Genomic DNA, 65,314 nt, shown 5'->3' on the forward strand with positions numbered 1-65,314 from the left:
TGGATAAGTCGAACCTTGGATAACTTAAACTCTGTTAAGTCGAACCATTTTTTTTGTCCCATTCAGCAAATTTCTTTTCTGAGTTAACACAAACTCTTGCTCTTTAGCTGAAAGTTTGCAACGCGGCGACAATTGCAACTAAGAGAAAGTTGAATACAAAAACTGTCAAAGTCAAATATAACGGAATGAAAGAAGTTTTAAATGGCATCTCCAGGTCAAAGGGCGTTTTAAAGTATGGGATACCAAAAAACACCTTATCCACCTGGTTGAAAAACAAGGAAAAGATCTTTGAAGATGTGAAGAAAGGAAACAAAAAAAAAACAAAAAAAAAAAAAACGTCAGAGTTTGAGGAAAGATTAATTTACATTTTAAATCAAACCCTTTTCAAATGGCTTCTAATAGTTCGTGGCAGAGATATTACTGTCTCTGCTTTAATTCTGGAATTTGCTGCGAAAATGAATATTGATGATTTTTATACTTCAGATGTTTAGATGGAAAAAACGATTTAACATATTCAAAATGGTTTCTGGTTAACCCAACGCGTACACAAGTGAAATGGTAGCACCATGGGAGGAAACCATGTTACCAACCATTTTATCAAATTATAAACTGAATAAGATTTATAATGCTGACAAATTTCGCTTGTTTTATCAGCTCCAACCAAATAAATCTTTACATCTTAAAAATCAAAAATGTGTTGTTGGTAAACACATCAAGCTACGTCTGACAGGATTGGCATCCACAAATGAAATTGGCTGATGCTTCAAAACGTAAAGCACTTGCCCTACCATTATCGCTACCTGCTATCGATTGCTGGCACACTGTTTGAGGAATGGGATTGTAATACTGAATGAACAGTTTACGAAGGAAGGACGAGAAATTGTTTTAATATCATAATATAAACTCATAACAATAGAATCGATCTTTCTACTATTCTATACAATCTTAAGGCTCCAACCAATGGACTTGGGCGTGATTAGGTCCTTTAAAGCCCATTATAGAACATTGTCTGTTTAAAACTCATAGAATAATTAGAGAAAAAAAAGCTTTGTCCGGAATTCTCTACATTAGATGCCATGTAAATGCTTGATGTCGTTTGGGGAAAGGTGAAAACCAAAGCTGTTTGTAACTATTTTACTAAAGCTTGAATTTTAGAGAAAAAGTGTGCTGATGCCTTGCTTCATGCAGATGATTTCTTCAAGGATCTTAAGACCAATTGGAAAAACTTGCAGCTCATACCTTCGAGTTTTTCCCTAAAGGAACAACAGCGAAAGTTGAAGTGTCCATGAATAATTTAATGAACACTACCTAGCCGACAATCAATAAAGAGATTATATCAGATGTGTTAGGGGAAGAAAATTTTTGAGGCTGAAGAATATGAAGACAGTATTGGAGATTTTTTGATCGATCAAACTAGATCTCAATTGGGTATTGCACGTCAAGCCCTGGAAGTACTAAGAAGCTACATGATATTCAGTAACAAAAGAGAGTATATTCATAAATGTATAAATCAAATAAACTCAGTTGTGGAAAAAGAATGATTAGAAAATCTAAAACAGACTGATGTTCGTAACTTATATCACTGAATCGTTTTTCTCACTTGCTTTTATTAGTAATATGGTGAATGTGTCTAATGTTAGTATTTTAAAATTAATCAAACAAAAATCGCTTTAACTGGAACTAACATCTCAGCTTCTAAAGTCCGACTGACGGAAACTTCGCTAGTATAAAACATTCGTTAAGCCGAACCATTCCCTGGTCCCTTGATGGTTCGACCTATCGAGATTTAACTGTATATCCTGGCCTATCAAAAGCAGTCGTTAAAGACAATAGAGTTAGTACAAGATATGATTTTCATTTGATTTCCCATACCAAAAGTAATAATATTACACCAAAATTATTCAAGTCTACATACAGCTTTATAATTTATTTTCTAATAAAAATGAAACATTACATAAATGTATATTAACTGGATTCTTATCCAAATATGCCCACAGAGAAACCTAACATGCGGATAATTCAAATGACAATTTTAAAGCAAACGTCAGTAAGTGAAAGAAGAATGAACTAAGTAAAAAAAACACAATATTTAATCAGTATCTAAAAGTAAAGTTGGTCATCATCGAGATTTTTTACAAGTTTAGAGACGTCATGATCATTTGTAAATATTAAAACGAGAGCTTGCATTATCAAGAAACATCAAGAGCAATTGTAATTCAAGTTTTAGAATATAAAAAAATCGTATCAATACAAGAAACGCAGCAGATAAAACAGAATTTACAAAAATCTGATAGGAAAACTCAGAAAATATAATTTCAGACCTCAGCATTTGACTGACATTTAGAACAAAATAATTGCTGTAGAAAAACTAGTAATTATAAAATGAAATCAATATTGGCTTCCTGATTGCAATCCGCCTTTAACAGCTTCAGCGGCTGCATTTTGAACATTTTTATTAGAAGCTACGCCACGAGCAAATTCGCCTTGCGCTTTTTCAAAGCTCGCTCCACTACGTCTGTATGCAGAATGAACCTAGGAAGGAATAAAAATATCGTAAAAACGATTTGACATTTTTTGAATGAGTAAAAATGTATGCTTGAAATTTCTGTTTCATCGTATTAATGCTACAGGCTTTTTATTACAAAAGATATCCTCTTAGTTGAACTCAAAACTTGAATTCAAACAAGTGAACTATAATATACACATAACCGTAAAATTAACATCACACTTATTAATTCCGACTTATTTTAAAAATTTTTTGTGTATTTCCCGAATTTATCACTTACAACGATAATGTTTATTGTTACGCCTTTTGTAGGTTATATTCCGTTTCCCTTATTTAATTTCGAAATTATAGCAAATAAACAAAAGCAGCATGTTTTACTGTAATTAAACCTCACTTCTAAAAGAACACTATGTATTGCTTTTAAAATGTTTTAACTGTAGAAGAGATAACTGTCATTTGAGCAACAGATCTGTTCGCAATGCAATTCATGATCAATCTGTTGCAATTGTTACTTGGTCCAATGAAGAACTAACAGATCGCAAACTTAGTAGAAGATTTGCAGTGTCTCATAGAATCGGTAGGATTCTACAAAGACTTGTAGAGACAAATGATCACGCTGGACGACTTGGCAAAGGGTGATCACGAAATACCAATGGCATGGAGGACAGAATTTTAATGCTTCGAACACTGAGACAGCGGTTCACTACTGCACGAAGTCTCCAAATACAACTTGGTGAGGTTCATGGAACTGCTGTTAGTCAAGATACTATAAGAAGAAGACTTTGTGCTTAAAATTTACGACCTCGGGTACCAGCTTATGGTCCCAGATTGTCAGTAGACCACCGAAGAGACAGACTGGCTTTTGCAAGGAGCCATATGAATTGGAAAAATACATGATTGGGGGCAGGTATTATTTACAGATGAGTCAAGGTTTTGCCTTGTATGTCTTGATCGCCGTCTTAAGGTGTACAGAAGACCAAATGAAAGATATTTCGCTTGTAACATTCGAGAAACCACTTTACATGGAGGCGGCTTATTGATGGTATGGGGCGGAATATCTTTAACAGCTCGCACATAACTTTTTATTGTCGATGGTGGACGTCTGACTTCTCAACGATACAAAGCAGACATTTTAGAATCTTTTGTGGTACCTTTTGCACCGTATATTGGAGACGGATTCCTTCTTATGCAGGATAATGGTAGACCACATACGGCACATATTGGCACTGAATACTTAAAGAATTTTAATATTGAAGTTTTGGAGTGGCCAGCTTGCAGTCCGGATATGAAGCCAATAGAACATCTTTGGGACATAATGGGACATTGTGTTAGAAGTCAACATTCCCAACCTAACAGCCTAGACGAGCTGCGACAAAGTCTTATCCGCGTGTGAGAAGATATCCCTCAAGAAACGATTAAATCTGTAATTGAAAGTCATGGCGCTGTCAGGCTGTAATACCATTAAGAGGTGCTAACACTAGTTATTGATAAGTCAAAAATGTTTCAACTTAAGCTGTTTTAGTGTTGCATAGCAACAACAATCATTTTATTTTACTTTGTCAAACGAACCGTCATTTCTTTTTTTAACAATTACAAAGTCAAATTTAGTGTTATCGTCAAAATAGTTCTGTTTATGTGTTTTATTCTTAATATGTTTTTCAAAATATGACAATATTTACTACAATTAAAATAAATCGAAATGCATAAGTGGTGTGTTAATTTTGCGGTTAAGTGTATTTTTCTTATTCTGATTTCTTAAACTAGGGCATTTCAAGCGTTTTGTCCATTTTTTAAGTTAAAGCCCTTATATGATAAAGTTTGAGATTAATTTTTTTATTCACCTATCGACGCATCAAAGTATTAGATAAAATAACCAGAATAAGTAAATCTTAGGTGAGCATCAGTAAAAAGTTTACCTTTCTTAAAAGAAGAATTTTAAAGAGGGCAAGCAGGGTCCACAATGTACCACACACAAACATCATTCCTGCAACAGCTTTATTTATTTTAATCTGGTCAGCTGCGTTGATCCAACCGCTAAAAAACATTAAATGCTGAGCGCACACATTTCTTATGATTCCTCAAACACGCACAGTATAAAGCCGAGGGCTTGTTACAGTAAGCATATTTTAAATTCATTATAATTACAATGTTCTTGCCCATTTTAGACAAAAAAAATTAAATTTTTTATTTTTTTATTTTCTCACTAAATAAGAAATACTTACCAAGATCCGAAAAAACCTAACCCAAGTGCACACAGGCCATCGAAAATAATTTGAAAAAAAAATACGAAGAAAAACATCATGTAGTTAAATGAACTGTCGCTTCTAAATATAAATATATTTAACTTTCTAAAAACGAGAAAATATCATCATGAAGTAAACCTAAATTTTGTTGTAGAGAACATTTAACTTTCTGTAAAAAAATTTTTTTTGGACTTAGATCAAAACTTTAAACAAGCTTTATAAAAATTACAATATATATATATATATATATATATATATATATATATATATATATATATATATATTTATAAAAATTACACTGCACAACAGTTTTTTTTCCTTCTTGAACACTGTTAGGTGTTCCTTATAGATATTATATATATACAGGGCCGTATTTAGATATGTGGAGGCCCTGGGCATATATTTTGTGGAGGCCCACTCTACCTTAAAAACACAAAAAAGATAACTCTATATATTTTTAATAATAGTGATGTGCATTTCTTAAGCATCTTTAATTAACATAGTTGAACCATATAGTTAAATAAAACACTCTACCTTAAAAACACAAAAAGGTAGCATTCTTATTCATAATAATGTGATTATATTAGGAACTGTACATGCACAACAGATTGATGAAATATTTATATATCACTAATAAACAAGCAAATAGTTAAACACAATTAACACGCAAAGTCGAAGATATCTGGAGAAGGGAAGCAGATGAATTGAAATTACAATTACAAGCCCGGCACTTTACGAGACTTCATCTTTGCGAAGTCTCGTAAAGTGCCGGGCTTGTAATTGTAATTTCAAGCCCGGCACTTTACGAGACTTAATTGTAATTGAATCAATTGGTAATCAATTGGTTAAAGTCAATCTCCCTGAGAATATCATATTCAGTACTCATCAAAGTTAGAAAACTAAACTTTTCGGTCTCATATAATATTTTATTTAGATAAATATATTACTTTCGTTATACAGTTTATCATGGTATGTGCCAAAAAAGTTTGTATGGTTAGTATATAATTTTAGGTGCTGTTACTTTACTATAATTACATTACTTTATTGTCATTGATACGTACTTTAACTCCACGAACCACAAAAAACGCATAAAAATTCTATGACGATTTTATGCGGAGGCCCCTGGACAAATGCCCACAATGCCAACCCCTAAATCCGGCACTGTGTGTGTGTGTGTGTGTGTGTGTGTGTGTGTGTGTGTGTGTGTGTATATATATATATATATATATGTATGTATATATAAGGAACACCTAACAATGCAAGTGTGTATGTATACTTGACATCTTATAGTTACAGATGTTGTCAAGCATTTCTTATAGATTTTCGTGCTGATCACGAATATCAAAATTTACGTATCACGCACCGTTAAGAAAAAATTTCAGCTTTATCATAATTTTTGCTGAAATTTTTATTCAAACATCTCACTCCAGCGACTCATCAGCAACAGTTTCTGCAGCTTGGGCATATTTAGGCATGCATAATCAGACAGGTTGGAAGCTTCTCTGTGGAAATTATAACATCTTGGGCATACCTGAGCAAGTTAAAGCGAACTTGGCGCTATCTCAGCATGCTATAAAGGTAGCTTGCATAAAACGATCCTGCTCATTTGGTTAATATAGAACCTAGTGTGTATGTATGCATTATTCTAGTAAAGTACAGTGTCTGTATCAATTTAACAGTAAATTTAATGCTTTATCCATTCTGCTGTCTGGCAATATGTCTCGTCAAGGTCGTAACAGTCGCGATACATTCTGCTATATCTGTTGCGAATATACACTTGCGTCTCAGAGACGTTCTACAACTGCTTTTGTGAAGAATGTTTATCATCTGTATTTTTGCTGTCACCAGGTACGAAAATTTCTGTGTAGAAGCCGACATCTGATGAGATCTGAAAGTTGTTGCTCTGTTAATGAGACTGCAGCTCGGCTATACCAAGTACTGTTGCTTCATCAATGAATGGGACAGCCATTCACTGATGAAACAACAGTACTTGGTATAGCCGAGTATAAGGCTATAGCAAGTACTGTTAGTATAGAGGTACAAAAATGTTGAAAAATGTTGCACACGAAAGAATTTCCTGGAATTCCTTCAAAGATGTTATTGAAAATTTTCTGGGCAATTACAGAGCGCTAAACAACGCTGAAGTTATAGACAAACTTCTCCGCGTATACCAGAAAAAAATTTGCAACATGTCATTCAAAATTCTTTTCCTTTACTCACACTTACACATCTTCCAGTGAACCTCGGTGCTGTCAGTGGCGATTACGTGAGCGGTTCACCAAGAATTGCTACAATGGAAAAATGATACCTGGACAATCAGTAAATGCTTGTTGATGCACCAGAAGTTGATTACAAAAAAAAATCAGGAATAAAACATTTTTAATTTTGTTTAAACTTAATGGCTTATGCAGAACATAAACGTGATTAAATCGCATATATCTATTCTATTTCTTAGAGATAATGCGTGATGCAGTAAAAAACAAAAATTATATTTGTGCATTTTTTACATTTTATCTATCACAATCACCTTATACCCTTCAGGAAGCAAGACTTTGTTGTGCAGTGTTATTTTGTTAGCAAGGTACCAAAAAAGCTAAATATAAAGACAAAAGAACTTAAAACTAACTTCAGGGCTTTATATATGGGCCTATACCAACATATAAAAGAGCAGGGAGCAAATAGCACCATATAAAGTATTGATACACCTAATGTAGTTCCTCCATTTGCACCGCCTGTAGCCAAAAGCGCTATTGATGTAAGAAAGTTGAAGAACAATGTGATGACATACACTAAAAACAAACAACTTTCTTGAAATACCTTTGTTAGACAACGCTAATCCTTAAGCGTAACATGAATATTATTTCGTAATATGTAAATTTAGTGTAAGATGAGTATATTACAAAATACACAACCACAAGGTACAACCAGACACTTTTGTTATTAAAGATTAAGATCAAATTATAAAACATTAAAAACTTTAAAAATGTAAAAAATGTAGGACAACGATAGAGCTGATGATTTCTTTGTAACTTACACTGCCATATGTAAAACAACATTTTGCAGGTTCTTTGAGATGCAACAGGGATTTCAAGTGAAATATCATGATAAAAACAGGGTTTCACACAAAAAAACTTTGGAAGAGGAGGGAAGTTATTTGCTTTTTGCACTAAATGAAAAATTTTTTATGCATAAATCTAATTTCAATAATTAGAGTATAATAAGCAAACGAAGCAAAACACTTTCATTCTATACAAGAAATTCACATCAATTTACAAAATATGCATGAAATTATTTTCTTTGAAAAAAAAAAAACACGTTTTTTTTGTACAACAGCAAAAGATAATAATAATGGTAAAGATGTTATTATGATTATACATCATAACCCATGTAGTAATAAATACCATTGTAACAATGGTAATAATGGTAAATATCAAAATCATAAGCTAAATATCAAGTAGATAATTTTAAAAAAGCATGTTTGAAATGTTGGATGAAAACAGCTTTTAAATTTAAAAATTTTTAAAACCTGTAGATTGGATTTTCTTCAGTTCTTGTTCTTTTTTTTCCAGCTCAGCAGCTTTTCTCTCCAGCTCCTGAAATAAAAAAGATCAAGATAAAATGTGTAAAATAATCAAAATAAGTTAAAATCTTGAAAAGATTATGTTTTATGTGCAGAGATAAAGTTACCTAAAAATCATCAGAACTTAATACAGTCAGAACATAATTAATTCTGTCAGAAGATAATACATGGAACAAATTTATTCAAAACTATTTTTTTTTTTTTAGAAATGAAAATTTTTTTTCTACAAATTTTTTTTTAAGCTTTAGAAATGAAATGTGCTATTTCAATGAATTTCATTTTGAAATTTGTTTGTCTTAGTTCTCCAGCTACAGGCAATAAGTAAATCATGCAGCAAAATTTAATACATATATACAAACCCACTTTTTAATAAAATGAAGCTTAATTATAACATTGGATACACAAAATTATCTTTTTAGTTTAATCTATTTTAATTTATCAAGAGAAACTAAGTTAAAAAGTAAACAAGTTTAAATTTCCTTTTAATCGTGGGCTCAGCTTCCTTTGAAGGAAGGATTTTCTCTTACAATTGTACAATTGTCCACCAGTAGTCTTGCAAACAATAATGGGCTCAATTTACCTTAATTACTTTTTCTCTATAGCTTCAGTTGTCTTGATGGAAGCACTCACCATGCTCATAACTCACTACTACACAATTTAGTAGAAAGAAATTTAGATGAGAGTGTAGAAAATGAATTATTAAGAACATGTTATAACCATGTTGTTTGTATGTCTAGGTTAGCTTTTATTTCCAAAAAAAAAATTGTCACCGACATGAATATTATATACAGATCTGGCACTTGAAAGCTAATTTATTTTTGTCTATACAAAGCTTTTCATTATTCCTAACTTAATGTGTAATGGAAGAAGCAAAATATATTTGTACCAGGACCTTTACATTTTAACTTATTAGCTGTAATATCTGCCATAGTGGACAATCCCTTTTAATATTGTGCAGTTCTTTTTCATAATTGTCCCATTCACATAGAAAGCAACAATCATGAAACAATTTCACAAACTTTATATTAGCTAATATTGCATCATCTTGGTACATGAGCTGGTACTCTTATGTCACCAATACTGATTATGTAATCTATAGTTTAAGTTGCATCATGTATTTTATAAACGTTTCTTGATTAGGTGATTGCTTACACTATAGAAGTTAAAGCTAATATACATCTTTAAATGCTTTTTTCATTTTTAGCACTCCAAATTTAAAGCTGTTTTCATGCAACATTTTATCTGCAGTGTCATTAGATGCAACATTTTACCTGCAGAACTGTGTAATCAGATGCAAGCAAAAAAACAATTATATAGTAGAATTACAATTTTAATAAACTCCTCATTCAATAGCAGTTTTCTATACAATTTTTTTCTCCAATAGGAAAGTATTATTTTTTCATTTTCATTGAGTTATATTGTATTGATGTTCATCTGTAATTTGTTTGTTTTTTTTTAATGAAAAAGCACTTGTAAAGTACATACATCTTGTCTTTGTCTGTCATTTGTTTGACCCTAATGAAAACATAAAATTCAATTATCATTTGATTAGTAATATTAATAAAAAAAAAAAAACATTACATCACAGAGATTTTTGAACACATGAAATATATATCAAATGAACATACATAAGGATTGGAAGATACAAATGGTCTTTGTTGGTATACAGGAGGAGGATCTGATCTGGTAGGTTCAATCATTGCAGGGGAAGTGTTATAGGATGGGGATACCTAAATAAAAATATTAGGAAATAAAAAAAAAAAAATCTTAAAAAGCATGATATTAAGTTATAAATATAAGTTATAAAAATACTTTGTACAAGAAGATTAGCAAATAAAACTGAAATTGTTTTGTTCTTGGGAAAAAAAGCAAAAAAAAAAAAGTACAAAAAAAATTCACCAAAAAACTGCAAAAAAAACAAAAAAAACAAACAACCATACAGAGCTTTTTGTTGCTTGTTTTTCAAAGGGGCTATAGTTATTTAAATTCTTTTCTTGGTCCACAGAATGACTTGTTATTGAAGGATCCTAGAATTAAGCGGATAGATAATATAGATGTAGATAGAATTAAGCGGATAGATAATATAGATGTAGATAGAAATTGAGAACAAAAAAAATCTTTTGATTTTAGAGCAAGCAAGTATATTTGACAATTTTCTAACTTGTATTTCATGAAACTTTCTGGCTAAACTTTACATAAACTGTCTAATAAAAATCTTTAAACAACTAAAGGAAGGTGTATATATTAGAACACCCTAAAACACATTAGTATCCCTAAAGTACATTAGCAATACCCAAAAAGGAGCTAAATCCACCATTTAATCCATTATGATTTAGAAATATAAAACTACACATTGTTTCTTATTGAAACCATAAAATAATAAAATAAAAAATACAAATTCTTGAATTACAAGAAATATATCAAGAGTACTAGAGAACACTCTACAATTTACAGTCCAGTTAATTTAAGAAACCATTGAGGTAAATTTATTTAAAATTTCATCTATCGGGATAGTCCCCCCTTAACAGCTTCAGCAGCAGCATTCTGAACATTTTTATTTGAAGCAATTCCACGAGCAAATTCCCCTTGTGCTTTCTCAAAACTAGCACCACTTTGTCGATATGCAGTATGAACCTAAAACAAAAATAAATTTATGCTTTTTAATGTTTTAAACTCTTAAGATTCTAACAAAAGAAATTTGCTTTAAATTTCAAACTTAAGAACTTTTTTTCTAAATACAGAAAGATATACCAAGTTATAAAATTACAAAACAATAACAAAGCTTCAGCAAGAATTACAACCATAAAATTATTATATACAAATTATAAAATTTAATGTTTTGTTATAAAAAGAAATTCAAAAATTGATGTCATATTTCTTTTAGTTTAAAATATGGTGAAATCTTTGAAATTAATGAAAAGTAATAAAATTCCCTAATGATTTTTTACCTTTCGCAGAAGTAAAGCCATCAAAATAGCAAGAACAGTCCATAATGCTGCAGTTATAAACATCATGGCAGACACAGCTTTGTTTCCACTTGTTTTGCTATCTGCTTGAGCAGCTCCATTTATCCAACCACTAAACAATTAAAATAGGATTTGAGATAAAAAAAAAAAAAAAAACAAAAAAAAAAAACATCTTCTCAATGTTAAACCATCACAAAAAATGTTCAAAAAAATGTACAATAAAACATATTCATACACTGTTCCTACAGCAGAAATCCCAAGAGAATAGACAGCACACAGGATAACTTGAAAAAAGAAGACCACAAAAAAAAGCATATAGTTGAAGGAGCTGTCTGACCTATATTTAAAATAATTTTTTGGATTGATTTATTTAAAAGAAAACAATCCAAAAAATTTAAGTAACAGCACTAATAAAAATACTATTTAATCAATTAATCAACATCTAATACTATCAATTAAAAAAAATATATCTCTCACAAATTTTAATCAACATTTAATACTATCATTAAAAAATATATATATCTCACAAATTTTAATAAACATCTAATACTATCAATTAAAAATATATATATATATATCTCACAAATTTTTTAAAAGCATGACAACATTCATTAAAATATAAATTTAGACAAATGTTAAAAGAATAACTTTTTACTTAAGAGCTTTGTATATTGGTCGGTACCAGCACACAAATGAGCAGGGAACAAATAATATGGCATAGAGGATTGAAATTCCAAACACTGTAGCTCCGCTGCCATCAGAGATTAAAAGAGCCAAAGCACTGATCACATTGAAAACGAGTGTAAAAATATATACTAAAATTTAAAAATGATAATAAAGTGTAATTTAAACAAAGTAAATCAAACCAAAAAAAATGTAAAAGATAAGATAAATAATTCAAAAAGAGTTTTTTTTTTGAGAACATTTTTAAAGAACTTTTAAATAGTAAAAGCTTACACTGCCAGATATAAAACAATAGCCGACACGTCCTTTGTTTTTCGGCTGGTATATCTACATTTATGTCATGGTAATAACATGGTTTTATACAACAGAAAGAAGGCAGGGGTGGGAAATTATTAACTTGAATACCTAGAGAAGAAGATTTAAAAATGAATACATTTAGACGTCAACGTGTTATAAGCCAAGGCATTTGTGTAACTACTTTAAAACTTCATAGATACCCATTTGTTCATTTTGCTTCCGTTGAAGTTCTTGTTCTTTTCTATCTAGCTCTGCTGCTTTCTTTTCAAGTTCCTGAAATATTTCATTAAAACAATATAAGTGTGTTTAAAAATTGTATACAAGATGCAAAAGCTGTGCAAAAATATATATATGTATACATACTATATACATATAACAATATATGCATATAACAAAACATGTATATGTTAGAATATGCATATGAAAAGTTTTATTAAAAGGTAAGCTAGATAACTCCTGTTAAATTTAAATAAAACAACATTAACTCTCTGTACCTCTTGCCTTTGCCTCATTGAAGAGTCTGATGAACCCTTTAAGAAAACATAAAAAGAAATTTACTTATAAAATTACATTAAGACAAGGTTAGACCTTTTAATTTTCCAATTTAAGAAATAAGAGGAAATCTTTTATTACTAACATAGTTACTCCCATAATGCTGCTGAGATTGGTAGGTTGGGGATGGATCAGAGCGATTTGCTTGTAGGTTAACTGGAGTTGATGCATAAGTTGAAGTTGGTTGTGCATAAACCTGTTTTAAGATATACAAATTATAATTATTGTAAACAAACTTTTAAACTAAATTAATGATCAGCTACCCAGTATGATTTAGAAGAAGATCCAATAGGTTATGAAATGAAAAACTTTCGTAAACCAAAAGTTAAAGCAAATGCCAAGGCTGCATAATTTCAGCTGATTATTTTAAGTTAAAAAAAAAATGGAACTATTGATCATTTTTCTCCCAAAAGAATGGAAGGCACATAGTCAACACAAATTAAAAGTAAGTTGTGTGACAGATTAATTATTCCATATAAAAACAACAAAACACTTAAAACTAAACAAATAATAAGAGAATAGAATAAAAGATAAATATCTAATAAATAAAGTCAATTAAAATAAAATTAAAAAAAAAAGTCTATGTCAAATGAGAAAAATTACATTAGTTACAATGTTTTGATCAAATATTTATGATTAAACGAGACATGTAATGTAATTAGAGTTTATTAAATGAGACAAATGACACATTACAAGCATGCACAGTTTTTTTCATTTTAACTCCCAAGCACTTTATTTAACTGACTTATTTCTGATTATGCTTCCTTGCATTTTAGAGGTTTTAATAATAAATTTTCATCATTTAATTTAACTTTAAAACTTCACACAAAAGATTTAAATTTTTCATAGATTGAAATGTCTAAGTTGATCACATTTCTTAGTTATCCCATCAACTTTTGAAAGTAGTGATAGCTCTTGATAACTGACTTGCTTAGCTTTAGTATTGAAGTCTCATGTAAACTTAATTCATATTTTAAAAAAGACATAAGATAGTTGAAATCACATTATATGACAATTGCTTGAGGTGAACAGAAATGGAAATCATATGATTTCTGATGATTTTTCTTTCTGCAATTGAATCTTCTTGAAACCCTCTTCAACAGCAGCTTTACTATTGCACAGTGAGAACAGTTTTAACAGTAAATTCTAATTCTTTTATATTTATCAATACTAATAGAAAGTAAAACCGGATATTACAACCAAAAGATAAGAACTTTTTCCTGTATAATTTAATTCAGTACATAGTTGCTAATATGCTATTGTAATATTTTGTCACAATCTAATTCTTAAAATGGCACACTCAACAGGATACTGTTCAAGTAGTTTTTTGTTATAAACTTATAGACGCTGTTCCTGAAGTTTTTTTCACAGGTACAAACCCATCTGGGTCTTTCCATGCTAAGTAGACTGAGTTCCAACATGGACCAACTCAGATTAAAATGAATTTGTTCATAGTTTGAAACTCAATATTTTTAAAATGATATTTATGAGGACCTTGTTTTTTTTTTATCAACAACTGGACAACTTTTGTTTCAACTTTCTTTTGTAAAACATGGATGTTGAACGTTTTGAAAACATTTTTAACCCTGAAGTGTAAGCCTGAAGAACCTAAAAATTATTCACATAAAAGGTTGATTTTGAGGGTTTAATATGCAAAATTAGCAGTTTTAGAAGTTACAAGACATTTTTTTAGTTTCAATGTGACAGGCTAATTTTTAGAAATTTACTGATACAACATAATTTGGTAATTATTGAGTCCTAAAAATGGCTCCAGCTAGAACTTAAGAAAATTTGTCTCCACTTCAAATCACAGAGATTGACACTGTTTTTAATAAGCCTTTTTCCTTTTGAGAGAAACTTGAATTATCTTCAGATGCCCTTCTGTTGCATTTTAACTCCATTTATTCTTGGACTTGTTGAAAAATCATATTAATGTAAAACTTGCATTATTTGGAAATTTAAAAAAAACCTGAACAAAAATAAAATTTATGCCAATAAAATGTCAACTTAATCATTGATAGAGTTCACTTTTGTTGTTCAGGTAGGCCAATTATGCTCTATTTTTGAATTGTATATCTTTTTGATTTTGGTCATTTGGATTTTGGAAGACCTACCTAGTGTTTAACTATTTTAACAATATGGGGCTTTATTTCAATCTGTAAGTTAATCTACCTCTTTATCTTTAATTCATCTAAAATTCTAAGTATTACAAATTGCAAACTTTATTACAAATTTAAATACAAATCTTTAATTGTACTCAATTCATGAATTTCTTTTATGTTGATGGTATGTATTTTCTTTTCTTTCTTTGACTACTTCAAGAAGCTTAACCTTGAACTCTTTACATGAATTGGACACATTTTTAACAAATATTTAAGTCATTAACCACATCTAGTTTCCTAGGTTTTTTCTGAGTTTTCAAAAAAATCACTTTTTCCAGGTTCTTTTGTGTTAAAACTATTAATTTTTAAATTTAACTGTAACTGATGTTTAATAACATGCTTTCCACAAATGACTTGTTTCATCTGCTTCCATATAATTATAAATCTAATCCTTAAATATTTGATAGAAAAACATGTTTGTTATAAACAACTCTACTGCTATTGAACTCATTGAAACAATCTTCCTCTGCGCTTTTTATAGCAACAAAGAGCTCCTCTGTTATATTTCATATGCTATCTTCATAAATTACCAAGAAGTCTACATCACCATTGTTTCTACTGTCAGAACTTGAAGTATTTCATCTTCCCAAATGCTTTTATGGCCTTTGTCATCAAGTGATATAGGAAATTTTTAAACAATGTATTATAATTTGACCTAATGCTTATTTTGCCCAATGACATATTGTTGATAGAGAGGGTGCTCTAATGATGCCTACTATAAAAGTTTTTACACTGAAATATTCCAGAATGTCCATATTTGTAGATTGTCCTTGAACTGTTTGTTTAAACCAAGACCAGGTAATTAAACTTATTTTACCAGAGAATTGTAATTGTACTTTCCCAATCCTTGCAATTTAACTATTTACTATGTTCCCTTTAATATTCATAATCATATATAATATATTTGTTTATATTCTAAACATTCTTCTTTTTCTTCTTTACAAATAATACATTTATTGTAAAAGAGTATCAAAGTTAAAAGTAAAGCTTTGATAATTTAGTGAAACTAATTTTTAATAAAGATGAATTAAAAATTGGGAAATAAAAACTTCTGCATTTTTGATAACAAAAAACTCTTACTGCTGCTGGTGGCTTCTTAGCAACTTGCTCCTCGGCAAATGGATTGTAGTCACTAACTTGTTTAATAGTTGTTGGGGCTGAACTTGGTGAAGCCTGATTTAAGTAAGCAAACAAAAAAATTGTTAAAGAAACAAAAACTAAGAGATATTTAACAGATGTGTAAAACTAAAATGATGAAAAAGAAACTAACAAATTTTTGTAGATATTTTTTTGAATTGCATTTTCTAATTCAAAGTTGTATAACTAATCAACTAATCTACTGGATTGTGGAGTTTTCTCCATGAATTCCACAACATCCATTATGAATATTTTAACTGAATGGGACAGCAGACATCAGTATATAAACATGTAGAATATAATTTGGATAAACTCTCCATAATACAATGATGTTAAAACAATATGATAGCACATAAAAATATACCGTATATACTCGCGTATAAGTCTAGAAATTTTGGACGAAATATTTACTCTAAAACAGCAATTCAATAAACATTTTTTAATCAAAAAATAAAAAATACGAAAAAAAATTTCTAGGAATAAATTTGTTTTTTTTCTGACCCGCATATAAGTCGAATTGCTGTTTTAGAGTAAATATTTCTTCCAAAATTTCTCGACTTATACACGAGTATATACGGTAACTCTAGTGTGCACAATAGAAATGTATAATTTGTTAATTGCATTTAATCACTTAAAACAAACAAAAGACTCTTCCTATAATATAACAACTTCAAAGAACATTGTATAAGCAAAATACAAAATATTAGTCTTAACAAGATAAGCACTATAGGCATATCAGAATATTGTAGTGGTTTTTAATGAAAATATAACAAAACTAATAAACCAATTTGGAGATTTTGTACAACCAGAATGAAATTTATTAAAAACTCTTATTAAAATTTACTGCAGTCCTGCCACTGGTTGCACAATTGTAAATAAAACAAAATGACGCTTACCGCCTATTTGGCAACCAGTGGCTAGGAAATACCAAAAGATCTAAATAAAGTCATATGCAAGTATTATCACACACAAACTAACAATATAGTACCACACACATACATACTATTAGTATAAATACTTACTACTTATATACTAGAAGTAAGGTTTTTTAGAAGCACTTTTTTAAACTTAATAAATTTTTATGAGCAAGCCATTTTTCAGTTTTAATTTTAATCAAAAAATAGCTACATAGATGTTTAGAAAAACAATGCCAAATTAAACTGAAATCTTTATATTTCAAAAACATGCTCAATATGCTTTATGCAAGGGAGACAATTTGTCAGGAATTATTTGAGAAAATAAAATATTTTAATAAGTTTTTCTGCATTTTCACTAAAAAACCTGATTTGAATAAGCAAATAGAAGAACAACCAATCTCTATCAAAAAAAAAAAAAAAAAATTCTAAGTGCTAGGAAAATTCCTCACATAAAAATTAAATAAACAAAATGATAATGTACAAAAAATTTAATTTTAAAATCAACTTAATAATAAAAGTAAATAAAAAATAAATACAAATTAAGATCATAAGAAAGGACTTACCAAAAGAAAATCAAAGCAGAGAAAAATGATGCTTGATGATCACAAAACAACTGCAAATGAAGATGAAAAAAAACCTTCCAAGTTGTATTTTTGGGAAACGAATGCTTGTAAAATGAAAACTATTATAGAAGGAACCTTACTTAGTTTTAGCAAGTATCAAAGACTTTTTTCATGTCAATCACCAAATTAATCCCAAAATAAAGTTATACTTCAATTTTAATTAAACTTATATCAAACAAAGAATGTAAATGTTGAAGCATTTTTCTAACAATAAACTTTATTTCATGCTGCTTTATACTTGTATAAGATAATTTACAAAAATCATTATCATCATTATAATGAAGTTAAAAGTGAATTTGTAATGTCAACAAATAATTAACTTTATTACTTTATAAACTGTTTGATATTGACTGTTTTATATATTATATAAGGTGTGTACCAAAGTAATTTTTTAACTTACAGGAAATTAGGTTCATTTTTTAAGCCATACAAAGTACATGTATGTAGATTTAAAGATTTATTTTAGATTTAGGCAGTAGATTTAAAGCTCTTAATGGCATTAAGTTAATCAAGAGATATTAATAATTGGATGTTAACGAAAAATAAAATAGGTGTAAAATAACTAATTAGAACAAGTTATAACCAAATAATAAAATGTATATACAAAGTCTAACTCTGACTTAGTTATATAATACCATGAGTTAATAAGTATAATCAGCGACGCAGAGGTTTTATAGTATGATTTATTTTAAGATATAGCAAATTTTAATTTTACTTTGTAAAAATTACATAAACTATAAAAACTTGGTTAGGTCACTCAAATGTTGAAGTTTTCTTAGAAAAATAACTTGTTCCTTAAATAAATGTCTACTTTCATTTTTTACTGTTTACTTTTTTACTTATAATTTAATAAGACAAAACATACCTACAACTAGTAAACTCATTTTATTTAGTTATTAAAACAAATATAAAAGTTACTGAAAAAAAATTAATAGAATTACTTATATCAATTACATATAAAAACTTCACACCCTAACAAATCTACAACTTTTACAATTAAAATCAAACTTTCTAACTACAGCAAAGAATACATAGCTAACTGTAGAAGAAAGCAACTTCTAATTGTTTATAGCTCAAGTTAAAAAGATTAAATTTCAAGTATACTTACTTGCAAAGCTAAAAAGTGGAAAGTTTCTTACTTTGAAAAAAAAGTGTACAACTTATAACTAAAATTTCTTTATTTTAAAAATTCTTACCGCAAAAGGATTGATTTCTTTAGGGTCAGCAAATGGATTTAAGTCTTTTCCACTCATGATAATAAAAAAAGCTCATACAATTATCACAAAGTTAAGAATATATTAAGTCGTAAAACCTCTATATGTCTTATATATATTTATTTATTGTAATCAGGTTTTAGATGGGTTTGATTTCTGAAGCCGGAGGAGCGGAATTCTAAAGGAGGAGCGAATCTATTACCATTACGTAAGACGCATAGGATTCAAAATGGAAGATAATTTATGACACCGTATTGAGTAAATAGGCCGCATAAATATAATCTAATTGTTTATCTTCAGACTTAATTTCCTGAAAATAGCAAAAATGCTCACGCGTCAAACCAATAAAAATAATTTTAAAAATATAGCGCTTAATCTTACATTATAGATATTGCTAAGAAAAAGGCGAAATTAATTGAGACAAGGGGGCCCGATTAACCTGAAAAGCATACATCATATGCCGGTATTCAGAGTTAGGGTTAGGGTAAAAATACTCTTTAAATATTTTATGAAGATTGGCAAAGAGCACTCGGGTTTCTTTTTGCTAATTACAATTATCCACAACGTTTTTGCTGAAATAAATATTGAGATTTAGCAAATTCCAATTTAAAGTGTGGTAAAGTTTAACAACGTTAGGCTTCTTAGTTTCGTTTTCTTATAGAAAAAGAAATTACAGGTTAAAAATTTTACAGATATGGGATTTGGATCAAGTGGAAAACCTGGTAAGGTGTTTAGGAAGGTATTTTCTTAGGAATAGGTTGGGGTTAGCAGTAAAGATTTTTCAATATTCTTTATTGTACTTTTATAACGGTGTAATTAATATTTATGAATATTTTTTTTTATGTGCAATGAACATTTTAAATCATTCTCGTCATTAGTCATTTCTGCAATTTATCAACATGGAAAACTTTGAAATAAAAAATGGAACAAAATTAAATGCATTCTTTTTTATTAAAATCTAATTCGATCTCTTAAAGCAACAGTTATTGCATAAACACCGAAACTAAATCAACTATTTAATATGGAACTTTTTACACATTTTATACAGTCACCCTTTATGAACTGTCTCCTAACGTTGACCATCTTTAAACTTAAAAAATGTGAACTTTTCTCTACAAAAACTTTAAAACTTTTCACAGTGAAATCAGAACCAATAAGAAGAATTCTGTAAATAAATTTTTGAAACTAAATTAGATAATTTTGAGAAACCAGTTTGTTTGTTATTCTATGTAAACTTTTTGAATACTTTATGAAAACCAGGTCTATCGAAAAGCTCTGTCCGTTTTTGGAATAAAACAAAATACAAATTTTTCTTACCTTTAATAAATCTTATTGGATTATGTATTAGGTCTACATGAAAATTCTGTCCGTTTTTTTATCACAACACGATTAAAATTTAAATGTTCAAAGTCAAAGTCTAGAAAACACAATTCAAGTCTATATATAGATTATATGTCAAGTATGATAAAGTTATACATTAAAAACGGTGATGTTATCATATACGCTGAGAAATAAAGCAAAAAAAAAAAAACAACCTACGATTGATTATTACAAGAAACATGGTTTTATAATTCCAAACAAAGTTTTGTTAACTATCAACAATTATCAATATGTACTATTTATAATTGTAATATGTAATAATATTTAGTATCAATTCCTTAAAACTTCTTGTTAAGAAGTCATGTTAAAAAAATGGAAAAAGGATTCGCTTCATTGCGGTCCGCAGTGTATTCACGAATGATATTTTCTCTTTTAACGCTCCAAATTTGGCTAGACTTAACTACAGGAAACCGAACTGCCAAACTGAAAGACGAAGAAATGTTAAGAAACTAACATTTTAATCTCTTGATTCTTGAAAGATGTGATAATATTTATTGATATAATTCGACGCAATTGTTATATATGAGCCAATAGCTACTTCTTGTTTTAGAGTAAATGCTTGACGCAACTTTTTTTAATTAGGAATAGGTGGTGGTATTCACATATAAAGAGCTTTTTTTTTTACTTAACTTATAAAATGAGAAAGAGTTGAGTATTGGATTCCAAAACTTTTTTCTGTTGCACGAATTGATGTTACTTTTCCTTCGATAAAATGCTTTTTTGCATCTACAATCTTCTTATTGAAGTTGTAACTTACGGAAATTCAAAAAATTAATGTAAAAACCGTTTTTTAAATATTTAGTCCACAGTAACAGAGTAATTATCAAATTTTATATACATTAAGCCTTTAATAAATTCATAATAAAGTAATGAAGTATGCATACGTATATACACACACATACGTATGCATACATCATTATTTATTATGAATTTCTTTTAGACAACAAGCAGGTATAAGTAGATACCAGGTTCAGGTTATATACAAATTGAAATAAAATGTTTTTTAAAAACTTGATTAATTGTATGCATAGTATTGTTCAGTTTGGAACAAGTCATCGATTGATTATGAAAAGCATTTTTATAGTTTAACACATTTTCTAATTACATTTCTTCAAGTATTAGAAATCGTGCTTAAGAGTTGATATGTTATATGCAAATTTAGGTCAAGTTTTTTGTTTGCTATGGGTCTGTAGATCTCAGTGAACTAGGGTAATGGCAATCAAGAATATTGCGATTATTTTATAATAAATAAATAAAATTAAATCTAAAAATAACTTTTTAGATTTCCATTTTTTACTTGCTTAACAGTGAAATCACTTTCATTCAGTTTTTTTTCCATTTTTACTTCTCTTTTCATCTTCTTGCAAATTCGAATGATAAATATGACTGAATAGTCGAAATATTCAAATGTTTCTCAATGATAGAGATATTTTTTGTAATTCTAATTATTTATTTTATTCTTTTGAAAGACATTTGACTATCTTTTTTAACTTCAAAAGCAATTAAACGAGGTATAAAGTTCAGAATTACCGCCATAGGTAACTTTTTTTTAAATAAAAAAAAAAAATTGAGATTTAATTTGTGTAAGGGTTTATGGAGATGACAATTTTGGGTTGGTTTAAAATGTCTCCAAAGTTAGCGAAATGTTAACATCTTGCTAGTCGACCTACAAGCTCAGGATACCGTAACCGCACATTCTTAGAAACACACACACGATGTTTTTCTCTTAGGCATTTCTTCATCTGGTAAAATTTTCAAGAAATTTTTAAGATATCACATTTTGAAATGGCTCAATTGTTTCCTCTTTAGAATATAGAAAATTGTTTTCGACTATCCTCTGAAAGATGTAAAGGAGTTTAATAGTTTGATGAGTATTTTACTTTATATTTTTATAGTACAGTTGCACCTATCGTTTTGGTATATCTACTCTTAAAACAAGAGGTCGACTGAAACAAGACATTTATCGAGCGTTATCGAACGCACACAACTAAAATTGTTGGTAAACCGCTTATTCTTCTTATGCAACTTCAACTTTTATTGAAGTTGTAAAAAAGAAGGGATTCTATTTTAGTTCACCTAAAAAAAATATTTAATAAGTGTATTCTTAACCTTGCTACTGATTTTATGGCAACTTTTTGTAGGGAAAGTCTAACAAACTATGAAAGTTACATTAAAAAGATCACCGGAAAGAAAATGAAATGTTTTATCTCGCTTTCAACAGATAAACAGTTACATTGAATGTAAAAAATTTCTTTTTTCAAAGATCGTTTATAGGTCTTACGTATTTTTTTTTTTTTTGTGTGACTATTCTACAAACGTCGGAACCAACTGCCAAAGCCTTTATCCCATCAGTTGTATAGTCGTGGTGCTAAATCATTGAAGGTGAAAGACGCTCTAGCAACTGGATTTGCTAAACGAAATCATATCCAACGCATCAAACATCATCAAAAGAGCTTTAAACGTTAACAGTCTATCAAAGAAGTCTTTATTGCTCCGGTTGGTCATCTAAACTTTTAAACTTTAAATATTTTGTTTTTTTAAACTAACTAAAAAAGTCAATTTTACCTTTAGTCGAATATTGTTACTCGCCCAACGCACCCGTTGGGCATGAGTTGATCTATTATCACTCATCCAATGCACTCGCTGAGTTGATCTATTAAAAAAAATCATCTTGTTATTTTTGTCGCCGTTATTTCTAAACAAAAATAGGTAAATCTTTTTAAATAAAAGTTACCGATTATAGGTATCTTGGGAAGGAAGGTTATTTTCTGCCATAAAATTAGTGCGACATTCGATTGGAGCTGGAGAAGAGTTAATGTATAACTCTGCTAATCTATCACGTAAACTATTTTTTTCAGGATCAAGTTTTATTGAAAAACTTTGCTCACTTCTGCAATTGAAGCTTTCTTTCCCGAGAACCCCTTGCGTAGTTCTAAAACAAGCTATACTTTTATGGTCATTACCTAAAGCAAAACTACTGCTGTAACCATTACCAAGCATACTGTATTGAAAACTACTGGAATTGCAGTTGGTTTGTATAGGAGCAAGTTTTGACGGATTTGGCAGCGAAGCCATTCCAACAATAAGCGCACGCTTCATATCAGGAGGAGCGCTGTTCGACTTTAAGTAATTACGAGTCCCAGAATGTTGCAATAGATTGTTGGATGCGCACTGACTAGTTTTGTTTAAGGTAACTGACTTTTCGCTCTTAGTGACTTTCTAAAAACGTAAATCAAAAAAACCTTTTAATGACGTAAGCTTCGCACGCTAGTGCAAACACTCTCGAAGTATTACCGTTGCATCTTTTTCCGTTATTATTGGCGGGCAATTTTTTGGATTTTCATGGTGCTCAACACAATCAATTAACCTTTGAACAGCTTCAGGCAAACCGAGTGACTTTAACAAGTTCTCTCTGCGCAACAGGTTTCCTAACCTTTCCTGCTCTTCGTACTTACTGATTGGACACGTGATAAAGGAGTTTATATCGATATTTTCTTTCTAAATAAACGCAAAACCGAATTGAAACAATTCATTGCAGTACTACTTGATAAATCATTTTGTAAAGAGCACAAATACCTTAACATCTCTACATTTCGCTGACGCTGTTCTCGTACCTAAAAACAGTTTTGCGGCGCTGGCATTGCCTAAAGAGAATTAGGGCTCAAAGAATAAAAGAATTTTTTGCACTGAGTTAGAAGAGCAATAAATTTTTTTCAAAAACGCCGTTGAAAAAGAGTTTATAACAACAAATTCTTTCTGGTCGATACATTTGCATCATATGCTTTCTTGTTCTACTACAACATCATAATATTGTTACTCAATATATCAAAAGTTACTCAATAATAACGAGGCTTTGACACCTGTAAAACGTGCCAGTTTTAGGGAACTTTTTCTTGTGACTTTCTTGGCAGAAATTTCTTCTCTTTGTAATCTGGCACATTCTGCGCGAGCTTTCGATGAAGCAGTTTCTTGAAACAATGAACTGCTGCTTTCGAAAAACCATTTGTATTTTTCTTCATTGTTCTCTGGGTAAACACGTCTAAAGTAAAAGAATTAAGGAATTCTGCAAATACTTGCTACGGATGTATTTTATTAAATTAACTTTTTTTTTCCATACAAAAATTGTTTATAAACCTGAATCCACCAATGTGATCATCTTCATATTTGGTTAAGTTTTTCAGAAACTCTTCCTTATCTTTTATGTCTTCCTTTTCTTTAAAACTATTGTTGTTTAAAAGAAAACCAAGTTAAATTGAAACAAATCATGAACATTTTAAAAACTTGATAACATGAAACAAAAACAAACTTTTCATCCTTTGCAGGATTTTTTAACTTTACAAGTCGTTCACGAATGAGTTTTTTTTCTCTTTCAAGACACTTTCTTTTATCAACCGATGAGAAATTTACAAGTACTAATGTATCATAAATAACAGCATCTTTAATTTCACGATCAAGCTTGGAGTCAGTTGTAAAGCTAGGAGAATGGTTCACCTATTAAAAAAATTTTTATAATCTAAATTGAATAAAAAACACCACTGAAATTCATATAAATAAACCCAATCTTTAAAAATAAACCCTAACAGGCTCTCTCAATAGTAACAGTAATTTTAGATAAAACAAATATTAGCTTTCAAAACCTTCATAAAAAACTGATAGGCAAAATATTTCTTTGTTAACATCAATATTGTTCTTCCATGCATATTTTCGAAAACATATAAAATCTTTTAGTTACATAGGATAAAAATTTTATATAGGAGAAAAAATCAACATTATAAATCACCTCCAAAACCCATGGTTTAAGCTTTCTGTCTAAGATTACATCAAATCCAAGGATTTCAAAGCATGCACTTCCTTTTATGCTTGGAAAACATGTTTGATAGTTGTGTTTGAGAACAGGGTGTGCAGTTATTAAAGTTTTGATAATTATATCCTGAATTAAAAAGAAAATACCAAATATGTATTTAGAATATGTATTTATTTAAAATAAATTTTTTAAAAATACCAAAATGTATAAGGCTAATTATATAACACAATAAAAAGAAGTTTACATCAATGCTTTTCCAAATCTTTTCAATATCATATCCATTATCAATAAACCATTTGTTGATTGTAGAAATTTTCCTAAAATAAAATAAATCAGTTAAATACATCAGATGTTATACAATTGAATTAATACAATATAAAAGCATCAAATACCCTTGAGAATGATTTAAGTACACTAATGCTACCAAAGAGAAAAAATATTTTAATAAAAAGAATCACAGAGAAAAAAAAAAGGAACCTTTTACTGCCCATGTTATTGTCCCGAACAAATGCATCACTGTTTTTCTGAATAGCATAGTTTGTTAAATGCATGTAAACATTATCCTAAAAAAAATGTAATGGAATTTTGTTTTCATGATGTTAAAATTTCCAATTTTAGAAATTGAGTTCAATACAATTAAAAGCCTAAATTTTTTTAATTACCAGATTATTACTTGCTGGATTAGCATATTTCACTGTTGCAAACCTTGCAAGCCCGTCTCTATAGACAAATATTCTTAAAGGATTACATGATGTTACAACAACATAAATTCGAAGATCAAATTTGAGACCATCAATTAAAAAAGGTTTGGAAATATACTGCTGACAGATCAAATTCGTTCCTGGTTTAATGTTCTAAAAGATAATTTACAATAAGAGAAAATCAGTTCAAAAGTTCTATGTCAAACAGAATAATCATAAGCTTTATTGAAAACAAGAACTTTAAATATTTATAACAAAATTATATTTAACTCAAACTGGGTATAAAACAAAACAAAATGTATTATACTGAATTAATATCTTTTTTTTTTTTTTTTTGCAGCTTCTAAAAAATATTTGTAGAGAAAAGAACTCTGTATAATAAAGTTTCTTAACCTTTTTTGTTTTTAATGATAAAAGTTAAAGCAGTAATTAAATCAAAAGGTTATAGTAAAACTTCAATTATAAATTTCTAAGTATTCATTAAAGATATCATCATTATAGAAAAATTTAAATTAACCTTTGGAGTTTTTGCTAAGTATATTCCTTTTCCTTGTGAACCACTTTCCGGTTTGAAGATGAATGTTTTATTCTTTTTAATTCGACAAAATGCTAAAAAATTACCAAAGCTAAAAGTGAAAAACAGTCATGAATTACAAAAATTGAATTATATACAATTAGTTTTTTTTGTTAAGTAAAATGAATGAATACTTTTTTAAACATCTTTTACATACTAATTTAATGCTCACACTTGAAAGAATATATAACAGAATATGTTATCAGAATCTGTGTTATCAGCACTTTAATCAATTAAAGATAATCAATCAATTCAAACTTTTAGGTCCCTTTAGAACCATAAACTATGATACTTACTCAGCAGGAATGCACCAAGTTCTAGGAAAAATCACAAAGTCTTTTGGGAATTGTTTACACAATCTGTTCATGTTGCGAGCAAGAAGATCTTTTCGACATATCTCACTCATGCCAGGGAAGTGATTAATTTTCTAAAACAAATAAAGCAACACCAATTTTTTTTCCAATAAGATGCTGTCATTCAGAGTATAGAATCCTTTAATCTTTAATAATTATTAAAGAAAAATATTTCAGGTTTAAATCTGAGTTTCCGGACCTTCATATGCACATAAGTCTTATAAAAATAAGCTTAAACGCATATGAATCTGTGTATACTTTTTAACTCTAACCTGATATTTTTTCATGTTAATAACCCTTTCTAAACTAACAGAGCTGTCTGTCCAAAACAATGTCCAATCATCAGAATCACCAACTTCTCGGAAACCAAATTTCTTAGCAACTCTATGAACTGAATATAAAAAATATTATTTAAAAACTAAAAAAAAGGTTTTTCCTACTCATCATACCACTTATTGGCAAATCAAGTACAAATAAAACTGAAGAGTATTCTAAATGATGAAAAGATGATAGCTACCATGCACATAACTATTTACTGAGCTATCACACTAAAACTGAACTCTTAATATTCAGTGAAATCATGTCACTAAAGTTACTGGAAATTTCTATGTATAGTTTTTCACTATTAAAGTTTTAAAGAGTCAATCTTTAAAAGAATCTTTTGATGAAAATCCTGATAACGAATGTAGATAGTAATAGGAGGAATCTTTAAACAATATTATGATAGCAGAAAGAAAATCTCATTTGTTTAACTAAAGAATTAAAAAATCAAAATTAGAATTTTAGCACAAATTAACAATATTGCAAATGAAGAAAGTAAAAACCATAAACAAAGAAATGCATTATTGTAAACTTTTTATTTAAAACTTGATTTGGAATTTTAAACATATAATACATACCACATTCATATTTGCAATTTGTTAAATTGATTTTCAAAAACCTAAAGAAAGGTAACAAACAAGTATGTATATATATATATATATATATATATATATATATATATATATATATATATATATATATATATATATATATATACACACACACACACACACACACACACACACACACACACACACACACACACACACACACACACACACACACACACACACACACACACACACACACACACTTGTTAAATTATATATACTTATGTAAAAATAATAGTAATATATTTGAAAAAAACCTTTTCTTTTTTCTAGTTTTTTTTTTGTTTAATAAGAGCAAATCATCCTCTTTGGCTGAATTGATTATTTGGTTTTTAAGATTTATTTTATCTTCAATTAGTTCCATGTTTTTTTCGGTGTATGCTGACACTGTTGAAGCCTTGCGAAAAACATCTTTAGAGGTAGCCATGCAAAATTTTTCATTAAAATCAATACTTTCATTAAGATTGCAAATACTACTGTATCCATCTTCGGTAAAAACAGAAAAAAAATCTACAACATTTTGGTTATCAGTAGAAAGCTGGCTAGCATCAACTTGTTTATTAACACCATCATATAGAGATTGTTTTGAAAAGTCACTGTAGTTGGTCAAGCTAATTATTGGACAAGATTGAGAAGTCATACTGCTGAAAAGCGATATGCCCTTTAAAGGGCTCAGTCCACATGACTTCGTCTGAAATTTGTTCAATTTTCTTTATAAAAACATGTTAACTTGACAACGTTATTTCTAACACGAACATAAAGCAAAGTAGACTTGGTCTAAGTGGATATAATATTCCTTGAAGTTTTTTATTTCAAAAATTTTTTTCCAGGTTTCTTTGTCCTATATTTATCACATTGTTTTTTTATTTTTGTTTTTTTCCATCTCTCTTTATCTTTACATCCTTTTTTTTTTGAAGTACTATTTTTACAACGAATATAAATATTAACTTTATTGTAAATTTCCTTCTCGAAACGCCGGCACATGGTCTGTTGTTCCGGTGCTCTCACTCCCAGCCGCCCTCTCTAAAAAGAAAAAATATTTCTGGATAACATTTTTTTCGCTTTTAATAAGGAATGAATAAAAATTAGGAAAAAATCTTCTTCATTTTAAAAACTAGTTGATTGATTGAAAGAGTAAATCAAATAGAGAATTATAATAATGTTAAAATACTAATTTATGTAGTTTATCAAAAAAATGCGCGTTTTAAAAATATTTTCGGCCCTAAATTCGGCTCCCCGGCACCTCATAATCGAGGCTTAATGCTCTTACCCCGGCATTACTCCCCACACCATAATAATTAACCTCTCCGCATAAAATAACTATATTCCCTGTATAAAGTAGCAGTTGTCTTTTTAAAAAAATGGAAACTTTAAAATGGTTTTTTTTTAACCAAATATTTAAAACACAAAAATATACGAAGCTAATGGAAAAAATAGCTGCAGAAGCTTTGGCTTTTGAAAAAATTACAGCGATACATCAAAGATGCTCCTTGAAAGTTTCCACCAACATCTCCCTTATGTTAGATATTTAAACAATCAATTGTTTATCACTTTAGATTGACACACTTTGTGTGTGATAAAAACGTCATATCGGTTTTCTATTGGTTTATTGAGAATCCTCTTACAAATGCAGAGTTTTTTTTTATCGAAACAAATAAATCAAATTTAAACTAATTTAGATTTTTGTAAATAATCTAATAGTTTGCAATGATTTAAGAAAATACTTCATTTTTATATCCGCGCATAAAAGATGCAAATATATAAATATTATGCCTTTAAGCGCTATTACTCAATACATCAATATTATGTATTAAATTTAAACAGAGCCCTTAAGATGTTGGGAGGAAGGGGGGCAATATAGCAAAAGTCAAATAATTGATTTCAATACTAGTTTCTTCACAGCATTTTGGTTCTGAAGTTTGTAATGGAGTGGGCTGAACAGCGAATATTTCTTCTAAGAGCTAAGAGCTCAGACTGAGCCTTCTGCGCTTTATCGTCAGTGACGCTGTCAAATAATTCAGCTTTGTCTGAATTAAATGGCCGTGTCACTGACGATAAAGCGCCAAAACTATCAGGTTTCAGAACTTTGTGCACTGTTTCCACAGAAAACTTTTTCCTCTTCCAATTTTTCTGCTCTCAAACCTTTTAAAATTTGAAACTGTAAATAAAATTTTAAAAGTGAGTATAGAAAAATAAAGCGTAAAAAGTGAGAAGATATTTTTTATCATCTATTTTATTTAATTATTATACTATGCTACTCTTTAGACCAAACTAAAGCTCTTTAACAATCTTTAAGTTATTTAGGGATAAACTCAGCTTTTATATTCGTAAGTGGATTTCAGGGAAAGCGATTGAATAAATTAGTTTTCAAGCTGTTGATCTAATTTTAGGAGAATTTGTTATTTGCAGAAACAAAGAATATTTTTCCAGTTTTTTTTCTTCTCCAGATTCAAAAGTTTTTCGAGAAGTTAATCAAGGATTTTTTTTTTTTTATTTATTTCGAGGATTTATTAAGTTGGTAATATTTTTCAACTGTTAGCTGTAATTAAATACTTAGATTTTGTAATTGGAATAAAAAAAATTCAAAAATTCTTGTTTTTATCTTATTTTTATCTATTCTCTTATCTTGCTTATTGCATCAATTTACTTTTTTTGATTTTGTTATATTGTTCATCATTTTGATGATTAATTTTCTAATATTGTGCAAATCAACTAAAGCTTAACGGTAGAAAATCGGTAAAAAATAACGGTAAAAAATAACGGTAGAGTTGAAAGCTTAAGTTTGTTTCCTAATAACTTAAAATGCGACATCACCTTCATCTGATCGCGGCTCTCCTTTAAAACAGAAATTCAAACAAATATTAAAAAACCAAGAGAATTTTTTTTAAGCAAAAACTCTATTAAAAGTAGTTAACAAACAAAATATTTTTTCATGAGGAGAAAATCGGATTCTTCTAAAGTATGGCGAGCTCTCCCGGGGTAACTATAAATCTAAATACAAGGCATGCTAAATATATAGCATTCAGTAGATTATTTTTTAAATTTTAAAACTTCTAAAGAAATTGATCATATGTTAATATTACTAAATGCTTCTAACTGTTAAACTTACTTTGTTGTTCTCTTTCCTGAAGCAACTCATTTGCAGGAGCAAAATCTATTTGTAGTTATTTTGTGAATACGGTAGAAAAGAGTCTTTTGAAGTATTTTTTACTATTCAAACTTTTTGCTCTATTTTGGAAAAGTTTGTTAAATATTTCTCACACATCCCTAAACAAATGAGACGGAAGACAAAAAGCTTTCAGAGAACTGGAACAAAAAGAAACGTGAGGCCACGATGCAACCCTGTATCAGCACAATTACCACAGCAGCAGAAAATATGTATCTTATTACTATTAAACACGGTAGGCTTGAATAAATATCAAGCAGAATGACAATGATGAAAAAATGTAATATCAATATTTAAGATTTTGTACACCTGCGATGACTTTGCGTACATGATTTGTGTTAACACTATTCATATATTTGTTAACGCACCAGTGTATAAATCTGGTTTTGTAAAACATTACATAGAAAAAATGTTTAAATAAGTGTAAATATCATGTTTCATGTTGGGCACCTTTTTTCACGATTAAAACTTCCATTAAATTTTTGAGCAAACTCATTTGATTGGTACAACTGAAAAGTTATAATGAGAGAAGTAAGTATTCTGGAATTCAACTTTTTTTTTAAAAAAAATCTTTTAATACTACTTTTTCTTTGGAGAATTAAAACAGACGTGTCAAATAAACGATATTTGAACCAGTAGGCGTGGTATCATAAAATTCTTTGAGTTACTTTCTAACTATAAATAATAAGCTTGGTTATAAATGGCTAATCATCGCTGAACAATTGGAGTATGAGCATTTCAATTGCTTTTAATATGAAGAATTTGAAACATTTGAAAAAGAATCATTGACTCAAAGTAACTTTAACATGTATTTTATAATCATATTTTATAACTTTTTTAAACATTATACTTCATAATTTTTTATGATCGTTTATTTATTTATCTTTATTTTCCTTTAGAATATTTAAGTTAATTGACTATGATTCTTAATTAGTTAACACGTTATTTGTTTGTTTTAATTATCTGTTTTAACATATTTATGTACACGTTATTACTTAATTTTTGTTTAATGTATTTATGTTAATATGTATGTAGTAATCAATATAAGTATGTTAATTATGAATTTGAAATACTCGAAGCTGTAAGAATAAAAGAAGGAAGTTGGAGGTAGTAAAGCAAAAAACCCAACTAAATTAATGATTTGGGTTCGACTAAAAAAAGTACCCCACGCCCCCATCACTCCTATAAAATAACTTCGCTTTATGATAATAATGAACCTTGCCATTGTTTCGATTAAAAGTCCGAACCATTCACTATTTTTCTACTTACAAATCAAACGAAAAAGTAATTTGTTGTTTTCTTAAAGGCACAGAAATTTAGATTTTATCACGTAGCATATATATCAATATAAGCCATTTAATCCGCTTCATTTTCAAAAGGACTGAATTCAAGAGTACTGAATTTGATTTCACGTCGAAAAAAACTCAATGGAAGTAGCTGCTGGTGACAAACTTATATTAACCGTGCTTTAAAAAATCTTTTTGTAAAAACCATTTTCTAAATCCAGTCGGATAGAGGTTTCTTTAAAAGTTTCTTTTTCCTTTGAATTTTATTAGAATGTTCCAGTCGAAAAAATCTGTATATTGAAACATAATTTAATTATACGATAGTAATGCTTCGCTTAATTTAAATAGCTTAACGTTAAAACAAACAAAACACGAATATTAACAATTTCCTCTTTATTTTATTCACAAATTCAGGGAATTTAATTACGCAATTTTAGACCAAATTTAACTTAAATAAAAAATGACGTCTAAAAGAAAGAAACGAAAAGAAGCTTTAACCATTTCAGTTCAATATCACGTGTTACATATAATTTGTCATATAAATCTCAATTACATTGAAAATTGCTATTGCAGTATGAGGAGTTTAGAGATTTTTTTTGTACGAATTTTAAGAGATTAGAAAAAATATTCTACTCGGCTTTCAAGTGTGAAACTCTTTTAAGCCTTGGATTCTTAGCTTAAAAAATACTAAAACAAAAAGTAACACTTAAAATGGCTATAAAATTGTTTCAGATAAAAAATAAATCCTGTGAGCTTTGATTAGAGAGAAAGAAAGATTTCACCTATCCGAACTGAATATTAGTCATGTGACACTTCCCGCACCTAACAATGTTTCATGCAAAATATTTAGTGCAAAACTGTTTGATGCTATTTTTTATTATTCTGAGATAGTTAAAGCTAATGCAGTCCCCGTATCTGTATAAGTGCCTCCTTTCCACCCTTTTTTCCCTGATGAGAAGGTGCCCATGCCTTCACATATAGCGCTCCGACTTATTTTAGCATACAACTAATTTATATAGCATAGTTTTTACATTGCCCTGCTATTTTTCACAATGATAGTACGTATCTTACTAGCCATGTTACGTTAAAACTTTTGAATTGGCCATAAAAAACCTATTTGATGAAATAATGCAGTAAAACTTTAAAAGACCAGCAAATTTATTACATTCATTGTCTTTTCATATGACAAGTGAAGCTAAGGTGAAAAAATAGAAAGAATAATTAAGAAATGCAGAAATATTGCATGAATACCCGACAAAGATATTTTATTATTTCCGTTTGTTTAAATAGGATTATAGCTGGTTCTTAACAGTTAGCTATATTTAGCTACCGTTTGTTATCATTACTTGTTGCCAAGTGGGAATTAAAGACCTGAACCGCGTAGTTAATTGTGTGCAACGTCTAACCTCATGATGTGCTATACAATTCTCTCTGACAACATCAGGCAGTGTAGTTAAAGAGCCTTGCGTGATTTAATTCCGGAACGTGTTTGTAGAGCATCGGTTTAAAAGATTCATTTAACGCAACTTCCGGTCAAAACAGAGAGAAATTAGACATTTCTACTTATGAAAGCAACGATAACTTATCTGTTGTTTTTCAGAGTTTTAATTGTGAAATTGTGCATTTTCTATTCTGCAACTAAATCCAGAAAAGAACTATTTAAAACGTTTAGCTACGTATCCATGAACAAAAATTACACCTATTTGTTAATTGGATTATCTACTGCTTTTTAAATGCCAGGTTTGGGAAAAAAAAAATTAAGAGTTGCTAGAAGACAATAGAATTCAGTTTTAAAATATAATCATTCAAAAAAAAACAAACGAGAGCTTAAGTGTGTTTGTGCTGTGAATAACCTCGTGTACCTTTCGTGTTTTTTTGGCAGACAGCAAACTTCAAATAACAAATACTATAAATGATGGTCTAAAAAAATTATTGAAGACAGGCTAAAAACCATACAGCTGCAAAAGCAGCACTAGAAACACAGAGCTAGTTGACCAACTTACAAACCACACAAAAGTGAAGATAATAAAGAGAAGCTTGACCTTTGTAAAATCTAAAGAATCATGGGAGAAATGGTGAAGCAGCCTGTAAGTAGTCAACTAAAACCAAAAATATAATCACAGTAACAGGTGTCAAGTTATTTTTAAAGAAGTTATGACAAAAGAAAGAGGTACTAGCTGCGTCTCAATTTTTTGTCTAAATTCTGTTTTAAGGCTATTCAACAAACCAAACAAAAAACGATTTAACCAATTTTGTCAATGATTTTAAACTTGCGCATTTTTTATGACATTCCGTTCGGAAAGCAAAAGCAGCATAGCGTAAATATAATGAAAATAATTTTTTTTTTCACTATATTTACAGCAACGTAAATATAGTGAAAAAAAAATTAGTAACAAATTTAACAAAGTGATACAAAGTAAAACAGAAAATCTGTATTCCAATTCTCTGTTTGAATGCTTTTTGAATGGAAGCCCACCGGAACCAATACCAGCGTTCCATACTTTGTTGGATCGTTTTTCTACTACAAAAAAAAAAAAGAAACTACTTCGTCATTAAATTAAAGTTAGCAACAAACACGTGCACTGAACATAGACTGAAAGTCAATTTTAGCCAGAATTCACATTTCTCAGCGAGAATTAAAGGGATATTAAACTCGCTCGATTTAGTTTCTGCAAAATTTCGGCGTACGTTGCAACAATGTTTACTTTTAAATAATCAATTGCTAAAACCTTGCTTTTTTACTTTTACTCAAACAGACGTTGAAACCAAGGAATATAAAGGCTCTTTAACGAATACAATTTTAATACTATCTGTAAAGTCAGGATACCTATTGGTGAAAACTTAGAATTCCGATATCAGAGAACAACAGTTAGCTATAGTTCTGTGTATACCTACTTTAAATCCATTCTAATAAAAGAAATAAATAAAAAGCATTTATGTGACATGCTTTCCAACGATTAAGATTTCTTTTGTTTCTTTTTATTTACCCGTCAAAACAGCGAATTTTTTCATCAAAGTGATCATAGAAAAGTATTACGAGAAAAGCTTGCCACAACCTGTGCCATCATAAGTTAGATATAAGGTGAAGTAAAGGTATGTATAATTATTGAAAAATATATCGATGTAAACGGAAAAAATTTTCAACAAAAGTTTAAAATTTTTCACTTAATTTTATAAATGGTAAAAGCAGCGCATAAAGGTGACCCTCCGCGCACAAAGGTTACTCTTCGCGCGACGAACAATTTTTTTATCTATTGTTACAGTTACCAAGATGAAGTGGATGAATTAGAAATAAGACACACAAACACCTCTAAACATAAGGAGCAAGAAGACATTTTGCAAAGAGGATTTTTTAACCAACGATGGGTGATTCAGTAAAAATAGGTACAAATGATGGTAATACAATTTTAATCTCCGTTTACTTTGCATAAAATTAAATAGATTTTGGCAAACAGAGGCAATAAATGGAAAACGTTCGGGATTTTGCTTGAGAAAAACCGAAATATTTTTGCTTAAAGGTTTTTTGTTTGTTTATGAATTACATTTGTACCGTAGCGGCATTTTCATTTATCAATCAAACCAACAAAATTCATCTCATTTAAAACCTTTTAGCTATTCATCCAATCCCATTTTTTATATGAAGAAGAATGAAAATGAAGCTTAAACCTCAATAATATATGGAATGCAGTAAGAACTTAAAAATATAAATGAAAATGGTATAGCCAACAAAAGCGATATATTTGAAAGAGCAGGTAGCAAGCATCGATATTATTTGATACGTTTCACCTCGCGCTTTTAGTCTTAAGGTGTTGTTTTTTTTATGTTAATCTTGGATTGGCGTTTGGTTAATCAAGTTTTTATCAGAAATAGTGAAAAAGTACAAACCTATTTATCAGTCATTTGAAAGAAATCGAATTTAAAGCCATTTATATGTTTCGATTAAAAGATTTTTTTTTTTTAATATATATACTATAAATATATTTTATTTTAAAATTATTTTTTAATAATATAAATATATTTAATATTTAATATATATATATATATATATATATATATATATATATATATATATATATATATATATATATATATATATATAGTATATACTCATATATATATACAATATATACTAAGTTTTTAATAAAACATGAAAGAATATTAAACTTGTCTCGCCAAAAGCTTTAGTGTTTTGATTTCATAAAGAGTTCTATTTTAATAAACTTCAGAAAATTTGAGTTATCTTACGAGACTGGTATAGAAGTTGGTTATTATTCGTTTTTATTCGTTTAAACCGAAAAACCAAACGCTGATGCTTTATAACGATAAAAGAGATTTCCAAATAATTATTATAGGAAACTAAGGCTCTGAAAAATCATTTAAATCATATATCACCATGAAAAAAATAATTAGCACCAGCTTCTAACCATTTAAAAAAATTCTAGTCCGCAAGAAAAACTGCACATAAATAATTTTGTAAATCAATAAAATCTATTTGCCTGATACTTGTCATCTTCTTGTCATCTTGTTTCTGTTTGTCATGGACTGTTTTGTTTATGTTGTTGAGACATATAGCCTCATTCTCCCAGATTATTACTGTAAGCTATTCAAATAGCAAATTTTTCAAAATATTGACAAAAAAAACCTTTTATGTAGCAATTGTCAAATGATACGGTTAAAAAAAGTCATCAAAGAAAGACCATTAAAAGTTATCATTTTTATACTATGAAAAAAAGTTTCTTAAAAAAAGAATTCGTAAAAAATTGTTCTTGGTGCTTAACGAAACAGACGAACGATTGAATAATAAACACTTTCAAGCGTAGTGATGAATCGCTTTATGACGTTTTTGACGTTTATTTCGAAATGTCAGAATTTTCCCCCCTGATCACAGCTAATGTTCAGTGAGTTTAAAGTATTTTTCATTGCACTGTAAAACAGTTTGATATAAGCCACAATATAACTAGCTTACTGCATTATTAAATAGTGATGTTATTTATATACGTAATTAGGCATGCTTTGGGCTATTTATTTATGCCATGGGTTTTTATTATATTTTTAAACATTTTACGGCAATTCTTATTTCGAGGAAACTTTTATTTCAGGAAGTGTTTGCTTAATTTTCCAATTCTTTACAAGAAAGTAAAGAAGCAGTGAAAAATTGTTCTAAACTTCAAATGGTTCTTGTTATCAATGTTTTGTGTTACAATAAAAAAGTAGAAAAAGTGGCGAAAAATAGTATTGATGGTGTCAGGCAATAGCAAAAAAGTCTTTTTATGACCAGTAGGAAGAGAAATTTTAAAAATTTTGGCTATGGAACTCTGGACGGAGAAATGAAGCATTTCATAGTATTCCCTGTTTAAATGACATGGGTAACTATTAAATAACTGTCTGAAGTTTTTTTTCATTTAAAGAGTTTCGAGGCAAATGTGGTTTTTGTTTGCTGCATTTTATAGCTAGGGGTGTTTATTCAACTTAAATTCATATTTTTATATCACACATTAAAATCTCAAAGGAGTCGGTCAGTCCTAAAACTTTCATTATTTCACCATTGAAACTCCACTGGATACAAAAAAAGTGGCTCAATATAAATAAAGGTATACTAACTATATATCATTTTCATTATAAATTTAGAGCAATATGTAAGAGTTTTGCAGCTTTTTGTAATAGAAATGAGATTAAAAGGCATGAGTACGAAGTAGCGAAGGGAGTTGGGGGGGGGGGGAGGACATGCAGATATGCAGAGCACAGCCGTTAAAAACTTTTTTAACAAACTAAGTTATTTTCAGAAAATAATAGTTTTTTTAACCTTTACTTTAGAGGTGCAAAAAAAAGGGCAACAAAATATAAGATGACGATTCAAAGAATTATTTCAATCATGACTATTTTATTCTCGTGTTTGTTGGCGAGACCTCTCATGACTGACGAAAAAATCGATTTATCCGAAATAACAGCAAAGTTTTCTTCCGCTATTTTGCTCTCAGAGAAGTTTGTGATCGAAAGTAAAAGACGGTCTGCTAGTATTGATCCTAAGGTTGGCTTTGGATGCAACGAAGATTGCGCCAACAAAGAAAAATTAAGAGAGTTGTTAACTGACAAAGACGATGAGACCGAGAGTAATGTTTTCGGAGATATAGATTTTTACAAAAAGCATAGATATTTTAAAGCACGGCTAATATAAGAGTGTCACGAGCAGCTAAAAACTGTGTAAATATCTGAAAAGAATAGGATCGCAAAGCATTACGGAATACTTACAACTTTCAGCTAATATGGCAAATTACAAAATATTGTAATAAAATAGTTACATTTCTTCTGGAATGTGCTCAAAAATAAAGCATATTTTTGAAGGGAGCGGTATTTAAAAAACACAAAGAGGTGTAAAAGCGGTTTCATTTAAGATTAGGTTACTCAATGCAATATTTCTTTGTTACATTTAGTAATTTCTACTTTAGTTGAGTCGGTAATAACTGTTTATAGTCACCATTAAGACTTCATTTTTTGTTGCTGTAGCAACAGTTTTAAGGAATTATTTATTTTTTTGCAAAAGAAGTTTTTTTTAATAATTTTAAAATATTTTAAAACTAATTTATCTTTATTTCTATTGTCTTTTTGTTTTTATTTAAAAGATTTCTTATTGTTTCCAAAAAATGCAGATTTCACAAAAACTTTTTTAGACCAAGCAACCCTTCTTTCCTCTTAATGGGAGCTTTACACTTTTAGCTCAAGAATTGAATTTAAATAGTAAAGGATGGAAAAAATAAGATATAATAGAAAAGGAAATAATTGCCCACCAGTCTTCACTATTTAATACAATTTACAGATGGAAGAAATACAAAAATTTACAGTTTTTTCACAAGAGCTTTTCTAGTGCAGGTTTGGTTCGGTTCAAATTTTTGTGACATTTTTTTGTTGAAAGTTCAGTTTCGGTTTTTTTAAAACACTCTTTATAGAATAAATAGACCAGTATTTAGGGTAGTCTGAACACCCCTTCCCTTCATATAAAACTTACATCACAATGTTGCAATAATGTAATGTTTTTTTATTAACGGTTTGATGTGTTATCTTAACTGTAGTTTATAAAGATCTCAATCAATCTTTATAATTTCGATCACTGTTATAGTTAAAATAACCAAAATTTCCCCTTTTTCTCACTTTATTTCCAGTCACAATAGTTTGCACAAATATTTTTGGCAATAAAGACAAGTTTTTCTTCGTTACCAAACAAAACATTTGTAATGAAAACCATGAAAACTGTTTTTTCTAGACGTTTCATAGATTTGGGGTTTCATAGATTTGAAGTTTCATAGATTTGGCGTTTCATAGACTTGACGTTTCATAGATTTGACGTTTCATAGATTTGACGTTTCATAGATTTGACGTTTCATAGATTTGACGTTTCATAGATTTGGGGTTTGTACTTATTTCTCTAAAAATTAAGAAGAATGGTGGTTCTTATTTAAATATTTCTATAATGAAAACATTAATTCGAAGATCATTTTTATGTGATCATCATAATGTGATCTTTATTATTTGATTATCTACATTTAATAGTCGATTAAAGTTACAAAAAATCACTGACAAGATACTGTTTTCATGTTTTGCTTTGTTCTCTTTATAAAGCGACTTTTTTTTTCACTGAATGTTGAAAAAAAAAGTCGCTTTATAAAGAGAACAAAGCAAAACATGAAAACAGTATCTTGTCAAACCAATATTCAAAAAACCGAAATAAGATAAAATAATTTTTGTAACTTTACTTATCTTTTCTCGCATTTAGAGCAATAACCTTAAAACTATACACTTAAAAATTCTCGCCGCTTTGTTAAATGGACAATGGTTTCTTTGTTTTCATTGGACGGTACATTTTGCAAATATACCGAAGGCATTAAAGCTCAGCTGTTACAAAAACTTGATTGGTTGATTTTATATTTTTCATCGCTAATGTTAAGAAGTAATACTGAATGGGATTTTATTTTTAAAGTTTCAAAAATTTATCTCTTTCTTTAAAAATTTTAGACTTGATGATCGGTTTTTGTTTCGTGAGGGTGAAGCCATGTAAATATTAATTTAAAGTGCTCATGTTTTTTCTCGGTCGTCTTTCAAAACAATTTGTATTAAAAGAAATATCAGTGTTTCAATTTTCTTCCTTTTCCCACATTCCCTTACTCTCCACCAAAAAGATTCTTTATACTTTTCTAAGTGGAAAAATAGCCTAATATGGATGTAATATCAGATAGGAATTTTAAAACGCGTAGATATAAAAAACAGAGTTGCATTTAAGAGTCAATTATTTGTATACTGTCAACGAAGAATTTTCTTTAAAATGACATAAATGACAGCCGTTAATGAGAGCAATAAATAATAACGATAAATGATAGCGATAGTTGCTGTATTTCGATAGTTTGTATTATTATCGATGTTGCATTAGCGAGAGTTGTTTTATTTTCTTCATACAGCTAATATCAAATAACTTTGAATAATCATGAGTCATTATGATTATCGAGTTGAAAGTATTTCAGGCTTATAAGATCATAAACATCTTATCAATATTTATATTTACATTTAACTTTGTCAGGCTCTTTTCTAAGTAATCTTTGGTAGTCATCCCAATCAACCACTCTAAGTATTTATCCCAATAAATGATTTGTAACTGTAGACTTTTTTAAAGTTATTTTAATTTTGTAGTTTCCCGATATTGAAGGGGGTAGAAAAATATTATGGAATCAGTGCATCATACATAGGAATTAGTGCATCATGTAATTGAAACGTGATATAATGAATGGAGTGACTATTTAAACCAATCAGTATTTAAACACGTGAACGACGAATAAGAAGAAAGCATGGCATTGTTACATATATATTTATACGTATTGCTTTATTAAAATCAGTCATTTTTCTTTATGTAGCGTTTAAACATGCAGCTAAGTTCTGAGCAATATTTATTGAGGATATTTATTTTGAATTCTCAAATTGTTAACTGAAAACTTCTATTATTCGACAGCTCAAACAGGTATCATTAGATAACATCCCTTCAAAGTCATCAGTGTATTTTGCAAGTCATTTAAAGATATTAGCAGAACAAGTGTCTCGGAAAGTGCGCGATCTGGTTGACCTTCCACCTTAACCTTACAATCAAACATTGATTTGGTGAACGCCTCTGTGAAATTGTCAATAATGTTGGGAGAGATATGGTTGAAACTTACTCTCCCCACCGACAAAATTGAGTGACTTGTGGTGGCAGTACGATAACGCTTAGCCTTTCCCGACTACAGTAACTGCAAATTTTTTAAAAGAGAAGATGTCACATTGATCATTGGCCTGTTGCTCTTATCTAAACGAGTGTGACAGGTGGGTGTTTAAAGGTTTGAAGAAGTCTCTCCGAAAACACGATGCAGATAAAATTAAGGAGGACGCGCTGCAGTATTTCAGGTCACTACCAATTGATCGATTGAAATGGGAAAAAAAAAATGTTTGTAGACTTGTAAAAATGTCATGAGGTGTGACGAAGACTACATTAAATGCAAACAACAATCTTTCTTATGTTATTATTATGTTATGAAAATAATTGGTAAATTCCTAAAAATCCTTAAACATGCTAAATGTTATACAAAATTTTATATAAACTATTATATTAAACATTTCATAAAGTATTTCCTAATTTATTTTTAACTTTATTTTAAATATAATATGTTGTAAATGAAGTCAACACTGCAAGAACAACACTGCATTCATGCCTAAAAGAACTAAAAAAACAGTTCAACAACAAAATAAATTCAACGACCCAATAGTGCTCGATAAATAGTATGATAATTGTTTCTCTAGTGCAATGATGGGCGAAAATGAGAATCTCTATACTGCTCAACTTTGAAAAATCAAAGCCCTAGTATAAAAATGGCAATTTTTCGGTTTCCTAGCATAAAAACTAAGAACCAACACCTAATGAACAATATTGTAACAAAATTTGCTCCAAATTTATTGAACAAATTACATGAAAAAATTTTTTCAAAATCATTGAATTAAAACTGATATCGGAATGATGGAGGAATATGAACTTGCTATCAAATTCAAATACCTATATGACGTTTACTTAAGATCTATATAAAGTAACCTAACATTGCTAAGGGTGGAGATTTATTTCAGCGTTGCAACAACCTTTCTTTCTATTACGTTGCTTTCAAGCAGCTTACATTTAACGTTGATATTTTTCGTTAAATATTAGGATTTGCTTAAATTATTACAATAATTCACTAAGAAAGTTATAGATCAAAGTTTATAAAAGATTTTTGAATAACACCTCTGTATTTTTTTTCAAAACTAAAAAATTTTTTAATTTTCTCATAAAAATGTTTTTTTTCATTATATCATAAAAATCGCTTCTAAAAAACCCAATTAAAAGTGAATTAATTAATTAATTAATTATTAATTAAACAAACCCAATTAAAATTCAACGAATTTTTTTTCTACATCTCTTCTTAATAAACATTTAATGTGAGTCATTTACATTTGTTTTATTTTTTAAAACAACGAATCACTTTGATTGGTATCAACAATCCCAACCTTACGTAGTGATGAGATGTACCTCTTTTTTTACCATCAAAATTGACGAAAAACCTGCTTCTGGTGAATTTATGGAAAATATTAAAGCTCTGAATAATGAAAAATACGTCAAAATGACGTCATTGCCAAAACAAAGAGAGATACCAGTATTACCATGTAATACCAGTATTTAATATATCGGTAGAAGTTGTTGAAGAAGTTGAGTTTACTTCGTTTCTAACGCAAGACAAGTTCTGAATTAGGCTAAAATTAAATGACGTGACAACTGATACTAATTCAGGGATTCTTATCAGAACTATTGAATAGGTCTGAGTGAACCATATAAAAACGAAATATGAAAATGTAACGAGTCTAAAACAAAATGACTTGTTCATCTTTTTGTTTCGACACTATGTAACAGCCATGAAATTGGAGTAAAAAATAAATCTTCGATATTCCCTGACAGTAAATGAACCCCTGCACAATTAGGATCACAAAAATAAAAGTGTAATTTAGTTAAAGATGTAGGTATTCAAGATTAGGGACAACTTCCTTGCAAACAATAGAACGATCGGTCCGTCAACAAGAATGTGTTGATCAAATGATTAGCTGGCATCTTAAAACTTATTATTGTGCCGGTGACAAACGTAAGTGACGAATAGTTAACGAAGGAGTGTAGCAAGTATTTATGCAGGCCAAATGACCAGTGTTCAGCTCACGTGTGGCACTGCTGAAGATTTAGCGACATCAGAAGGTTTTTTAGCTGTCAACAAAGTTAGTTCTTTGTCTTGCACCACAAACAAAAAAAATTAGAAAAGTCGAAACTGATTTTTTGTAATTAAAACTAATAAATTATTTTGGAGTTACGTTTAACCTAATAAGTTATTGAAGATAATAAGACTGAAATTTTTTCTAAAATATTAACATAATGAAGCAATAGTAGCAATATACCAACAAAATCACATCAAATTATTAAATCAATATGGTTTATCAATATCATTAAATTACAATATCAATAAAGTATAATTTCAACACAGTCAATGCAAAGAAAAACAGTTTTCAAAAATAATTTTGCATGGACTTCACCACATAAACCATTGTTATGCTAATATACATGTTAACTTTAACTGGCTACGATGTCACGTGAACCTGATAATGTTATAAAGTGGGAATATATGTAAATAAAATAAAGCTAAATTCTTGGTCTCTCAAACAGTGAATTTTTTATTGTTTATTATTATTTGTTATGTACATTTGTAATTGAGTTTAAATACAATTTTTTTATTTTTCGTTACATGAAATATTTTTTATATTTTTGCTATTTGCTTCGATTATTTTTGGAATTTGCTTCGATTGTTTTTGCTATTTGCTTCGATTGTTTTTGCAATTTGCTTCGATTGTTTTTGCTATTTGCTTCGATTGTTTTCGCTATTTGCTTCGATTGTTTTTGCTATTTGCTTCGATTGTTTTTGCTATTTGCTTCGATTGTTTTTGCTATTTGCTTCGATTGTTTTGCAATTTGTTTTTTGAATATAACTTTAAAGAAAGCGGACAAAATATAAATTACCCTAAGAAAATGAAAATTATTTCTCGAGCCATCGAGTTGAGATGGCATCGATTTAAGTTTAATTGAATGAGTCGAAAACCCTCCAGCTCTCCATCATCTGAAAATGTCTGAGTTTAGTTACTATTTTAAAGCTAGAGTCTTCGATATCTACATTTCTTAGATCATTAGTACAATGACATGATTTAAAAATTGAAGGGAAATATTTCTATATCGGATTCAAATGTAAAAACATCTTTCATAATGGTTATAAAACCTAAATCAAGGCAATTCTTTCAATCAAACATGTTATAACTTCATCGCCATTGTTTAAAGATCAACCTCCGCCGTAGAGGAAAAAATTTTGAGATTCAACAATCGATGTTTTATTGAGTTAACTACGTATACTTTTCAAAAGTTGCAGGAAAATTGTTGATAAGGTTGTTGAAACTAAATTCTTGTTGACTTTTTAATGATAAATTGCTTTCCAACTTCTAACTCCAACTTCTGCTTTCCACAGTGCTATCATTAACTCACATTCAATAGCTAAACTCGGAATTTCTAAAATAGATTGACTGGTATTTGGGTCTTGATAAACTCGGTCTCCTAATAAACTTATAAAAATTCTTATACAAATTTAATGTAGGTATTAAGCATTTGCCTTTATTGTTGACCAGGTGACAGTTTTTGTGCTCATTATTAGGTATGCATAGGCACGGATGGATTTGGATACTGCCCTTAGCCCCGTAGACGTAGATAGTTGTGTAAATTACGGAATACATCTTGTGAAAGATTGAAATGTTAAAACCTTTGCAGTTTTTATGCTGTTGACCGACTTAAAAATGCACTTACAAATCGCAAAATTAATGCACCATTTATTCAATCCGATTTATTTTAATTTTCGTCATTATTATCATACATCTTGAACAACAGGTTAAGGATAGAGCACATGAACAAAATTATTTCGATGATATAATAAAATTGGCTTTGAGGTGAAAAAAAAGCTAAAACTAAAAATAATGATTCGTTTAACAAAATAAAGTAAAATGATTATTATTGTTATGCACACTAATACAGCTTAAATTGAAACTTTTTTTCTTCCTCCTCTTTCATCTCTTTTCTTTTTCCTTCCTCTCTCCACTTTTTCTCTCCTTTTTCTATTTCCAAAACTCTTTTTCTAAAAATCTCCCGAGAAATTCTTTTTGATTTTCTCTTCAAAAATCTCAAAAAAAATCCCCGAGACTTTCTCAACCGTTTTTTAATTCTGTGTCTGCGGATGATCCGCAGATTTTTCTGAAATGAGATGTTATTTAAGTATAGACAATAGATTTTATCTTCAAGTTCGTTTAGCTTTTGGATCTCTAATCCATATTTCTCTAAAATAGGTTTAAAGTTAGGGGAAAACCTCAATGAATGGGAAAGTTTTTGGAAAATACTTTTTAAACGTAGATAAAATTGTTTAAGATATATATTTAAATATGTTCGATAACCACCGACTCTTGCTCAATGATATAGTAAAACAAAAAAAATTGGATTTGCATTTGGTTATTGGTAAAAAGAGAGTTTTCTTATTGGAGCATGGTATTTGTCCCATTCATCAAGTATGTCTGATTGAATGGGACAAACATAAAAGAATTAAAAATAAACGTATTTAATTCAATCATTTTTCAAATTAGTTTATTAATTGCAAATGTAGTTAAATATATAGATACATACATAAAGACCACACAAAAAATATTTTTAACTTTAAACATTTTAACTCTAATTAAATTTCAATCAAAGTAGAACTTTCTCATTTTAGAATATTATATTTAGTTATTTTTATTTAAGTAAAATATTGCAAAATAAAAGTGTGTAAATAATACCCATTACCCATGGGGATAAAGCTAAGGGACTGCAGCATCCCTCTGCTGAGCTGTAAATAATACCTTATTAAATTCATTCAATAGGTAGTATTTTGTCCCATTCAATATGCGCATCACTTTATTCAAAAATGATTAGTCACACCGGTCAGTTGAGTTCTTGTTTCTACCACTCTTTGCTACAGGAATTTGAATATCCTTACATCGATGCTTGTATTTTTTTTTCATTAAGGTTCTCCCCTACTTTTTGATTAGCATTTCTCCCTAATTTGGACTTTAGTAAAATCATAAAATAGTTACAGGATTGTCCTGAACATTAGCAATATAACTATTATTATTTTATCGGTTTAGAAACAGTTTAATTTCTGGTCGTCATAACGAAAAAAGTTTTAAGCTTTAATCGTGTGACTAATTTTTTCTTTATGCCATTATTATTATTATTATTATTATTATTATTATTATTATTATTATTATTATTTTTATTATTATTATTTTTATTATTATTATTATTATTATTAAAACCTGTATCCACCTGGTGTTTTTGCTGTCTTACACTTTCTTCAATCAAATATGTCATGTTTGAATCGAATAATTATTAAATGTAATATTCATAATTTCTTTAGTTTTCCCTTCTCACAACGAATGAAAAAAACAATGTTCGACATTCAAATAACAGTTTCTAATCCATCGGATTGTATACTATAAAAGTATTTTCTTGCAGTCAAATATAGTATACTTTATGAACTCGGAAAACTTGTAGATTCGTAGAATAAAATCATATAAAATCGTTGTGTATAAAATGTCAATATTGTAGATGTGTTCATTATTGATATACTCTATTCTGTTGAAACTTAAGCAAAATTTAATATTTAGATTAAGATAAGAAGAATGTAAACAAGATTTATGATTTGATGCTACAGGAGCTTCAAATTTTCTGGGAAATGTTATCCTTTGAGATCTAATACTTGAAGAACAGAGCAGGTAAAATCTATTTAAGGAGAGATCGATGAAAATATTTGGTGAGTTCCTTAACTCTAGAACATGAAATGAAGCAGTATTCTAACTCACCAACGACGGCTTTGACTTGTGGAAAGTTCCAACAAGCCCTAAAAATGTAAAAATACACTTTTATTACCATGCCAATATCGACATTAAAAAAAAAATTAGATGGATAGGGTGTTATTTAGGAGTGGGTGTGAGAATTAGATCGAATATCTCCGTCTGATTTGAGGTGTGGGACTAATGATAATTATTTGCCCCGCTCACCTTCGTATCGAATATTTAAAATTCTAAAAAATTTTAAACTTTCGATACGAAGGTGAGAATATTTTAAAATTAAAATTTTTTTTTTCATATTGACAAAAAGTTTAGGATTTCTAACTGTAAGTAATATGTAAGTAATGCACAAAATTGTAATACGTATAAAATACGTATAATTTTTGTTTTAAATTAATTTCAATTGATAACAGTGAATACACGAAATAATGGAAACGTATATATGTAAATAAAATGTATATGTTACTACTAGGAATTGGGAGGTCTGGGACAAAATTATTTTTTTCTTCTTCGCGGTAAAATTTTTCTGGGACAAAACATTTTTTTTCATGACGTGAAAACGCGTAATGAAAAATTTTAATTTTTGTAAAGGTGTTTAAATATTGCACGAAATTTTTCTTGTTCTTTTTTTTTCTTTCGCCTTGTTCTTTTTTTGTTTGGATGACTGATTTGTAAATTTCTATCTCTCGACATTTGATTCCTTTTTTTTTAAAATTTGAATGGGATCTTGAGACACTTTAATTCTCGGAGTTTCAAGGGAATTCATTTTTAATGTGCCAAGAATTTTTTTTTTTTATGTCAAAAATTTTCACAAAATTAAATTTAAAAAGGGAACGCTTGAGAATGGGGAGTTTGGTCCGAGAAGTAATCCGGATCCTATAGATTCGTATCCTTTCCCGCTTTTTACATAAAATCCATCTCTGACTGAGCTTCCTTTCACTCACGGCGTTAAAAACAGTCCGTTACCTCTTTGATTTCCCATTTTAAATACGTTTCCATTTCTTTTGACGTATATAACACCTCTTCCTGAAATTTTGTCGATCACAGTGGACCCAAGCGAAGAGGCAGCTCCAGTCAACAGACCAGTGGCAACCATGGGAGCGGCTCGCGCTGCAAGCATTCCCAATAAAGGCAAAAGAGCTCCAATAAATCCTCCTTTCACTTTAGAATTGTATTCTACCTGAGTTTTGCTCATTTTAATGGTTACTCCTACTCCTCGATGGTGAGCGTCCACATTTTTTTGATGTTGAATCTCCGTTACAAGCAAAACGTCATTTCCGTTAAAATCTTCTTTTGAAATCCTGATGCTCACTGGTTTGCCTTCCATCATTGATTTTTTTATTTTGTCGATCTGTTCCTGAGACACATTTACTTTGACACTGATATATCTGCTCATTTTTTTAATTTTGGAAAAATATTTATTTCACTTCTCGAATGTGATATCGTATCGTGATGTCTTCCCCTCGAAAGTCGATTAAATTTCCATTTTAATTGATGATGCAAGTGATCATAGTGGAAATTTTGAGCACTTTGACAGGGAGATAAACCAAATGGGTGGGTCTTTCGATGATTTTAATTTTAAAACCTGGACCAACAACTGGATAAAAGGAGTAAATGCAATTTGATTGGGAGCCATTAATGTATGCCGACCCGATGATGTTGTTGACGATTCTGATTGTGTTGACGCTTGAAATTCTGACAATGTCATCGGACTCGTATTCAGAATTGGAATCTAACTGTCTTTTTGAGAATCCCAAAACTGACGCGATGCTGTTTTCCACGTTCAAGTCCATCAAATAATTCAAACCAAGTTTAATGGTTAATTTTAAAGTGTTAGAATTGGATCCTATTTTGATGTTTTCAGGGGAGAAGCTGATTTTATTTGTAGTGACGTAACTTGCACTTTGAGATGCGTAACTTTTTATTGTGTTTGAGACTGACTTTTGCAAGTAATTATTAATGTCGATGATGTCGTTACTCCCTTCTGGAATGGTGATGTTTTCCCAATTGGCTCCATTGTTAATGCTATACCTGAAAGAATTGTTTTTGCTGGTGATATTTGGAAAGTTGTTGTACGTTTCTAGACCGAGAGAAGCCATTTCGTAACTTTTTCCTTTTTCAAAAACGATTTTGTGCAAAAAATTTGTTATGATTACGTTGGAATTTCCATCCACATTGATGATTATGCCTGACATTTTTTATTATGCATTATTTTTTTTAAACATATTCTCTGATATGAAATTTCACAAAAATCTCTTCTCCTTTAAAGTCGATCAAATCGTCATTTTCATCAACAATTCGTGTCTCCATTTTTGAAATTTTACTAACTATTAATGGCAAATATAACATGTGACGAGGTATTTTGACAATTTTAAAATCTGGATCAGCAACCGCAAAGAAAGAATAAGATGAATTGACAAGGTCGTTTGTCACTCTGATTGTTTTTGAATCAACGTTGGAACTTTCAAACTCAACCATTGCCATCTCATATCTTTTATTTGAATCCAACTCAATTGACTTCTCGAAGCATGTCTCGATGACGCTGTTTTTTGAGTTCACATGTAAAATAATCGACATCTTTTTATTTGTGCAAGAAATTTTTTAAATTCATTTAAAAAAAATTTTTTCACGAGTTTGGAAAATAAAAATTATTAAATCCGCTTCGATATTTTCCATCGTACTTTTTTGATGACAAATCAATCACCGCAAATCCGTGAGGCTCAGACCAACAATGTCTGCAAAACTTTTTAAACTCTTCTTTTCCTATGTCGCTCGAAACATGGTCTCGATATATGTGGTCTACATTTTTTGAATTTTGAGGAAACAGACAAATAAAATTGGTGTTTTCTCTGATGGTTTGTCTGGGGAGCATGAAATAATTTTGAGCCAGGTAAAAGCAGTCCACGTTGGAATGTCTTCCTCGGATGTAATATTTTTTGCACTTGTTTTGTTTGGTCAATTGCAAATCGTCAAAGATCATCAAATTGTTTTTGGTTGAATAGAGATCTTCAGGTTCAGGAACGTCGTCAGCTGTTTCGAAAAACTGACACTCCATATTCTCTTTGTCAACATAATTTTTTGAAAGGTCTTTAATAACACATTCAGGGTTTAAATTCAATTTTTCGATTTCACTTTGTACCTTGAACAAATCGAGAATACTTCGTTCGAAAAGTTCGTTTGAGAGGAATTTACTCTTTTGGTAAATTCCTCTCAAACGAACTTTTCAGTATTTTTTACTCAGGCTGGAAAAGAGATTTTCCAAAAGCTTGTAAATGGTTGTAATCTAACCATCCAGGTCTTAACAGCAAATTCAGAAGCAAAGTTGTTTTTCCACAACCTGACTTTCCGACGATGATTCCTCGAATGCTTCTCGGTAGAAGCTTGTTGTTGTTTCTTTTGCTTTTTCCAATATTCCATGACAAATCAGTAACTTCCATTTTTTATTTAAAGTACTTTTTTTTTAAATAAAAATGTACTGTGTGAAATGTAAAAGGAAAACAGAAACGATCTATTTGAGAAACGAAATCTCAAAAAACAACAGAAATATGATCAAAGGAACTTGTGACGTTTGCGGAACGACAAAAAGCAAGTTTGTTCCAATGATGAATCATTTCAAAAAGGGGGAGACTTGGTTGAATCAATCAACAAATTTTCAAAATAAAACAAACTCCCTTGGGCAAAATTCCCAGGAGAAATGCACATTGCAGGAATGAATTTTGCAGGGCCTGGCACAAACTTGGACAAAAGGCTCACTTCTACCGACATGTATCAGGAGTGGAGCAAACGAGTGGACAATGCAGCATACCATCACGATCTGGCTTGTAAATATTTCAACGATATACAAAACAGAAATTTGCCAGATCAAATGATGCTTGATGAAATGAACTCCATTCCAAACCCCACTCAAAAAGAAATTAACGAAAGATAACTCATCACTCCCATCACCAAAGCCAAAGCTAAATTTGGACTGGGTGTAGCGAATAAAAAAAAATTCCCGAGAGTCGTCTGAAATGGGCGGATCAGCTTGCAAAGGAGCTTCACAAACCAGTGATTCTTCATTTCAAAAGAAGAAAAGTGTTTGTGAATGACGTCGATGAAATATGGGCTGCAGATTTAGTTGACATGCGCTCTTTTTCAAAATTCAACAACGGAGTAAAATATTTGCTCATAGTCATTGACGTTTTTTCAAAGTATGGATGGATCGTTCCTTTAAAAAGCAAAACGGGTCTTGATGTGGCTAAAGCTTTGAAAAAAATAATTGAAAAAAGAAAGTGCATCAAAATGTGGGTGGACTAAGGAAAAGAATTTTATAACAAACACATGAAAGCGTTGGGCATTCAATTGTATTCCACTGAAAACGAAGAAAAAAGTTGTGTTGTTGAGCGATGGAACAGAACGATGAAAGAAAAAATATTTTTCAGCCAACAACACTAATAAATACATTGACTCTTTAGATGAAATGGTGAAAAATTACAACAATACAAAACACTCTTCCATCAAAATGACTCCAGTGGAAGCCAGCGATGAAAAGAATAAAAATAAGGTCTGTATGAACCTGAATGGAAAGGTTCAAACAGAAAGACTAAAGCCGAAATTTTCAATGGGTGACAAAGTGAGTATCACATAAAAGAAGTCCAATTTTGAAAAAGGGTACACGCCGAGATGGACTGAGGAGGTTTTCACAGTGTCAAAAATTCAGCACACAGATCCACTCACGTACAAAGTCACCGACGCCAACGGTGAAGAAATTCAAGGCACTTTTTACGAGCAGGAAATGCAAAAGACAAATCAAGACATATTTAGAATTGAAAAAGTAATTCGAAAAACAAAGAGCAAATCATTAGTCAAATGGCAAGGATATCCAGACTCGTTCAACTCATGAGTGGACCATAAAGGATTGATATGTTTGAAAAAATGATATAAATAATTTTATTTTCTTTATAGAAAGATGAATTTTGTTAGGATTGAAAATTTTGATGAGAGCAAATTATCGGTTGGAGAAATTTTATTCAGCAACAAAACCAATTCAGTACCATAAGTTTCCGCAGTTTTATGATTACCCCTCTGGAAAAGGTCCTGTTGTTTTGAGAACTCTAGTTTTGTTTTCTCTGGGTGTGTTTGAAAATTGCAGTTTTGAAAAGAAAGAACAGAATGGTTATTCCATGTCATTTCTCGGATTTAACAAAAAAAACGGAATGAACGAAGAAGAAAGAAAGTTCATTGAGGTGACTGAAAAAATATCAAAATTTCTTCAAAAACAACTCAAGGAAATGATGTCCACTTTGAAAAAAGAAGGAAGAGCAAAAAAAATCATGACGGAAGATTCGTCCATTTGGAAAAAAAATCTGAAAATCCAAACGCAGCTCCCATTTTTTTCGGAAAGTTGTTTACAAAGAAAAACGAAAAAAAAATTAAAGTGACCTCTTTGTTTTTCAAAAAGAAAACAAAAGAAGAAAAGTGCTTCAATGAAAATAAAATGCTTGTGAAAGCAAATCCTTTGGAATACATTCGAAAAAAGTGCTACGCCATCGCCTCTTTGAAAATTGAAGGTGTTTTTATTGGAGCACAGATCGAGTCCATTCAGGTTAAAATTTCCGAAGTGGTCATCACAAAAAAAGTACCTTCTATTCAAAGCATCATAGGTGATAATTTGGATTTGGGAGAAGTGGAATCTGATGATGAATTGTGAAATAACGTAAAATTCATGAAAATAAAATGATTTAAATCATTTTCTTTTCATATAAAAACTCATAAGTTGTATAAAAACATTACCTCAGTAGAAGACCAAAGTTTGAAATTGCATTTGGGTCATTTGGAGGAAAGAATTAAAGAGTTGGAACGATGAAATCCGAAAAACATTATTGTAACCAATAAAAAATTGAGTCATCCAACCTATTTCAACGTCAACAGACAGCACGAGATTTTTGCTCAACAAGACATTAAGATTGGTTATTTATCACACACGCAAATATCGTTGTCTATTGGTCTAAAATTAGAAAGTGGTATTGCTGTTGTTACTTTGATGAACAAAAAAAGTGATCAATTGGATTATTACAAAAACGATGTTATTTTTTCAGAGTCTTTGGATGAAATCGTCATGACCATACACAATTACAGTTCGCGTGGCGTCATACTAAAAAAAGGCGAAAAACTTTGTAAAATGAATCACATCGATTCGAATTAAAAAAAAATAATTTTTATTAAAAAGATGGAAATAATAAAAAACAAAGATAAAATTTATCCGACTCTTCCAACAGCACCATCAGATGAAGGGCACATTTATCGACTTCAAAAATTAAGCGAAATCCAAAAAGAAATGGAGGATGAAAAGACAAAGAGAATGGATCTCAGCAAAAAGTACCATCGCGCTGCAAAGATTATTCGTTTTACAGATGATGGTTTGCAAACGGTATGCATTGGTTTGGGAATTACAGGAATTGCACTTTTGTCAACCATCGTAGCCGCTCCAGTATCGATTGCGTGTGAGGGTATTGCTATTGGAATGGGGTTTTTCATCTATTTTCGGAAATCAACAGAACAAAAAACTGATGCTGAAGGCTGAAAAGCACGAAAAATTAAAAGTTCTTTCAGAGTCCAAATTGAACACCATCAGCAACCACATTTCAAAAGCGCTAATAGATGGCTTTGTGAGCGATTCTGAGTACGAATTAATTCTTAGCGAGCTTCAAAAATTTAAGACCATGACAGAGGAGATACGAACAAAGGCATAAAGCAGCATTGACGAATTGACCAAAGAGTCGCTAATCCAAAAAGGAAGAGAAGAAGCCATTCAAGCGTTTAATAACATGTTTAAAAAGGGAAAATAAACAAAAACGTAGACTTGTTCGTGGTTTTGTTTAAGATTTTTTTCTACGTATTTTAAAAATGTCTTTTTTTAAAATACAAGACCCGAAAAAGAGAGACGAGATTGTTAAAAATTACATGGCTAACAGAGAAAAGCTTTACAATGACAGCATCAACAACAACATTTCAGATGCAAATTATCAGGCTGATTTGAACAAGTTTTACAGACCGCTCATTGAGAGCAATGAAAAGGTGAAAAATGAGTTGATGAGCATCGCCGAAAGAGTGGTTGACGTTAGTCCATTGGCTTTGACTTATCCAGAAAGAGAGGCGTCTTTTAAAAGTTTAGAGCCTCTTGAAAGAATGAATATTGGAAATATTGCTTTGGATTATTTGCCCAAATACGCATCCTATCGATTTGTTGCAGACAAAGTATTTGTAATTCACTCAAAGGAACGTGGTAAAATGTACATTGGAGGTAAAGAAATTGTTCCGATAATAACGACGTCATTGTTGGTGGAGAAAGGTATCAGGGAACAATAGGTCTTTGGGAGTTGATTACAAGATCCAAACCTGATAAAAGCAAGTACACGGATGACGACTTAAAAAATTATGAAAAAATACTTGTCGAAATGCATGCAATGGAGAGAGAAAGAAAGCCAACTATACCAAAAGCTTCGGGAAGTGAAAAGTAGGAAACGATTGTTTCCAAATTTTGGAAAGAAATTACACAAAAACGAAGGGAAAAACAGGTAAAGGAGTAATCATACTTCCTAGCGATCAGAATGCGCTTGTGCAAAGACTAAACTTGAGCATCGCCGCACGTCATGCTGGAAATGTCGCATCGAGAAACGAGGCTGTAATGAGTTGTTGAGACAAGGGGAAATTAATAATGAAGAATACTAGTCGATTCAAAAATACATCGTGTCGTAAAAACGCAATGGATTTAAAAAAAATTTCTTATTTAAAAAAAAACAGCTCATTGTTAACAAAAGAAGATATATAAAAAAGAACGTCGTCAGAGGTGGAGGAATTATGGACATGGTTAAGAGTTTTTTGAGGAGAATGGCAGCTTCAAACGCATCGAAATCGTCTCTTCATTTATTGAGAAAGACAGCAGCAAGCGAAATTGGAAGAGAAGTAATTACAGCAGCCAAGTCTACCGAAAAAGAATTGGCCTCTTCCGCCATATTGACAGCCAAAGACGTCGCCATCGACAAAGGAAAAAAAGAGATTGAAAGATTTTACGCCAAGACAGGGATGGTGAATCCAAACCAATTGGTAAACACGATTGTGAACGAAGCGGCAAAGGTAGACCAGTATGCTCCTATTAATCCGATGGAAGAGCTTCATAAAAAATTGTTTGGTTCGTCCATTCAACTAAAAAGGAAAATGACGAAAATGAATTCAAGATCTCGTTAAAATGGGGAATGGACTTTTGATTGCGTGAATTTTTCACGGATCAAAATGATATAAATTTTTTTTCCGTATTAAAAAAAATGATAAACACCGACAGATTAAGAGTTGATGAAATGCCAGAGTATGACACCGGCATTGAAAAAGTTGATTATTTCGAGTACCTTCCAACGAATCTCGATTTAAATTCTTCAGGATCGATCACTTTTGAGATTGATTGCCAGTCTGTGCAGACTCTTCCGTCTGAGGTTTACATCCTCGTCGAAGGAGTTTTGAAAAAAGCTGAAGGAACTGCTTACGCAGCAGCAGACAACATTGCCTTGGTGAACAATGCCATAATGTACTTGTTCAGCGACGTCACTAATGACTTATCAGGACAACAAGTGGAAAGAGTCATGTATCCAGGTCAAGGAACAACCATGCTTGGATTGTTGAAATGCCCTTATGGTTTTCAGCTTGCAGATGGTTTGAAGCAAATGTGGTACAAAGATACTTCAAACGCCACTGAAAATTCAGGATTCAACGTCAGACGAGACCACTTGTTCGCAGACACCATATCCATAGGATCTTTTTCGTTAAGGATACCTTTAAAAAACATTTTTGGTTTTTGTGAAACTTATGACAAAGTTGTTTATGGATTCAGACACACCATCACCTTTACAAAGAAAGAATATGACGACGTCATTTATAGAGATGGGACTGTTGCTGCTGGAATGATCGACATTAAAAAATTCAGACTTTTTATGCCGAGAATTGACTTAGATATTTTGATAAAAGCGTTCCTAGATATATCATATTCGGACTTCAGACAAACAGACCTTCCAGTCAAACTGCAAATCCAGCCGTGTTCGATCATTGCGATGTCAACAATTTTTACGTGACCGTCAATGGGATAAAGTATCCAAATTACAATTACGACTTGAATTTTTCAGAAAAGAAAATTGTCTTGGCTCATTCTGACGCGTTCTCTTTTGATGAAAAATATTAAGGCACAAACGAACTTGTTTGTCAATCTGGCTTGTCTCTGCTTGAATATAAAAATTTGTATCCATTGTTCTTTGTCGATATCAGCAAGCAAAAAAAAAAGAGTTGTCTCTGAAACGGCCGATTTGGTTGTGAACCTTAAATTTCGAACAGCAACGTCAGATAGCACCGTTATATTTGCAGTGGTCATTTCCGATAAATTGATTTAATTTTTATCAGACGGAACAAACACGAATGCTGTTTATTAGATCCTTTAATAATAAATCTTGACAAAAATGAATTAAACAAAATTTTTTTCTTTTTAAAAATAAAAACATGAGATTCACAAAAAATGATCTGAAAAAATTGCTGAGGGAAAATGGAGTCACAAAAACTTCAAACAATTTGTTGACTTTGATGATGATTGCGGTTGAGAACAATCTGATCAGCAAAGATTTGCTTTTGGAAGGTGCAAAAGAAGACAGGCCTGTAGGTCGGCCAAAAAAAGAAGTGTAAACGGAAAAGGTGAAAAGTGAAAAAGTGAAACAAGAAAATGTGAAAAAACCGATCGATCCAAAATACGAGAGACTTGGTTCAATTCGAAAAAAACCTGTGACTGTGAAAACAACCAACATTGACACTGAGGAGGTGGTTGAATACGAATTCTTTTACAAAGCGATGAAAAAAACGGGGCACGGATGGAGATATTGGAGCATCGAGATGGAAAAGTGGACAATGGAATCAAGATTGAAATTTTAAATTCTGAAAAACTCGAAAACTCTAAAAACGACAAAGTCCAAAAATTCTTTTTACATGAAAAAGTTAAAAAAATTTTCTTGATATAATAAAATGAAAAAAATTGATTTTGAGTTAAAAAATTTTCTTGGCATAATAAAAATGGAAAACAAAACGTTAAAAGAATTGCGAGAAATCGGCAAAGTCCAAAAATTGAAAAATTATTCAAAGATGCAAAAGGATGATCTCGTGAAAAAATTAAACGCAGCATCATCATCTCAAAAGAGCATACTTTCATGGGTTGTTAAAAAACCGGCTCTTGCTCCTCGTCCTGCAATCGCACCGCGTCAAATTGTTCAAAAGCCTATCATCGCTCCAAAACCATCCACAATTCCACCGAGACCTGTTGTAAGGTCTAACATATTAAAACCTACTATTGCTCCAAAACCATCTCATTTGCAAAATCCTGCTGCTCAAAGACCGGTTATTGCTCCGAGTCCCGTCGTTCAAAGACACGTTTCAAGACTTGTTATTGATCCGAAACCGATTGTTCAAAAACCCGCTTCGAGACCGGTTCCTAATGAAAGACCTACAGTTGTGAGACTGGTTAAACATACACAAAGGTCTTTTGTAAGGTTTGTTGTTGGACCTGATACTAAGCCTGTCATTGCTCCAAAATCATCCACAATTCCACCGAGACCTGTTGTTGCGAGGTCTGACATATCAAAACCTCCTCTTGCTCCAAAACCATCTCATTTGCAAAATCCTGCTGCTCAAAAACCTGTTATTGCTCCGCGTCCAATTTCTAATTTATTTTCAAGATTGTCAACAGCTGAAAAAAATGCCATTGTTAACAGTTTTAACAGTGTTCTTGAATCAATTGATCCATACATTAAAGAGGCTGCGAAGAAAAAACTGAAAGATGCGGTCGAAAAAAAAATAAAGTCGATCGTACTCAACAAACCGGCCACTGCTACTAGACCGATTATCAAAAAACAGGTTCCAGCTCATCGTCCCGTCAGATCACGCATTCATTTTCAATTGATCGATCACGCGTTAAGAAATGTTGCCAAACAATTTTTGCATCAAGTCGAAGGAAATCATCATGACGCTTCTTCCTTTTTAGATTCAACAAAAAACGGTGCGATTAATGTTCTTCAAGAAAATAAAAATAAAAAGCGTACATTGTTTTGATTTGCGAGATGTCGTGTGTAAGCATTATGACTGGAGATGAAGTGTCTCAAACTGTCCCTCTTTCGTCAAAATCTGGAACTATTTTGGAGTCGACGGATTTGGGAGAATTTTACGACACAGCAAAAGATGAAATCCTTGAAAACATGGTCAAATACAACAAAATGGGTTCGAATTGCAGAGTGTCTGCCATCTTGAAAATGGACATTAACTTGATTGATTACAATCCAATAAGCGCTAGGTCATACATTCTTCTAGACGATTTTCTGGCGAGCAAATAAGCAATCATCAACATGGTCAACGAAGACAACATGAAATAGATTTGCTGCTCATATCAAACGAAAAAACAAATCATTACTGTCTGATCAAAAATCTAAGTCGATTGATCTCATCGCATTCATACACACATCGCGGCAAAAAATATTTTTGCAGAAATTGTTTGCAAGGGATGAATAGTGAGGAAGATCTTTCCAAACATTCGACTTATTGCAAAGAGAACAGCTCGGTACGAATCGAACTTCCCGAAAAAAATTCTTTCATGAAATTTGAACAAAAAGAAAGGTCGATGAGAGTTCCTTTTGTCGTTTACGCAGACTTTGAAAGTTTCATCACACCGATCAACACTTGCGTCCCCGACCCCAATCAGTCTTACACAAAACAGTACCAAAAACACACTCCGAGTTCATTCTGCTATTTCATCAAATGCTTCGACGAAACCGTTTACAAAGGAAATCCGTTGAATTTTACCGCAACGAGAGAAACTGACGGTGTTGCAAAAATATTTGTGGAGATGCTCGAAAAAGACATTACTGAAATTTGCGAAATGACAAAATTTCCAAAAAAGATGATCATATCTTTCGAAGATAAAATAATTTCAATTCTTCAAAAGTGTGTCACATTTGCGAGGAGAATCTCGGAAATGATAAAGTGCGCGATCACTGCCATTTGACTGGAAAGTACCGAGGAGCTGCACACAATACTTTCAACACAAAATACAAAATTCCAAAATTCTTCCCTGTTGCGTTTCACAATTTGTCAGGTTACGACAGCCACTTGTTTATCAAAATATTGTCAGGTGGAAAATTAAGTTGCATTCCAAACAACGAAGAAAAATACATAAGTTTCACAAAAGAAATAAAAGTGGGAGAATTTGAAAAAGAGGGAAAGATTTTTGAAATCAAAAGAGAGTTAAGATTTATCGACAGTTTCAAATTCATGGCCTCCAGTTTAGAATCTCTATCAAAAAATCTGACCAAAGACCAGTGCAAAAACATCGCCAAATATTATTCCGGAAAAAAGTTTGATTTATTGCTCAGAAAAGGAATATACCCTTACGATTGGATGGACTCGATCGAAAAGTTTTCTGAAACGCAATTGCGTCCCAAAGAATCGTTCTTTTTCAAACTGAATGACGATGGAATAAGCGACGAAAATTATTTGCACGCCAAACGGTTTGGGAAGAATTTGGTTGCGTAACGTTCAGAGGTTACCACAATTTGTATAACGTGTTAGACGTTTTGATGCTGGCGGATGTCTTTGAAAATTTCAGGGACGTTTGCATAAAAAATTACAAACTCGACCCCGCTTGGTATTACACATCCCCAGGATTGGCTTGAAACGCTTGTTTGAAAATGAAAAAAATAAAATTGGAGTTGTTCAGCGATCCTGACATGCTACTTATGGTTCAAAAAGGAATCCGTGGAGGAATCAGCATGATTTCAAACCGACTTGGAAAATCAAACAACAAATACATGATCGGAGCAAAGGATCGTCCTTCATTCAATACTTGGACGCCAACAACTTGTACGGATGGGCTATGAGCAAACCTCTTCCCACTCACGGTTTTGAATGGATGACTGAAGACGAACTTTTAAATTGGAAATTGATGCCTTGCATTTTGGAAGTCGATTTGGATTATCCAGAAAGTCTTCACGACGAACATAACGATTACCCTTTGGCTCCGGAAAGAATGACCATTGAAAAAGTGGAAAAACTCATTCCAAATTTGAACGACAAAAAGAATTACGTCCTTCACCGCGAAAACCTTAAATTGTATGAACGATTGGGAACGAAAATTTCAAAGGTACACAGAGGAATAAAATTTAAGGAGCGAGATTGGTTAAAAAAATACATTGACCTCAACACCAATTTAAAAACAAAAGCCACAAACGATTTTGAGAAGAATTTTTTCAAGCTGATGAACAATTCCGTCTTTGGAAAAACCATGGAAAACATTGAAAAGCGAGTGGACGTGAGACTGGTGACAAAAAGGGAAGAAGCAGCGAAATTGTCGTCCAAACCAAATTACGTCTGACACACGACTTTCGATGAACACTTAATCGCCATTCACATGAAAAGAACAAAACTCTTTTACAGCAAACCGATTTATTTGGGAATGTCCATTTTGGATTTGAGTAAAAGTTTGATGTTTGAATTTCATTATGATTACATCAAAAAAATGTATTCAGATCGGGCAAAGTTGTTGATGACAGATACGGACTCGTTGATTTATGAAATAAAAACGAACGATTTTTACAAAGATATTGCTGAGGATGTGGAAAGCAAATTTGACACAAGTGCTTTCGATAAAAACCATCCCGCCATTCAAAGCGTTGGATTCAAAGTTGGCGCAAACAAAAAAGTCATTGGGATGTTCAAAGACGAAACCGGAGGAAAGCAAATTGAAGAATTTATTGGTCTGCGGTCAAAACTGTACTCTTACAAAATCCATTAAGAAGAGCACAAAAAATGCAAAGAAGAAAAGGTAAGTAAAATGAGCGTGATCAGATCCCATTTACACGAAATTTACACGGAAGAAATTAACAAAGTCTCTCTCAGCGCCGCCGACGACAAAAGAATCATTTTGGAAGATGGAATTCACAAGTTGGCTTATGGACATTACAAAAACAGATTTAACTTGATCAACTACTGGAAGTTTTTCGGTCCAGAAGACACAGATACACAAACTGATTTAAAAAATTTACAAGAACAGTAGGCAGAGTCCTAGAGAATTTAAAAAAAATTTAACAAAGTAAAAAAAAAAGAGTAACAAAAGGATCAATGTGGAAGGAATTACTTTGCCAAACGAGGCTTTGACCAATATTCAATTGATAAAGGCAGCAAAAAAACTGAAATTAAAAAACTTTAGAGGAGTTTTTGTTAGAGACGAATTGCCAAAAAAGGCAATGAAAAAAGAATGCGGAATTGTAAACACGGGAGATTCAAGCACTGAGGGATTTCATTAGGTGTGTTGGTACAAAGACGGGGATAAAAAGTTCTCAACAGACTCAGCAAGCAACGTTTTTATTAACACAGACGGTTCCAGCACCATCACTGCAGACATTGATTTTAATTCTCAAAAAATCGTTAATTTGGCAGAACCAACCAACTCACACGACGCCGCTACGAAATATTATGTGGACACGCATTCGTCGGGAGGAACTGGCACGGTAATTGGAGCTGCGGACTTGGATTTAAATTGCCATAAATTAATCAATGTGCTTAATACGTCAAACGCGCAAGAGGCTGCGACAAAAAGTTACGCAAACGTTTAGTCACAAAAATCCAACTTTTTAGGACTTGTTCCAAATTCAAGCTTTTCATCCTTAGGGTTAAAGTCGCAAACTGTGGTAGGATCAACCACCGCACCAGTCTTTAGCTACATAGACGGTCCTGGAGTTCTGAGAAGGTTATGGCTGGCCATAAGTGGAACAGGAACAGTAGTTCCTGGACGTGTCTTTATTCAAATATTGGCAGATGGAGAGATTGTGGTTGGAAATACTTCAACAACATCGGAAGGAATAGGAGTGAACACCACTGCCCTTGCTTGCGGTTTGCTCTTTTCCCCTCTCGGCGGACCGGTTTACGCCAACTCTTTGCAAGGATGCAACGTTTACAACACCACTTTCTTAGGAGGATATTTTACGCTCGACTTACCGTTTACAACAAACTTAACCATCAAATTGGTTAATAATAATACTACGGCAATCACTTATTGGATTCAACCTTTTATTTCCACATTCACAACCACCCTCCTCTCCTTTCCTCCATTAAATTGTACTCGAAGACGTTTAGATATCTCAACACAACTTACGGAAACAAATATGTGCTTCTTAACACCATAGGAAAAGGAAAATGGTGTTTTTCTGAAATACATAAGGATGCACGTCATCGGTTCCTCTGGAAGCTGGTGGGAGTCCAGAGTCAGAATGTATGACGGTAATTTATCTCCTGGCAACGGAACTGTCCTCAGTCCATGGACTCCTTACAATGTAAACAATTACAACACTTTTCCTGGGTATGACGGCGACAGCAAATGCATTTTTTCCTCGGACTGGAAGACTTTTACTTGTCTTTGTGGAACGGATCAAACTTAATCTCATTCAACAACAAATCAACAGGACTGCTATACCAATCAACCGCTTCTATAGGCTCCACCACCACCATCTCGTTTTACAGAAATTTTGCAGAAGCAGACTTAAAGAAATTCTTGGCACATTAAAAATGAATTCTATTAAAACTCGCAAAATTAAAATCTTACGAAATGAAAACGGAAAAAGTCTCAAGATCCCATTCAAGTTTTAAAAAATAAAGGAATCAAATGTCGAGAGATAAAAATTTACAAATCAATCATCCAAAAAAAAAAAAAGAACAAGACGAAAGAAAAAAAAGAACAAGAAAAATTTCGTGCAATATTTAAACACCTTTACAAAAATTAAAATTTTTCATTACGCGTTTTCACGTCATGAAAAAAAATGTTTTGTCCCAGAAAAATTTTACCGCGAAGAAGAAAAAAATAATTTCGTCCCAGACCTCCCAAAACAAAAAACAAACAAAAATCCCAATTCCTAGTAGTTATGTTTATCAAGAAAAACTAAATAAATAAAGGTTTAAAATACTTAAAACTTAGAAACTCTCATTAATCTTGTTTAAGCTATGAAATTTGAATAAAAGATATACATGTTTATATATATATATATATATATATATATATATATATATATATATATATATATATATATATATATATATATATATATATATATATATATATATTTATATATATGTCAGACATAAGATGAAAATTGAGTTTTGATTTTGATAATGAGAAAAACGAGATTTAACAATTCTTTCCGAGACCCTTATACATTTTTAATAACAACAATATGAGTGCATGAAAGCATGAAAGGATATACCAAATTTCACCTTTTATATGAATTAATCAAATTATCAATCCATTTTACGCTTTTTCTTGTAGATTTTTAGCTTTAAATTAAAATTGAAATTTATTATGATTTTATTGCAGTTTTAAAACAATGCAGCATGTCTCAGATATAAAAAGGAAATATTTTTATAAGACATAATACTTACATTAATTAAAATTCTCAATGCCAAAAATAATTTTTTCAATAGTTCATCATAGCAAAATTTGAATATTTTTTCACCAACACATAACATGTAATTTACATGTAACAGTCCTTGAAGCAGTGATTCAGAAGAAGAGATTGTACAGAAGAAAAAAAAAGAGATTTAAGTTTCTAGTTTTTGTAGTCTGATGTGTTTGGAACTTGAAGCCTTAACGATCAGTGGTGGTAAAAAACAATGAGGTATGACGGTGAAGTAGAATTCTCTCGGCTGTTTTCAGCATCTCCAATTTATGCAATAGATGCTTTGAAACAAATATTCTTTTACATGTACATTATGGAATACAGGGTTATAGTTTTCGATAGGTCAGTTGAGGCAAGGTTTAAGTGAAGAGAATGTTTGCCTATTTGTAAACATTATTATGGAGATAGGCCTTCCATATATAAAACCATATGATTTAAAGCTATAATATAACTATAATAACTCTAACAACCTTTTGGTCAAGTTACTAAACACTTTTGTACATCTGAAAACAGCATCTCTTCTTTTTATGAGCTGCTGACAAATAAAAATAAAGACCAACATTACAAATTTTTTCTGTAAACAAAGTTGATTCTTTTCTATTCATGAACGACCACCACTAACTCGACGGAAAGTCTATCTAGCTGCAGAATTGAATCACAAAAGGCTTATAAGTTCAATCAAATAAGGCACATTTAAGGCTTCTCATTGTCAACTCTTTTTTTTTATAAATGAAATTTACTTCTCTCAATATTCCTCTTCTTTTTTTCATAAGCTCGATTTGATTCCATCCCTTTTGCTCAATCCTTTTGAGATGAGATGATCTTAGATGCTTTTGAAGCAGATTAATAATAGCTAAACAAATTGCCTTTTATCTCTATTGTTTTGGAAAAATATATATTTAACAACTCTTTGAAATTTTGAGGAAGACTTTTATCATTTTTTATTTTATTCTACATAGAGATTATCTGCAGTTAATTTCCAGTTCTAAAGTTTATCTCCCGTTATCAACTTCAAAGTTGTATGACCAGACGCTAACTTTTTTGTACAAATTTCTTTAACCGCTTTATATAGCAACTACTTTTAGGTCACCATAGGTTATCCATCAATATTGGTACGCTTCTTTAATTGCTACTGCATTAGCAATTAACTGATGGCATCTGGTTGTCATTATGCAGCCAAAAGGTTTTAGACTCATATTCGAAGCATCATTGTGCAACCTCCACTCATTTGAATTTGAATTTATGATATTGGTTAAGATTAAACCAAAGATGTTCTTACAAACAGCAACACTATCTTTCAAGTTAAAGAATGAAAGTAGATTTTTCTGACGGTCAAGGTGCATGGTGCATCGTACAAACATCTTTCTGACAGTTATGGTGCATCGTACAAACATCACCTGCAATGAAACTCCACTGCTGTCCTAAATTTAAAGAGTGAGTATTATGTCATTCGATTGCATTTGTGTTTTGAAGTGCGGTTCAGCTCATATTGATTGCAGATAATCTTATAAAGCTGATGTTTATTACTACAAGAATTCTGTTAACATTATAAAACTCACTGGACTCAACTAAAAAAGCTTCAGGTGCTTATGTAATCGGTATTCATTCTTCATGAGTGTTAATAATTTGATTTACCTACACAGATCACGGGCAAGTGTTAAGAGTGGAGTAGCAGTTATATTTGGTTTATAAATGATGAACTTTGACTTTGCTGTCCTGGGGGGCATGGCCCCCAATTTGGGAAAAAAAAAAG

At 30.7% G+C, this 65,314-nt stretch overlaps 3 protein-coding genes across 14 annotated transcripts; 1 reads left to right on the forward strand and 2 right to left on the reverse strand.

The window, feature by feature from the left end:
* Positions 1-1,839: 1,839 nt before the first annotated feature.
* LOC145187226 (secretory carrier-associated membrane protein 2-like) lies at positions 1,840-19,202 on the reverse strand. Of its 4 annotated transcripts, XM_090092965.1 has the most exons (18): positions 18,864-19,160; positions 16,071-16,163; positions 12,914-13,024; positions 12,771-12,806; positions 12,477-12,549; positions 12,253-12,384; positions 11,951-12,110; positions 11,531-11,632; positions 11,278-11,407; positions 10,270-10,963; positions 9,958-10,059; positions 9,815-9,844; positions 8,276-8,342; positions 7,784-7,915; positions 7,376-7,538; positions 4,729-4,830; positions 4,423-4,540; positions 1,840-2,532 (listed from the first exon to the last, which is right to left on the reverse strand). In XM_090092965.1, exons 1-10 carry the CDS (start codon positions 18,918-18,920, stop codon positions 10,832-10,834), a joined length of 1,026 nt encoding a protein of 341 aa, XP_089949091.1. In that variant the 5' UTR covers positions 18,921-19,160; the 3' UTR covers positions 1,840-2,532; positions 4,423-4,540; positions 4,729-4,830; positions 7,376-7,538; positions 7,784-7,915; positions 8,276-8,342; positions 9,815-9,844; positions 9,958-10,059; positions 10,270-10,831. The 4 variants fall into 4 exon arrangements, with proteins under 4 accessions (XP_089949091.1, XP_089949097.1, XP_089949107.1 ...); XM_090092977.1 differs by lacking the exons at positions 1,840-2,532; positions 4,423-4,540; positions 4,729-4,830; ... (3 more) ...; positions 9,815-9,844; positions 9,958-10,059 and adding an exon at positions 17,024-17,063 and having other exon boundaries at positions 10,639-10,963; positions 17,608-19,015; XM_090092971.1 differs by lacking the exons at positions 11,278-11,407; positions 11,531-11,632; positions 11,951-12,110; ... (3 more) ...; positions 12,914-13,024; positions 16,071-16,163 and having other exon boundaries at positions 10,270-10,356; positions 18,864-19,202.
* A 3,248-nt stretch (positions 19,203-22,450) lies between these two features.
* LOC145187385 (tubulin polyglutamylase ttll6-like) lies at positions 22,451-28,599 on the reverse strand. 6 transcript variants are annotated; one of them, XM_090085237.1, is made up of 17 exons: positions 27,883-28,599; positions 27,593-27,633; positions 26,966-27,084; positions 26,637-26,767; positions 26,284-26,392; positions 25,728-25,919; positions 25,543-25,628; positions 25,310-25,382; positions 25,042-25,191; positions 24,568-24,752; positions 24,396-24,482; positions 24,122-24,300; positions 23,838-23,905; positions 23,556-23,759; positions 22,996-23,480; positions 22,827-22,878; positions 22,451-22,671 (listed from the first exon to the last, which is right to left on the reverse strand). In XM_090085237.1, the coding sequence occupies exons 1-17, from the start codon at positions 28,263-28,265 to the stop codon at positions 22,630-22,632; spliced, it is 2,586 nt and encodes an 861-aa protein (XP_089941363.1). In that variant the 5' UTR covers positions 28,266-28,599; the 3' UTR covers positions 22,451-22,629. The 6 variants fall into 6 exon arrangements, with proteins under 6 accessions (XP_089941363.1, XP_089941356.1, XP_089941361.1 ...); XM_090085230.1 differs by having other exon boundaries at positions 22,451-22,766; XM_090085235.1 differs by having other exon boundaries at positions 22,827-22,914.
* Positions 28,600-35,049: 6,450 nt separating this feature from the next.
* Positions 35,050-38,501, forward strand: LOC149892851 (uncharacterized). 4 transcript variants are annotated; one of them, XM_090076718.1, is made up of 3 exons: positions 35,083-35,170; positions 35,341-35,461; positions 37,892-38,501. In XM_090076718.1, exon 3 carries the CDS (start codon positions 37,923-37,925, stop codon positions 38,250-38,252), a length of 330 nt encoding a protein of 109 aa, XP_089932844.1. In that variant the 5' UTR covers positions 35,083-35,170; positions 35,341-35,461; positions 37,892-37,922; the 3' UTR covers positions 38,253-38,501. The 4 variants fall into 4 exon arrangements, with proteins under 4 accessions (XP_089932841.1, XP_089932844.1, XP_089932840.1 ...); XM_090076717.1 differs by lacking the exons at positions 35,083-35,170; positions 35,341-35,461 and adding exons at positions 36,310-36,975; positions 37,177-37,668; XM_090076715.1 differs by lacking the exon at positions 35,341-35,461 and having other exon boundaries at positions 35,050-35,170.
* Positions 38,502-65,314: the final 26,813 nt, after the last annotated feature.

The sequence above is a fragment of the Hydra viridissima genome, unplaced genomic scaffold (assembly GCF_058129835.1).
Source record: "Hydra viridissima isolate aposymbiotic clone 2 unplaced genomic scaffold, HvirCarnegie_v1 scaffold_1, whole genome shotgun sequence".
Classification (NCBI taxonomy): domain Eukaryota; kingdom Metazoa; phylum Cnidaria; class Hydrozoa; order Anthoathecata; family Hydridae; genus Hydra; species Hydra viridissima.

Coding starts and splice junctions, on each gene's coding strand:
- LOC145187226 (XM_090092965.1), bottom strand. CDS start 18,920: ATGAGTGGAAAAGACTTAAATCCATTTGCTGACCCTAAAGAAATCAAT. Junction 13,025..16,070: donor CTAAGAAGCCACCAGCAGCA/GTAAGAGTTTTT, acceptor ATCTTAAAACAG/GTTTATGCACAACCAACTTC. Junction 10,964..11,277: donor TGGCTTTACTTCTGCGAAAG/GTAAAAAATCAT, acceptor TTTTTGTTTTAG/GTTCATACTGCATATCGACA.
- LOC145187385 (XM_090085226.1), bottom strand. CDS start 28,265: ATGACTTCTCAATCTTGTCCAATAATTAGCTTGACCAACTACAGTGAC. Junction 26,393..26,636: donor ACTTGGTGCATTCCTGCTGA/GTAAGTATCATA, acceptor TTTCACTTTTAG/CTTTGGTAATTTTTTAGCAT. Junction 22,915..22,995: donor TCCCAAGATACCTATAATCG/GTAACTTTTATT, acceptor TTTTTTTAATAG/ATCAACTCAGCGAGTGCATT.
- LOC149892851 (XM_090076714.1), top strand. CDS start 36,938: ATGTCAGAATTTTCCCCCCTGATCACAGCTAATGTTCA. Junction 36,976..37,891: donor CTGATCACAGCTAATGTTCA/GTGAGTTTAAAG, acceptor CCTTTACTTTAG/AGGTGCAAAAAAAAGGGCAA.